Source organism: Gossypium raimondii, chromosome 13, assembly GCF_025698545.1.
Source record: "Gossypium raimondii isolate GPD5lz chromosome 13, ASM2569854v1, whole genome shotgun sequence".
Taxonomy (NCBI): domain Eukaryota; kingdom Viridiplantae; phylum Streptophyta; class Magnoliopsida; order Malvales; family Malvaceae; genus Gossypium; species Gossypium raimondii.
Window position 1 is genome coordinate 23,247,452 of NC_068577.1, and position 72,089 is coordinate 23,319,540.

General features: G+C 34.7%; 5 protein-coding genes and 2 pseudogenes across 5 annotated transcripts; 2 read left to right on the top strand and 5 right to left on the bottom strand.

Annotated features, from left to right (window-relative positions):
• Nucleotides 1–16,438: 16,438 nt before the first annotated feature.
• Nucleotides 16,439–17,066, bottom strand: LOC105765174 (auxin-responsive protein SAUR23). The gene has a single exon (XM_012584138.2). The coding sequence runs from the start codon at nt 16,997–16,999 to the stop codon at nt 16,715–16,717; it is 285 nt and encodes a 94-aa protein (XP_012439592.1). The 5' UTR covers nt 17,000–17,066; the 3' UTR covers nt 16,439–16,714.
• Nucleotides 17,067–18,163: 1,097 nt separating this feature from the next.
• On the bottom strand, nt 18,164–18,740 carry LOC105767087 (auxin-responsive protein SAUR23). Its single transcript, XM_012586611.2, has one exon. It carries the CDS (start codon nt 18,634–18,636, stop codon nt 18,352–18,354), a length of 285 nt encoding a protein of 94 aa, XP_012442065.1. The 5' UTR covers nt 18,637–18,740; the 3' UTR covers nt 18,164–18,351.
• Nucleotides 18,741–27,995: 9,255 nt separating this feature from the next.
• On the bottom strand, nt 27,996–28,735 carry LOC105767076 (auxin-induced protein 15A). The gene has a single exon (XM_012586601.2). The coding sequence runs from the start codon at nt 28,486–28,488 to the stop codon at nt 28,183–28,185; it is 306 nt and encodes a 101-aa protein (XP_012442055.1). The 5' UTR covers nt 28,489–28,735; the 3' UTR covers nt 27,996–28,182.
• Nucleotides 28,736–38,761: 10,026 nt separating this feature from the next.
• LOC105767083 (auxin-responsive protein SAUR22) lies at nt 38,762–39,307 on the bottom strand. Its single transcript, XM_012586608.2, has one exon. It carries the CDS (start codon nt 39,200–39,202, stop codon nt 38,912–38,914), a length of 291 nt encoding a protein of 96 aa, XP_012442062.1. The 5' UTR covers nt 39,203–39,307; the 3' UTR covers nt 38,762–38,911.
• A 3,445-nt stretch (nt 39,308–42,752) lies between these two features.
• On the bottom strand, nt 42,753–43,499 carry LOC128036044 (indole-3-acetic acid-induced protein ARG7-like). The gene has a single exon (XM_052626633.1). It carries the CDS (start codon nt 43,231–43,233, stop codon nt 42,973–42,975), a length of 261 nt encoding a protein of 86 aa, XP_052482593.1. The 5' UTR covers nt 43,234–43,499; the 3' UTR covers nt 42,753–42,972.
• Nucleotides 43,500–46,408: 2,909 nt separating this feature from the next.
• LOC128036043 (auxin-responsive protein SAUR21-like) lies at nt 46,409–47,060 on the top strand (annotated as a pseudogene).
• Nucleotides 47,061–48,255: 1,195 nt separating this feature from the next.
• Nucleotides 48,256–50,034, top strand: LOC105767071 (auxin-responsive protein SAUR23-like; annotated as a pseudogene).
• Nucleotides 50,035–72,089: the final 22,055 nt, after the last annotated feature.

Genomic DNA, 72,089 nt, shown 5'->3' on the forward strand with positions numbered 1-72,089 from the left:
ATTGGGTGAGTTTATTGAAACAAAAGTAAGATGTGGCTAACTTCTTCTGCAAATTCAAGGCATTGGCTGAGAATCAAGCCAATTGCAAGCTGAAGATTTTGAGGTTAGATAATGGGACTACGTATGTGTCTCAAAGGTTTCAGAAGATTTGTGATGAAGCTGGAATTCAGTACCAATTAACCACCATCTACACACCACAGCAGAATGGTGTTTGTGAGAGAAAGAACATGATTGTTCTCGATATGGCCAGGTGCCTGTTGTTTGAAGGAAAAATTCCTAATAATTTTTGGGTTGAGGCAGTAAATACCTCTGTGTATTTGCTAAACAAGCTGCCAACTAATGCAGTCAAAGGAAAAACACCTTTTGAAGCTTGGTTTGAACAAAAACCAATTGTCTCGCACTTAAATGTGTTTGGCTGCTTACGTTGTACACTAGTGCTAACTGATAAGAGAACTAAGCTGGAAAAGAGGTCCATGCCCGGAGTCTTTATTGGCTACAGTAGTGTGAAGAAAGGGTACAGGGTCTTTGATCCATTTACTAAGAGGATTGTTGTGAGCAGAGATGTGAAATTCAATGAAAGGAGCTGTTGGAAATGGGATGGAACAGACGTAAACTTGTCTGAGTAAGACCAGCATAATCTTGATTTGCAGCATGCTGAAATTGATGTTAAAACTAAGGATGATTATGATGATGCACCTGTTAGAGGCACTAGAACCTTAATGGACATCTATGAGAGGTGTGGTATGACTATTGTTGAGCCTTCTTGCTTTGATGAGGCTACAAGGGAGGGCTATTGGAAAGAAGCTATGGAGGCTGAATTAAGGATGATCCACAAAAATGACACATGTGAGCTGGTTGATAGACCAACAAACAGAAAGGTTATTGGTGTGAAATGGGTGTTCAGGACGAAACACAATGCAGTTTGGTCACTGAACAAGCACAAAGCTAGGCTGGTTGTGAAGGGGTATAGTCAGCAGCATGGCATCGATTTCTTTGAAACCTTTACACTAGTTGCAAGGTTGGACACTATAAGGCTATTATTTGCCTTGGCTGCTCAGAAGCAGTGGAAAGTGCATTAGTTGGATGTTAAATCGACCTTTCTGAATGGATTTCTCAAGGAAGAAATTTTTGTTGAACAACTTGATGGATTCAAGGTTCTTAGTGAAGAGCACAAGGTCTACAAGCTCTAGAAGGCCTTGTATGGCCTAAAATAGGCTCTAAGGGAGTGGTATGATAGGATCGATGCATACTTGCCAAGGGAGTGAGCCTACACTCTGTGTGAAGAAGGTTGTAAAGGAAACCTTGCTAATTGTGTCTCTGTATGTGGATGATTTGTTGGTTACTGGTTGTAGAAGTAAATTAATTGAAGATTTTAAGAAGTAGATGCAAGAAGTTTTCGAGATGACTGATCTCGGATTGATGACCTACTTCCTTGGTAAGGAGGTGAATCAGAATGAATATGACATCTTCATAAGCCAACAAGTATTTGCATTGAAGGTTCTAAGCAAGTTCTGCATGACAAATTGCAAACCTGCTAGTACTCTTGTGGCATAGGGAGAAAAACTATCCAGTAACAGTGACCATGCTCGAGTTGATGAGAAGAGCTATAGAAGTTTAGTTGGTTGCCTGCTCTATTTGACAGCAACAATGCCATACACCATAAATGTAGTTAGCCTCCTATCAAGGTTATGCATTGCTGCAATGTAGCTCATTTCAAGGCTGCTAAAAGAGTCTTAAGGTATGTCAATGGGACCTTAGGCTGTGGTGTGAAGTTTGAGAAAGCTGAGGAACTAAAGTTGGTTGGCTATTCACATAGTGATTGGGCTGGTTCAGTTGATGATATGAAGGGCACATCGGGCTACTTCTTCACTCTAGGATCAGGTGTTTTTAGTTGGAGTTCTAACAAGTAGCAGACAGTAGCTTAATCCATTGCAGTGGCAGAGTATATTGCAGCTGCTACTGCTGTTAATCAAGCCATTTGGCTCAGAAAGCTTTTAAGTGACTTGAATGTTGATCAAGTGGAAGCAACAAAGATCAAAGTTGACAATCAGTCAGCTATAATTGCCAAGAATCCTGTGTTTCATGGCAAGACCAAGCATTACAAGATCAAGTATCATTTTGTAAAGGTGGCAGAATTGTTAAAAGAGGTCAACTTAATTCATTACTACTCGGCGGCTCAGCTCGCAGACATTTTGACCAAGCCATTGGCTGCCACAAGGTTCGAGTACTTGAGGAAGGAAATTGGAGTCTGCTGCTTTGTAGCCAAGGAGGAGTGTTGAAAGTTGGCAACAATTCAACAGCATGCAAGTGTCCATGGTGTATTACGGTCATTGAACATTTTGTAACATGTGACATATGTTGATTTGATTGTAACTTCTTTATTAGCTAAGGTTAGCAATGTACTTAGTAGTTTTAGTAGGTTTTAGGTTATCATTAAGCTGATTTTACAGCTTGGTTACTTGCACAAGTAAGATTTATTTTCTTCCAATGTAATAGAACTATATATGTACATGTTATTTTGCTTAATGAAGTAATGAGATAAGTCAACTTCTTTTCTCATTCACTATCCGGATCTTTGCTTTTGTTTTTCATCTTTAAACACAAATTTTAGTTGTTTTTGATCTTTGATATTGATTTAAAACTCAACAAGATAGAAGAAATGGGAAGATACATAAAGAACTTGATTAACGGTTATTTTGTGTAAAGAGGATAGTAGGTGGGGTGGGAATTAGATCTTGTTGGAATTAAAACAGAAACAGACAAGCTCAGCTTGTGTCTTGTACAACAAGCCTCGATGCTTGCTGAGCAAACAAACTGATTCGAGCAAAAGAAAGAAGAAAAGCTAAGGAAAATGGAGAGAGTTTTTGATGAACAAAACACATTTCATTCATGAGTGAAACAAATGGCATAATGCCAATACATAAATCAAGCAATTACTTTGTCAAAACAGCAAATGGTTACCTAATGGTTACCTAACATGATACGAGATCAAAGGCCCGACAAATGCGTTCCAAACTAAATGGGACCATTCAGGAGTTTGTTAGCAAGGCCTTAGATGCGTACATGAAAGAACGGGAAAATCAAGATTTCAAATATTGGGAATCTTGATCCAAGAAACCAAATCTTGCAGCCAAAGCGCATTGGATCTCCGTTACGAGCATCAACGATTCAATTTTAGTAGGAGATGGATCACAAGCCCAAATTCTTGAAGGCAAGGCCCAATAAGAAGATTCCAAGCCCAATCAAGAAATCCAACCATACTTAGTTGAAAATCAGGCCAAATTGTCAAAGTGGCCCAAGTTGTAAAGTTTTATTTTTATTTATTTATTTATTTATTTTACTTAGTTTAATTTTTATGTAAATATTCAGTCCCAGTCCCAAATAAAGACCCTTGGCTGAATTTCCATATTAAAATAATTAGGAGTTTTTTTATTTTAGTTTTCTAATTAGATTAGGACTAGTTATAAGGCCTATTTAAAGGCATGGCTAGCCACCTTGTAAACAACTTCTCAAATATATCAAAATATCGATTTGTTTAAGTGCGAATTCTCTTTGAGTTTTCTCCAAGAATTCTCTCTTGAGTTTTCTTTAGAAGTTGTTTTAACAATCTTTTGATTGTGGGAGCCATCTTCAGCCTTCTTCTTGCCATTGATATTCTTTGGAGGGGAGATTAGAGCCGTTTGAAGGGAGTTGTGAGATCTTTCGGGATTTCAAGGCTTCTTAGGACTTATCTTTTAATTTCTTCTTGTCAATTCTTTCGTATTTACGCTTGTGCTGAATCTTTATCTAATTTATTTTCTGTTCTTATTGTGTTTTCAGCCTTTTTCTATCTTAAGGAATCAACCCAAAAATCCCCAATTTCTAGGGTTCTTCCATACTCTTTTTGGGTGAAATTAGATTGTCGAAATTTGGGGAAAACTATCTTGGTGTTCAATTGGGCGAATCGCAATCTCCTTTAGGGTTTCAAGAACCCTTATTAACACTTATTTCTATTCGCAATTTGATTCTTTCTTTGTTTTGGGGATTTTATTTGGATCTGAAATTCAAAATTCTAATATTTTAATTTTCTTTCGTTTAGATCCGATTGTTTAGGGTTTTTCGTAGGAGTTTCCGTGACTTGGCAACTCGATCTTGGTCCGCATAACCCCGTATCATTTGGTATCAGATTTTGGGCGTTTTGGGTGTTCTTGGTTGATTTCTAAACTGATCTCTATTTTTTTAAACTACAAACAGCAGTTTTACCCAGAAAATTTTTTCGAAAAAAATTCATTTGACTGGGTAAACGTTGTCCGATTGATCTGAAATTTTACATACATATTTTTGGCACTATTATTGAATATAAAAAAATATTTCCCGCAAAAAATTCAGTCGAAAAAGTCAAAAAATCGAAAAAATACGAAATACAATAAAAAATTTAAAAAATATTCAGTGGGTTGAATTTGGTGCTCAAACTTTCCAAATAAAAATTAAAATATATAAGGACATTCCAGATTTAATTTCGTGATTTTTAGAGATCGGGAACACCTCGAACGAAGTTGTCAAGTTACTCCGCAGTTTTTTTTCGGGTTTTCTGTTTTCAGCAATTTTTATTGATTCTTAGCTGTAGGTTTTCATTTGTTTGCCTTTATTCTTCCTTTACGCTATCTAACACCTTCTTGTTTCTTGTGTTAGTAGGATTTAAATGTGTTCCCAATTCTTCCTGGGTGCAACACGAATCAATTGGTGTCTCGTCAGTTTTTGGCATCCTAGTGCACATTAGGATTCTTTGGTAGATCGGTTCATCCACTCTCTAATTGGTTGATATAAACTCTCCTAAAGGACTCACAAGACTGAATTCTACCTCATTGAGAATTTGAATTTTCTTTTTGAGTGATTAACGGTGAGGTTTGCTAACTTTTATTTTTGAGTGTTGAGTGTTTATTTTTGCAAGTTTTTGGAAAATGTCTAAAGGTGATATTGACCATAATGATGTCTATGACATGTTTCAAAAACTCCAACAACAATTAGATGAACCGCTGCCACACTTCACACCTTGAGTACCGCTTTCAATGAGGTGAGATTGAATCAAGATCCTCATAATCGGGATCCAATTACAGAAGATAGGGATAACCCACCTCCTACTCATAGACGCGGTCCTCGACGTGTCCCTAGAACTGATGCTGATTTTCATGATCGTGGGCAACCCTCCTTGGCAAAACCAAAGTTCACAATTCCCCAATTTCGTGGTAAGAATGATCCAGAAGCTTATTGTGAATGGGAATCTAAGATTGAACTAATGTTTAGGTATTATAAATGTCCGGATGATGAGAAAGTTACGTTAGGAACACTGGAATTTTCAGATTATGCATTAAGTTGGTGGACTCAACTTGGGATAAATCGTCATCGGAATTATGAAGGTGAGATTTCGACATGGGAGTAGTTGAAACAAATTATGCGAAAAAGGTTTGTTCCACCTCACTACGATAGAGAGATTAAAACAAAGCTTAGAAGACTTATTCAAGGTAGTAGGACAGTGGATGAATATTTTAAGGAGATGGAGATGCTCATTCAGAGAGCTAATGTGGAGGAGGATGAGGAAACAACTATGGTTCGATTTATTGATGGTTTGAACAGGCCGATAGCTAATACATTGAGGCTACAAACTTACATTGATTTTGAAGAAGCAGTTCATAAAGCCATTGAGATCGAGCAACAACTAAAGGAACAAAGGTTTGGTTCCTTCTCGACTTCACAATATTACCGAGGTAACAACTCCAATTCGATTTTAAGAGTTCAAATCCCTTTGTTACTAACAAGTCTTCTTTGAGTAATGGAAGTAAGCAATCGATTGGAAAAAGGGCTCTGCTAAAACGCAAACACCTTCTAAGCGACCCAATTTAGGTGATTCGAGTACGAAGAGGACTCGTGAGATTGAATGCTTTAAGTGCAAAGGGCGTGGTCATTATAGTAGAGAATGCCCTAACACGAGATTACTTCTTCTAAAAGATAACGGTGAGTACACTTCCGACTCTGATAATACAGATCCAGATATGCCAGAACTTGTGGATGACAGTGATAATGGCGACGAGTTGGTCGAACCACCAAAGGAAGGGGACTTTGCTGATTTCCATTGCTTTGTAGTTCGCCGAACCCTTAACATTCAAACAAAAGATGATGATAGCCAAAGGACCAATATTTTCCATTCTCGGTGTTTTATTAAAGGTAACTTATGTTCACTCATTATTGATAGTGGGAGTTGCTCGAATGTAGTGAGTAGCTATTTGGTGGATTCTTTAAAGTTGCCTTGTACCAAACACCCTAAGCCATATCACCTTCAATGGATTAATGAATGTTCCGAAGTAAAAGTTACAAAACAGTCCTTGGTCACTTTTAAGCTCAGCAATTACGAAGATGAAGTTTGGTGTGATGTGGTCCCAATGCATGCGGCACACTTGCTCCTTGGACGACCTTGGCAATTTGATCGTGATGTTACACACCAAGGTAAACTTAATCGATACTCCCTTGTATTTAAAAGTAAGAAATTCACTTTTGCTCCTTTAAATCCCACTGATGTATACAAAGATCAACAGAGGATGATGAAATTTTGTGAGGGGGTAAGGGAGAAAGGGCAAGTACAAAAGACAGAGAGAAAAGAGGCTAATAGTGAAAAAAGTCACAATTTAAAAAGCCCAAAGGTGAGTGAATCCTCAAGAGGTAAAATGAGCGAAAAAAATCTTTTAGCAACAAAAAAAGATGTGCGGAGAGCCCTACTCAACAAATAGCCTTGTATCCTTGTGAGGTTTAGGCAAAATTATTTATCTTTATCTAACGTTAACGAAAATTTGCCTAGTGTGTTTCAGTCTCTTTTGCAGGATTATGAGGATGTTTTTAGTGAGGCCCCTAAAGGTTTACCACCTTTACGAAGGATTGAACATCAAATTGACTTAGTACCCGGAGCTTCGATTCCAAATCGACCAGCCTATAGATGCAATCCCGAGGAGACAAAGGAATTGCAAAGACAAGTTGAGGAGTTACTAGATAAAGGGTACCTTCGTGAAAGCCTAAGCCCTTGTGCTGTTCCTGTCTTATTGGTACCAAAGAAAGATGGTACGTTTCGTATTTGTGTTGATTGTCGCCCAATCAACAAGATAACGGTAAAATATCGACATCCAATTCCTAGACTTGATGATATGCTTGATGAATTACATGGTTCAATAATATTTACAAAAATTGATTTAAAAAGCAGTTATCATCAAATTCGAATGAGGGAAGGGGATGAATGGAAAACAGCCTTTAAAACAAAATTTGGATTGTATGAATGCTTAGTTATGCCTTTCGGCCTTACTAATGCACCTAGTACATTTATGAGATTGATGAATCATGTTTTAAGGCTATACTTGGGTAAATTTGTAGTAGTTTACTTTGATGATATCTTAATTTATTCCAAGACTTTAGATGATCATGTTTTCCGTGTTCGAACTGTTTTGGATATTCTCATGAGCTGAAAATTATTTGCCAACCTTGATAAATGCACATTCTGTTGTGATAAACTAATATTCTTAGGTTTCATAGTTAGTGCTCAAGGTAACAAAGTCAAGGCAATTAAAGAGTGGCCGACTCCTAAATCGGTAACTGAGGTGAGATCTTTCCATGGTTTAGCTAGTTTTTATAGACGATTTGTGAAAGATTTCTCTACTATTGCTGCCCCATTGACAGAGGTTATAAAGAAATCAGTGGGTTTCAAATGGAGTGAAACCCAAGAAAAGGCCTTTCAAACTCTAAAAGCTAAGTTATGTTCTGCTCCTTTGCTTAAATTACCTGATTTTGCTAAAACTTTTGAACTTGAGTGTGATGCTTGAGAATTGGAATCGGCGCTTTTAATGCAAGATAAGCAACCTATTGCTTATTTTAGTGAGAAATTGAATGGTGCATGCTTAAACTATTCAACTTATGACAAAGAACTCTTGGCATTGGTTCGTGCACTTCAAGTATGGCAACATTATTTGCTGCCTAATGAGTTTGTCATACACACAGATCATGAATCCCTTAAATGGTTAAAGGGACAAGGTAAGTTAAGTAAAAGACATGCCCGATGGGTAGAATTCATTGAAACATTCCCTTATGTGATACAATATAAAACAGGTAGAGATAATGTAGTTGCAGATGCTTTGTCTAGAAGATATAATTTAATAACTACATTGAATGCTAAAGTCTTAGGGTTTGAACATATTAAGGAGCTATATGATGATGATGCTGATTTTGGCCATATCTATAGGAATTGTGGACATACTACTTTTGAAAAATTTTATCTTGTAGATGGCTTTCTTTTTCGTATAAACAGGTTATGCATACCAAAGTGTTCCATGAGAGACTTATTGATTCATGAGGCCCATAGTGGGGGTTTGATGGGACATTTTGGAGTGGCCAAAACACTAGATATCTTGCAAGAACACTTCCATTGGCCACATATGAAAAAGGATGTCGAAAAGGTATGTTCCAAGTGCATTACATGCAAACAAGCAAAATCTAAGGTAATGCCTAATGGCCTTTACACTCCTTTACCGATTCCTACTTCACCTTGGGTAGATTTATCCATGGATTTTATTCTAGGTTTGCCTCGAAATAAGAAAGGAAGAGATAGTATATTTGTTGTTGTTGACAGGTTTTCAAAGATGACAAATTTTATTTCTTGTCACAAAACAGATGATGCTACACATGTGGCAGACTTATTCTTTAAAGAGGTGGTAAGACTTCATGGCATCCCTAAAACAATTGTTTCTGACAGAGATGTCAAATTCCTTAGCCACTTTTGGAAGGTATTGTGGGGTAAGCTTGGTACTAAATTACTTTATTCCACTACATGTCACCCCCAAACTGATGGCCAAACCGAAGTAGTTAATCAGATCTTAAGGACTTTATTACGATCTGTTGTGGGAAAGAACATTAGAAATTGGGAAGAATGCCTACCGTTTGTTGAATTTGCATATAATAGATCTATTCATTCTACAACTGGTTATTCTCCATATGAACTTGTTTATGGTTTTAACCCACTAACAAGATTTTGATCTTGCGCCATTACCACTTGAACACATTGTTAATTTAGATGGTGAATGAAAAGTGAGTTGGTGAAATCCTTACATGAGAAGGCTAGGCAACGAATAGCCAAAACAAATGATGCCAACACCAACAAAGCAAACAAGGGGCGCAAACGGGTTGTCCTAGAACCCGGAGATTGGGTTTGGGTCCACATGAGGAAAGAACGATTTCCTGCAAAAAGAAAGACCAAGTTGGACCCAAGGGACGATGGGCCTTTCCAAGTACTCGAGAGGATCAACGATAATGCCTATAAAATTGATCTACTTGGTGAGTACAATGTAAGTTCCACTTTTAATGTGGCTGACTTGTCCCCATTTGATTTTTCAGATTCGAGGTCGAATCTTTTTGAGGAAGGGGGGAATGATACGAGATCAAAGGCCCGACAAATGCGTTCCAAACTAAATGGGACCATTCAGGAGTTTGTTAGCAAGGCCTTAGATGCGTACATGAAAGAACGAGAAAATCAAGATTTCAAATATTGGGAATCTTGGTCCAAGAAACCAAATCTTGCAGCCAAAGCGCATTGGATCTCCGTTACGAGCATCAACGATTCAATTTCAGTAGGAGATGGATCACAAGCCCAAATTCTTGAAGGCAAGTCCCAATAAGAAGATTCCAAGCCCAATCAAGAAATCCACCCATACTTAGTTGAAAATCAGGCCAAATTGTCAAAGTGGCCCAAGTTGTAAAGTTTTATTTTTATTTATTTATTTATTTATTTATTTATTTATTTATTTTTACTTAGTTTAAATTTTATGTAAATATTCAGTCCCAGAGTCCCAAATAAAGACCCTTGGCTGAATTTCCATATTAAAATAATTAGGAGTTTTTATTTTATTTTAGTTTTCTAATTAGATTAGGACTAGTTATAAGGCCTATTTAAAGGCATGACTAGCCACCTTGTAAACAACTTCTCAAATATATCAAAAATATCAGATTTGTTTAAGTGCAGAATTCTCTTTGAGTTTTTCTCCAAGAATTCTCTCTTGAGTTTTCTTTAGAAGTTGTTTTAACAATCTTTTGATTGTGGGAGCCATCTTCACCTTCTTCTTGCCATTGATATTCTTTGGAGGGAGATTAGAGCCGTTTGAAGGAGTTGTGAGATCTTTCAGATTTCAAGGCTTCTTAGGACTTATCTTTTAATTTCTTGTCAAATTCTTTCTTTATTTCGCTTGTCTTGAATCTTTATCTAATTTATTTTCTGTTCTTATTGTGTTTTCACCTTTTTCTATCTTAAGGAATCAACCCAAAATCCCCAATTTCTAGGGTTCTTCCATACTCTTTTGGGTGAAATTAGATTGTCGAAATTTGGGGAAAACTATCTTGGTGTTCAATTAGGCGTAACTCAATCTCCTTTAGGGTTTCAAGAACCCTTATTAACACTTATTTCTATTCTCAATTTGATTCTTTCTTTGTTTGGGGATTTTATTTCAGATCCGAAATTCAAAATTCTAATATTTTAATTTTCTGCTTCGTTTCAGATCTGATTGTTTAGGGTTTTTCGTAGGAGTTTCCCGTGACTTGGCAACTCGATCTTGGTCCGCGCGCAACCCTGTATCATAACACCACTAAGCATTGAAACTTGAAGTAATTATCTTGTACATACAAGCAAAGCTAAATAAACAGCTTATCAATCAGCAAAATACATGAATCATAAACCTAACTTAGTTCAAAATGAACTAAGACACATTTCATTAACTAAACATTACAAAATGAACAAAATAAGCTTCTTTCAAATGCCTCGCATCGATCGTGTCCAAAGATAGCTTGGTCTTCATGGCTCGCTTGCTTAGGGGTGTTCATTCGTTAACCAACCAAATTACTATAACCAAATTAACCGACCTTCCAAAAATTTTAACTGTTAACCGAACCGATTTTTAAAAAAATTAACCGAACCGAAATTTTTTCTTTAATAAGGTCGATTAACAATTAACCGAAAATTATGTATTTCTTATTTTGGTTAAAATTACCCGAATTACCGAATTAACGAATTAATGAATTACCAAAAATACCCGAATTACCCAATTTTTTTATTTTTATTTTAAAATTTAAAAATTTATAAATTATTAAAGTAAATTGGATTTTAGACTTTAGTAAATTGGGTTGTCTTTTAGTTTTAGTTTTATTGGATTGAGTAATTGGGTAAACTTTAGTTTTAGTTTTATTGGGTTGGCTAATTGGGTTGGGTAATTGAGTTTGGGTGGGTTGGATAATTTTATTTATTAATTTTTTCTTAATCAAAATTTTCGATTAACCGACCGGTTTGAATGAATTAACTGTTAACCAAAAATCATAAAAAATTAATCGAGCCCCGATCGAAAAAATTCGGTTAACCGACCGATTAATCAATTCGATTGGTTAACCGAATTTTTTCGGTTTTACCCGAATTATGCACACCCCTACTGCTTGCTGTCTAGTGTTTGCTGCATGCTGACCAACTTCAACACTCCTCATTGGTTAGCATGGTGCAAACACCTAATTTCCTTCTTAAACATTCAAATCTTGTGACATTAAGAGCCTTGGTCAGAATGTCAGCAAGTTGATCATTTGAATTACAATGAATCAGTTTTACTTCTGATGCTTGCTCCATCTCTCGAACAACATGGAGTTTAATGCTAAAATGCTTTGTTCTACCATGGAACACTGGATTTTTTGCAATTGCAATAGCAAATTGGTTGTCACAGAAGATCTCTGTTGCTTCCCTTTGATGCACATTCAAATTAGTCATGATTTTTCTTAGCCAAATGGCTTGGTTGACAGCACTTGCTGCTGCCACATACTCTGCTTCAGCAGTGGATTGAGCCACCAATGTTTATTTCTTCGAGCTTCAACAGAACATGGCTGAACCAAGATTGAAAGCATACCCTGAGGTGCTTTTCATATCATCTATTGAGCCTGCCCAGTCACTATCAGTATAGCCAACCAGCCTCAAATTTCCTTCTTTGCTGTACCTCAAACCATAGTTCAAAGTGCCTTTGACATACCTGAGCACTCTTTTTGCAGCTTGAAAATGCTTTTCATTGCAACAATGCAAGAATATTGAGAGCAAACTTACAGCATACATTATGTCTGGCCTAGTGGCAGTTAGGTATAACAAGCAACCAACTAGACTTCTGTAGGTTGTTTCACAGACCTTCTCAAAATCACCTTGGCTCGATAGTTTCTCTCCAACAGCAACAGGAGTTCTTGTTGCTTTGCTGTTTTGCATGAAGAACATAGTTAAAATCTTTGAGGCAAAGCTTTTCTGACTTAGAAATATCTCATTCTGCATTTGTGACACCTAGATTCCAAGAAAATAGGATATCTCCCCTAGATCAGACATTTCAAACATCTCCTGCATCTTGGTCTTGAAATCGACCAGCATTGTTCGATCTCCTCCTGTCACCAGCAAGTCATCAACATACAGAGACACAATGAGTTGTGTTTGTGTCCCTTCCTTATTAACATACAATTTTGGGTGTTTGTGTCCCATCCTTATTAACATACAATTTTGGCTCACTCTTGCTCCTATCGAATCCCAAATCAACCAGATAGCCATCGATTCTGCTGTACCAGGCCCTTAGAGCCTGTTTTAAGCCATACAAGGCTTTTTTCAATTTGTACACCATGTGCTTTTTGCCAGCTATCTCAAACCATTGTGGTTGTTCAACATAGATATCTTCATCTAGGAAGCCATTCAGAAAAGCTGACTTCACATCAAGTTGATGGATTTTCCATTCGAGTTGTGCTGCTAAGGCAATCAGCAGTCTGATGGTATCAAGCCTGGCCACTAGTGCAAAGGTCTCTAGGTAATCCAGGCCATATTTCTGACTGAACCCCTTTACAACTAGCCTTGATTTCAGTTTGTTTAAACTTCCATCAGCATTTTGCTTGGCTTTGTACACCCATTTCACTCCAATAACCTTCCTTTTGACTAGTCTTTCAACCAATTCCCAAGTCTGGTTCTTCTCAATCATGCTGATCTCCTCAGCCATTGCTTGCTTCCACCCTTTCTGAGCTTCAGCTTCTTCAAAGCTACTTGGTTCAGCTATAGCTACATAAGCCCTTTAATAAATCTTAGCCAATGGTCTAGTTCCTCTAACTGGTTCATCATCAATGTCCATTTCAGGACCATTCTGATCTGGCTTATCTTGATTAGTTGCAAGATCTTCAGAAACTTCTTCTGGTTCATTTCTTTCCCAGTTCCAACATGATTTTTCATCGAACACCACATCCCTACTGACTGACACCTTGTTTGTTGAAGGATCCAAGATCCTATAGCCCTTCTTGACAGTGCTGTAGCCCACCAGAACACCAGGTCGAGCCCTTTCAGACAACTTGTCCCCTTTAACAGCAGGTACATGTGCATAACAAATGCATCCAATGACCTTTAGGTGAGCCAGTGATGGCTTGAATCCAAAACATGCCTCAAATGGAGTCTTCTGAGCTAAAGCATTGGTTGGAAGCCTGTTTTGAATGTAGGCTGCAGTGTTAACTGCCTCTGCCCACAGAGCTTTAGGCAGATTCTTCTGAATCATCAAGCACTTGGCCATATCCATCAAGCTCCTATTCTTTCTTTCACTTACACCATTTTGCTATGGTGTATAAGTGGTGGTAAGCTGATGTTTGATTCCTGCCTTATCACAGAAGGCTTGGAACTGAGCTGATGTGTACTCAGTCCTATTATCAGACCTTATGGTCTTCAGCTTGTAGCCTGTTTCAGTCTCAGCAGTAGTCTTGAACTTCCAAAATACAGAGGCCACCTCTAATTTTTGTTTCAAAAAGTAAAGCCAACAAAATCTCAAGAAATCATCAATGAATAGTATGAAATATCTGTTTCCATTTAATGACTCAGTCTTCATGGGGCCACACACATCAGTGTGCACCAGTTGCAATTTTTCAGAGGATCTCTAGGCTTGATTCGAGGGAAATGGAAGTCTGGCCTATTTGCCTAGCTGACATACTTGACATACTTCCTGGTTTTGAACTAACCTTATGACATTTTCAGCCAAACCACTCCTGCACATGTGTTGCATCGATTTGTAGTTGGCATGACCAAGTCTTTGATGCTAAAGCTTGGACTCATCTATTGTAGTTGTGTAGGCAGTGTCTGACTCCTTTGTCCAATCAATCACAAAGCTTTTATCAGCTATAGGGACTGTCATTAGCTTGGATCCACTTGGATCACTGATTTGGCACTGGTTATCCTTGAACACAACAAAATAACCTTTCTCCAGCAATTGAGCTATGCTGAGCAGGTTACTATCAATTTCAGGCACCAAAAGCACATTTGAAATAAATTTGGCACCTGTGGGAGTGCATATCAGCACATCACCCTTGCCTTCAGCTTTTATAAAGTGGCCATTACCTATCTTGACTTTGGTTCTACAGCTTCTGTCTAAGGACTTGAAGATAGCAGCATCAGGTGTCATGTGGTTAGTGCATCCACTGTCTAGGAGCCAACCAGATGAAAACCTCTCTTGAGCAGCTGAGCATGGCACAGCAAAGACTTGCTCCTCTTGTTCATTGTCTTCCTTGGCTACTCGAGCCCCAACCTTCACTTTTTGAGAATGGTTTTGCCTTGGCTTACCCTTGCTTTTACAGACTCTCTCAACATGAGCTTTCTTTTTGCAATGTTGACACAAGGCATCTGGTCTAAACCAACATTTTTCTTCTGGATGACCAGGCCTTTTACAATGCCTGCAAGTCTGACCCTCTTTTCTTGCAGCATCATACATTGGCTTGTCTCTCCAGGCCTTCTTGCCTTTGTAGGCAGTATTTGTTCTTGCCTGAAAGGCACCTTCTTGGTGCTCCTCCAGTCTGCTAGCTCTCCTCTACTCTTGAGCATATAGAGCATTGATCAGCTTTGTCAAAGAGATGCTAGACAGGTCCCTTGAGTCTTCGAGGGATGAGATTTTTGCCTCATACCTATCAGGAAAAGTTGAAATGACCTTCTCCACTATCCTAGCTTCATTGAATTGCTCACCAAGGAGCCTAATGCTGTTAATCACAGCCATAATCCTGTCAGAGTATTGCTTGATAGTTTCTTCTTCCTTCATCTTCAAATTCTCGAATTCTCTCCTCAAATTCAACAACTGTTACTGCCTTGTCCTCTCTGTCCCTTGAAACTCCTCTTTCAACTTGTCCCAGGCCTGCTTTTTTGATTCACAGGCCATAATCCTTGTGAAAATCACATCTGACACTAAGTTCTGGATGCAAGACATAGCCTTATGCCTCTTGGTCCTCTCATCAACATGCTGTCTGATCTGAGCCACTGTTGGATTGGCTCTAAGTGGCTCTGGTTCAACATCTGAGTTGACCACCTCCCACAGATCGAAAGCCTGCAGGTAGGTCTTCATTTTGACCACCCATATATGATAACCTTCTCCATTGAAGACTTGTGGTGCAACTGGTGAAAAACTTGATGAAGTCATCCTTTAAACAACAGGACCCTTAAGAAACAGGCTCTAGATACCAATTGTTGGAATTAAAACAGAAACAGACAAGCTCAGCTTGTGTCTTGTCCAACAAGCCTCGATGCTTGCTGAGCAAACAAACTGATTCGAGCAAAAGAAAGAAGAAAAGCTAAGGAAAATGGAGAGAGTTTTTGATGAACAAAACATATTTCATTCATGAGTGAAACAAATGGCATAATGCCAATACATAAATCAAGCAATTAGCTTGTCAAAACAGCAAATGGTTACCTAATGGTTACCTAACACCACTAAGCATTGAAACTTGAAGTAATTAACTTGTACATACAAGCAAAGCTGAATAAACAGCTTATCAATCAGCAAAATACATCAATCATAAACCTAACTTAGTTCAAAATGAACTAAGATACATTTCATTAACTAAAAATTACAAAATGAAAAAAATAAGCTTCTTTCAGCAGCTCCTGCATCAGTTCCAGGAGAGCTTGGTCTTCATGGCCTGCTTGCTGTCGAGTGTTTGCTGCATGTTGACCAACTTCAACAGATCTCCTTTTTGTGAGGCATAACGAATGAGTGGGTGATAAATGCTAGTTGATTCTGAGCCAGCCTTTTATGCCCATGCTGATTCAAGGTTAATACGAATATGTATAGGGTTGTTACATCAAGTTATGTGTGGCATTGTATGCTACTTATAAAATATTCTACAACGTATAACGGGGGAAAAACAAAAACGAAGGGGTGAACAAATTTTCAGCAGGTGCTTGCTGATAATTACAATAAAGAAACTATGCCTTTGAATCTATTGGTAGTATTATACTTCTAGTTTTCATTATTCAGATTTAATTACAGAATTTTCCCTCATTAACTGAGAAAAGTAACTATTGCTGGAGGCTTGTGATTCTGTGATGAACTTCCCAACAGTAGCACAAATTGTGTTAGCAAAGTCGACATTTGTGAATTTCTGTAACTTCCAAGATTTTAGTTCAAGAACCTGATGAAGTTAAGAACATGGATAAAGAAGTTAGAAATGCAAGAATTTCTAGTTCTTTTTTTCTGAAATTAAAGTATATCTTCTCCGTCAGCGAGCGGACTCTACATATACAAAGTGTTTGCTACAAGTTCTTTATTTTGTTACGACAGACGAGATTGGAAAGCAATAACTAATGAAAAGCTCATCAAAATTGTTGAGGGGCGAGGGCTTTCTTTCTGTTCATTATTCATTTCTGTCATGTCAAGGCATGCAATTGAGAAGCAAGATCGATGAACGTGTCTTCTTTGCATGGTATCGTTAAACCACCCATTGGATGATTGAACCCGAACTCTTCCTCTGCTTGGTTGAGCAAGTCTACGAATGAAGGGTGATTCACGAAAGTAACCGGAATGATGTATCTCTTTCTCTCAACCTCCCCTACATAGATTGCAATGTGACCTTTTGGCACACTTGATTGAGCCTGTTGAGCTTTAAGGACTTGCTTGGCATTAACAACAATGGGTGGCAAACGAAAACCCATGGTTGATACCAAATTTTGGAGTTGAAAATTGAATTTGGATGACCAAAGACTGATAAACAAGTGAGAAAACGTTAGGTGTTGGAGGTAGAGACATGGTCTTGTTGTATTTATATAGAATTTCCAGGTGTCTCATTATTTCAAATAATAAAGAAACCACATGGTTATGGCTGTTTATTGTTAGTAGATATAGAAATGGTGAATCTGAGCACCTTTCCACGCTAAATCTCACATGGGTTTGACTTAACACCTAAATAGCTTTCTATTTTTCACACTGTCATATTTTCATTTTTTAAAATACAAGACACCCATACTATTTTTCTTTCTCCAACTTCTAAGGCTCGTCATTTTCGATAGTTAAATTAATGTAGTTTCTTATCACATTTATGAACATAATAACTATTTAAACGATCTCGGAAGTATTGAGCAATTTGGCTTTGAAATCGGTAATTTTACAGTGGACAGAGAAAAGTGGCATGTCCATGTGAGTAGCTCTGAGCACAATAAAGAAAACATTTAGGACCCGCTGCTTTTGGGTACGACAGAGTGGAAATCAAGTCTTTTGGGAGCTGCCAGGTCATATCTGTTGTAGTTTTGTTCACACCTTAGTGCTTTGTTTCATATTTCATACCTGTCATCCATTTCCAAGAAAGAAGAGTTTGATTGGCTAACACATCTCAGTGGTTATCAATCATCATAGTCTAGTTGCTTAATCTGGGTTGGAAAGCACTTATCTTATCTAGTGCTTATTATTGTGTTAAAAAATTGGATGAAATTAACTTGAAGGGTGTATCACACAAGTCAGCTATAGTTTTTTGGTCAAGATTTTGTTTGTTTATTCCTTCCAGAGTCTTGATAAGTTTATCAAAGTACAAGAACAAGTGAGGTTGTGTATAAACTCTTTAATTTATAGTGATTTCGTTCATGAAATTAGAAGAGAATTCCAATAAAAAACAATAATGGACGTTTGACCTCTCAACAAACATATGCTTTGATCTAGAATCGCTGTTTGTCAAAGTATACAGTAAACTAATCGTGTTTGTTTTGGTGATGATTGAAGGTTTTGGAGGCTCATTTGTAAGTTCTCTTTCCTTCATTCTTCCAGGTTTGGTAATTGGTGTCATTAAACATTGGTAAACTCAAAAACCAATAATGAAGAGAGTAATATAGGCTTCAAAAACAAAGAATTTCATTATCATTTTTTGACAAAATCTTGTTGGGAGAGAGCATACATAATCTATCTCTTCACTCCATTCATGTCAATTGTCAAAAGGTAGTATCTACAGTTACAAGTTCTTATAATATTCTGCAATGGAATTAAAGAATTCAATTAACAAAACTTATATATTAATCTTTCAGCAGCCATGCAGCTGAGAAGTGAGATGAAGAAAGGCATCTTCGTCGCATGGAATTGTAAGACCACCCATGGGATGATTAAACCCAAACTCTTCCTCAGCCAGGTTGAGCAAATCCACAAAAGAAGGGTGATTCAAGTATGAAATGGGAACCACAAATCTTGTCTTCTGGATTTCTCCAACATAAACTGCAATATGGCCTTTTGGAACATCTGTCTGGTTCCTAGACTGCAGTTTTAGAACTTGCTTGGCATGAAGAATCACAGAAGGTAAACGAAAACCCATATCTGATCCTTAGTTGAAGACACAAAAAGCTTGTGTTGATGACAACGATGATGATCCTGGTTGACAGATACTGAAATGTAGTATTTCAGGTTGAAGTCCCTTCTCTTGGAGTTTGTATTTATAGGGCTTGAAATATGAGATTGGCGAGCAATTCCCATTGGTATTGAAATTGAAATAAGGACCCACGCTGACACCTCCTTAAAGCACCCACATGGCTTTGCCCAATTAACTCAACCATTTACGGTAAACATTGCTTGTCAATGCTGATGCCGCCTCCCATAGTAAAGCAGCATATATTTATCTGACGATGAAAATAAAACAATACACGTGAGTCCTCTAATCCTAATTTATTCTTGAATTCCTCAAACTCTTTTAAATTTAAACACTTGTAAGAAAAGCCTAACATCCAACCATTAGTGCTCACGGGTCGGGCCGGGTTGAGTTCAACTAAAAATTCAGGCCCATTTATTAGGTCTAGGCCCCGCCCAAAAAATAGACTTAAAATTTTTTTCCAAGCCTGACTCGGATAAAAATGTTAAAACTCGGGCCCAACTCCTATTAATTTTTATATTTTTATATAATTTTTAAATATATATAATATGTCAAAAATACTAAAAACATCAAAATAAATATTTACCAATAAATTGAAAATAAAATTTAAAAAATATGTAGACTTAAATAACACTAAGATAAATGCAACTTAACAAACAAATGCCTCTAAAGTAATAACAAAATTAACAAATGCCTTTAAAATAATAACAAAATTAACAATAAAATAAGTTTTATACAATATTCAAACAATAACAACAAAATAGTAGCAACATAATAGTAAAATAGTAGCAAAATAGGGAGAAAACAACAAGAAAATAGCATTCAAAAACAAAAAAAAGTAAATTTTTTTTGTCCTTTAGTGAATTCGGGCTGGCCCGGGCCCGGGCTAAAATGCCTTACCCGAAGCTCGGCCCATTTTTTAAACGGGCCTTATTTTTTTCTCCAAACATATTTTTTGAGCCTATATTTTTACCCAAATCCTCTCACATTTTGGACGGACGAGTGACCCAACCTAGGTCTAATTCCAACTGCACACACCGAATAACATAAAACACCTACTAAAGTAATACTCGGATTAAGCACATTTTGGGATTTAGCTTAGATACTTTTGCAATAATAATTATTAAATTTCAGTGGGGAAGAAGACTGATTATTAATAGATACAATGTGATTGGAGTGAATGAATTGGCACATGGAAATTTCCATTTTTTCTGCGCAAGGCACATGGAGTGATTGACCAAATCTCACGCTGCCAAAGACATTTTTTTATGTATATAGAGAAATAGGATCCCTTGAGAAAATTGCAGCTACCAACTTGCCATGATTTTGTGTTGTAATAAAGAAAAGGAAAGCAGGAATGGTGAATCTTGATGGATCCTTGGATCTAGCGCAACTGATATTCACAACATGACCGATATAGTTAGGGAATATCTCTTTCTATGTGAAAGGATGTGCTACTGCATATACCTAATACTTTTTTAATCAATATAATCCTTAATTATAACACTGACATTTCAATTTTCTCATTTCCCAACTTTTCTTAGCACTTGCTATCGGTGCATTTAGAACATGATAGGCACACCATTTCTCTATTTATAAAAGATTAACTTAACCTTTAAACAAATCTAATAAATTAATAAAATTTAACTTATTAAAGTTCAAGTCTTTTCAACAGATTTTGGTTCATTAGATTCCTTACTTTGAATAAACTTATGGACATGTCTTTTGAGTTGATATTTAATATTGATGTCAAGGATAGAGTTAGAAAATTCAGATTTTGTGATAATTTTTAAAAATTAAAAAGTAATATAAATTAATACATAACATTTTGTTTTTTTTCTTCGTCTATTTTACTAGTAAACTTTCTTTTAAAATATTTTTCCATTTTTGTTAAACATTTTAAAAAAATATACACATAAAAGTTTTAATGAAGTCAACATATATACCACTAATAATTTTTTTCACAAAAATAAACATCACTTAAATGCTTTTTGATGTCATGAGAATGCAATATATCAAAATTTTAAGTACAACACTACAGCAGAACAGGTTTTTAGCGGCGTTTTTTTAGGTCTTTAGCGGCGCTTTTTAACGCCACTAACTCCATTTGCGGCGCTTGTAGAAGCGCCACAAAAAACGCCGCTGACGACAACGTCGCTAACTTTTGTGGCGCTTACATAAAAAAACGCCGCTAAAGATCATGTTCTTTAGCGGCGCTTATAAAAATGCGCCGCTAAAGATCATGTTCTTTAGTGGCGCTTACAAATAAACGCCGCTAAAGAACATAATCTTTAGCGGCGCTTAGAAATAAACGCCGCTAAATATCATGTTCTTTAACGGCGCTTAGGAAAAAAACGCCGCTAAAGTTCATGTTCTTTAGCGGCGCTTTTGAGGAAAACGCTCTAAAAGTAATGTTCTATAGCGGCGCTTGTTCAAAAATGCCGCTAAAAGTAGTGTTCTTTAGCGGCGCTTATTTCACAAATGCCACTGTTTTGATATGACTTTTAGAGGTGCTTTTTAAAAAACGCCACTAATTTTGGGATTTTTTTAAAATAAAAATTTTTAATTTTTTAAGCCCTCCTGTAACAATAATTCAAAAGCAACCAAATCTAAACTAACCAAAAACAATAAATTTATATAATATTTCAAATTAAATGACTAAAATAATATTAATTAATAAATAAAAGTGAATTCATACTTTTCTTTACAAAAGCGTTAAAAGTATTTATGCAACATACACTATGAAGGCGGAAGTTGCGACTGCTGAAACATCTTCATCATAATCTGAAGCTGCTGTTGAAGTTCGTCGTACTTTTTGCTCTGCTCTGCTTCTCTCGATGCCGCATCTTTTTGAAGTCGTAGCTGTAGTTCTTCATATTTCTTTTGAACCTCTGCTTCTATTGCTGCTTCTCTCGCTGCTTCTCTCGCTGCTTCTCTCGCTGCGGCCTCTGCTTCTCTCGCTGCGGCCTCTGCTTCTCTCCTTTATGTGCTTCCTTCATCATGCCGCATCTGCTTTAAGTTCTTCTTGAAGTTCTTCATATTTCCTTTGAACCTCAAATGTGGTCGCTTGCATCTGAGCTATCTGGTCTTTTAACCTCTGAACTTCAGCTTGAGATTGACTCCCCGAAGCCATGTATTGGTGCGAATGGATCCAAAATATTGGGTTGGTGATAAAAGATCCTTGAAATCGAACCCGACCATACTTTTCAGACCCAAAACTTGATAATAATCCGGTTATCAATGTCTTCAAGATGAACCGAACTATCGGAGAAGCAATCGCTTCAGACTCAAATCTTTTTTCCTTTAGTTTTCCTAATAAATAAATCGCATAGTTAGGAGCATAATATATAGTAAAAAACAAATGCAATATAACAATAGTCGCATTACATGCAATGAATTAAACCATTAGAAAATAAACACTATAAATAACTAAAACAAGTGAAATCGTATTAAGTAAACGTACCATAATTTCACCATCGTTGAAGAGGAAGTACTTCTAGGGCATTCTCCATGAAAAAGCCATTGCTTTTAACCCTTAACAAACCCATCAACAATTAGATGCTCGTATACAACCTCACGGTAATGCCAGTTTATGTTGACACACTTCTTACATGGGCAAAGAATCATGTTCTCTTGGCTTGCATATCGAAATGCAAAATTTAGAAAACTCTGCACCCCATTTCGATAACCGTTGCTAACCCTTGACAAATTCATCCAAGAACGGTCCATTTCTTAATTCTTGAAGTCTGACATTGACAATAAATTGCACGGGTTTAGGATTTAGGAATAACTTATTTATTATGTAAGTTATGTAAGTTGTGTAAGTTATGTAAGCTATGTAAGTTGTGTATTATGAAACTTATGTAAGTTGTGTATTATGATGGTTATGTAAGTTGTGTATTATGTAAGTTATGTTAGTTGTGTATTATGAAACTTATGTAAGTTATGTCTTATGTAAGTGATGTAAAATATGTATTATGTAAGTTATGTCATTGTGTATTATGTAAATTATGTATTATGTAAGTTGTGTAATTTGTGTATTATGTAACTTATTTAATTATGTAAGTGTGTATTATTATGTAATTTATAATGTAGGATATTATCTAAGTTATGTAAGTTTTTTTTTTGTATCATGTAACTTATTTAATTTATGTACGGTATGTGTTATTATGATGTGTCTTTATTATGTTTGTTATGTACTTATGTATTATGTAAGATATATAAGCTTATATGTAATTATTTAGAAAACTTAAAATTTTAATACTAATAAATTTAATATTTAAACAATATTTATAATTATTTAGAAAACTTTTAAATTTTATAGGTTATATTAAAACAATATTTATAATACTAATAAATTTAATATTAAAACAATATTTATAATTATTTAGAAAACTTTTAAATTTTATAGGTTATATTAAAACAATATTTATAATACTAATATAGATATTAAAACAATATTTAGAATTATTTATAAATTTAATAGTAATAAATTTAATACTAATATAGAAACCTTATAAATTTAGAAAACTTATATAGATATTAAAACAATATTTATAATTATTTAGAAAACTTTTAAATTTTATAGGTTATATTAAAACAATATTTATAATTATTTAGAAAACTTTTAAATTTTATAGGTTATATTAAAACAATATTTATAATACTAATATAGATATTAAAACAATATTTAGAATTTTTTATAAATTTAATAGTAATAAATTTAATACTAATATAGAAACCTTATAAGTTTAGAAAACTTATATAGATATTAAAACAATATTTATAATTATTTAGAAATGTTATCATTATAGAAAATTGAAATATAGGTTATATATCCATATTAATATATGTAATATATAAAAAGAACTCCAATTTACTGCGTTTTTGGCACGAACGATTTCGTTTTTTGCACGAACGGTCCAAATCATATTCCTTTCAAAGTTGCTGCTGGAAAATATTAACATGCTAGATGGACTATGACAATTATGTGTTCATTTTCTAAGCATTGCAAATTGTTACCAATTAATTAAAATATTTCATTTCAAATAATTAAAACTGAATTCATAAATGGATCCGATTACAAACCATAAATGAGTAGTTTATAAACCGAATTCATAGTTTAGAAACCACAAACCGAATAAATAGTAATTGCTAACACGAATTCTAGAACACATTGACCCATTTTCAATCGCCTAATTTAATTTTAGGTTTTTTACTAATGTATCACTTATATAATCACAAATTGCAATAAGAATCTGCCGGAAAAACAATTTTAACAAACAAACAAAGATGATATATTTTCGGGTTAAAATCTGACTAAAAAACAACATGGCCTAATAAATTTCAACACCAAAATCATCTTCATTACCTGGACATGTTTAAAGCAAAATTATAAATTACGAGAACAGTTATATAATCACCAACCAATATAAAATCAAATAAAAAATCTAACAAATACGAGAACACCCAATCTATAAAATACGCAGCATTGATTTAAATACCCAGATGCAATTGCCGATTGCCAAGTTTAAAGCAAAATTAAAAATCCCCTAATCTTCTTGTCTATGAATTCAACAGTTTAACGCAAAGCAAATTTTGAACCCCCAAATCAGTAACTTACCCTTGCAGCAGATGAACAACTCCCCAAGCCTTAATCCTCCACTAGAACCGTTTGCTCTGTGACCTTGAACAAAATAATCCAAAACATTAATATCGAAAACATGCACCCGATTCAACAAGGTAACAAATATTACGGAATAATGGGCTTTAATCCGAAGAAATATAACCTTAACCGAATAGAAGAAACACTGAATAGAAGAAGTAGACGACTGCAAATGCGGGTTATAGAGCGACCACCGGAGTGGAGCCGACTGCAATGACAGGGGGATTTGGGAATTTGGGGATTTAGGGAAATTAAATCGGGGAAACTGGGGGAATAGGAATTGGGGAAAATGTGGGCTTAATCCGAAGAAATATAACCTTAACCGAATAGAAGAAACACTGAATAGAAGAAGTAGACGACTGCAAATGCGGGTTATAGAGCAACCGCCGGAGTGGAGCCGACTGCAACGACAGGGGGGATTTGGGAATTTGGGGATTTAGGGAAACTGGGGGAATAGGAATTGGGGGGAAATGAAATCGGGAATTGGGGGAATATGAAATGGGAAATTAGGGAATGAATTTGGGAAATCAAAGAGGGTGAACTAAGGAAATTACAGCGACAAAAAGCAGCGCCGTTCGTTAGTTCAAGATAAATTTGGCGTTTATAAATAGCGCCACTAACGCATTAAAATTTAAAAGATACAAAACGACAACGTTTAGGAAACACTTATAACATAATTGCGGCGTTTATAATAAAACGCCACTGAAATATTACATAAAAACGACAACGTTTAATAGGGGCTAATGGGAAAATTGTGGCGTTTTCTGAACAAACGCCACTAATATAACTCCTTCAGCGGCGTTTTTAGTAAAACGCCACTAAAAAATCAGACAAAACGACATAGTTTTGCTATCTTTCAATAAATATTTGTGGCGTTTTCACGCAAAACGCCACTAATGGTTAAACTTATTTTCAAATTATTTAAAATAATACTATTTCACTTTTTTTCTATTTTTAACATATAGTTTCCAATGTTTTTAGCATATCCCTTAAATGTGGAAAAAAGAAATTTAAACCCTAAACCATAGGCCCCTAAGTTTAACCCGTAACCTTTATACTTTAAACCCGTAACCTTTAAACTTTAAACCCTAAACTACAAACCTTACACTCTAAACCCGTAACCTTACACTCAAAACCATGCATTGTAAGCCTTAAATTATAAACTACAAACCGTTAACCAGAAGCATCAAGCCCTAAAATACTAATTAATCTCAAACCCCAAAACTTAAACCCCAAACTACTAACCCTAAACCCAAGACACCAAAACCTAGCCTACATCATAAACCCTAAACTCAAAACTCTAATATTCACAAAATAATAAACTTTATACAATAATTAACCTTAAAACCCTAAACTATATACAATAAACTTTTTAACTTATAATAATCACTTAATCATCAAACTATCAAACCCTAAATCGAAAACACTAAACCTACATCGTAGACCTTTAACCCTAAACTATAATCTAAAAATACTAAACATTATATAATGAACTCTAATAACCTAAACCTAAACCAAATATGATAAACTAAATATATAATAACCTACATTAATTATATAATGCATGGTTAAGACCAAATTCTTTATTAACATATTTTCCTAGCGCTTTAAAAGCGCCACTAATTTTACTATACATAACGACAAAACGCTGTGTTTTGTTTAAGGTATTTTGCTTTTTTGCTGCGTTTGAACGTAAGCGCCACTAATTAAAGTATACATCGAGACCAAAACGGTGCGTTTTGGTTCAGATATTTTGTGGCGTTTTCATATAAGCGCCACTAAATGTAACATAGCTTAAGACAAACCACTGCGTTTTGTTAAAATCGCTATGCGCGCTTTACCCAAAGCACCGCTAAATATATTCTTTAACGGCGTTTTCTAGTAAGCGCCACTAATTGAAGTATACATCGAGACCAAAATGGTGCGTTTTGGTTCAGATAGTTTGCGCGTTTGCTATAAGCGCCACTAAATGTAACATAACTTCGATTTAAACACTGCGTTTTGTTAAGGTACTTTCGGCGCTTGCTAAAGCGCCGCTAATGCTATTCTATAACGGCGTTTTCTAGTAAACGCCACTAATATAATCAAAATTAAAACTATGCATTTTAGTTAAGATATTTTGCGGCGTTTTAACGTCAGCGCCACTAATTGAAGTATACATCGAGATTTTTTGCGGCGTTTTCCCATAAGCGCCACTAAATGTAACATGGCTTAAGACCAAACACTGCGTTTTCTTAAGATAAGTTGTGGCGCTTCGTCTAAATCACCGCTAAAGATAATCTTTAACGGCGTTTTCTTGTAAGCGTCACTAATATTAGTATACATCAAAATTAAAACTACGCGTTTTAGTAAAGATATTTTGCGGCGCTTTAAACAAAACGCCGCTATCTGATGATTTAGCGCGCATATCAATAAGCGCCACTAAATCTAGGATACATCAACACCAAAAACGATGCGTTTTGGTTAAGATATTTTGGCGCGATATCGCAAAACGCCGCTAAGACACTTTAGCGGCGTGTTTTTTGAAGCGCCACTAATTCTTGCATACATAAAGACGAAAACGTTGCGTTTTGGATAGGAGATTTTGCGGCGCGTGGTTGTAAACGCCGCTAATGATATTCTTTTACGGCGTTTTGTTCACTGCGCCGCTAATACTGGAATTTTAGCGGCATTTGTCATGCAAACGCCACAAAATATGCCGCTAAAAGCATATAGTGGTGTAGTGCAAGATTCATAATAATCATACTAGCAACAATAATTTCTAAATAAAAATGTCAAATTTCTAATCAATTCTAATTTCTTTAAGGGTTTGTATTAATCAATCCTATTTTCTTCAAGGATTTATATTAATTATATTCTAAAAATTATTACCCACTCAAAATGTTAAGAATCTCATACAATCTCATAAAAATTAGTACCATACCGGTGGGCGTACCGTTTTTGTCTTGATACGAGTATGTACCAGATATGTTTTAGTATACCGTTTTCAAGTTTGTCAGTGTTTTTAAATACTTTTCACATATATATTTATTAGTCTCAATTTTAGTTATTTGATAAACTATATACACTTTTAAATATTTTTCATATATATATAGTCTAATTTTTAAATTTCTCAATAAATTATATATTATTTTGATAAAAAATAATTTATATATATACACATGCAAGTATATCTTAATTACATTCATATAGATATATTTCTTTATAGTTATGAATTTTAAAATTATTAATTAGGTTTAATAATTTAATTTGATAATTTTTAATTTTAAATATAATTATAGAAACATTAAAATGGTTAAGATAAAAGAAATTAAAAATTAGTTTAAAATATTAAAATTTTGTACCAACCGGTACAAGCTTGTATGAACCAATACAAGTCGGTATTGATCGGACCGAGTCGAAACTCATTGAAATAGCCAAAACACGCCAAAATTTTAACCAAAATGGAACATACATTACTCGGTACCTTAGGACCAAAACGGTATGTACTAGTTGGTATGACCGGTACTGGTACAATACCAACTATCATGAAAGATTCTCAAATTGTGGCCTATTCGTCAAGTATTCCCCAATTTTAGAAGTACATCAGATTTGAATCATCATTATATAAAACATGTTTAAAAAATTAAATGGAAAAAAGATATTTAAAATGTCTAAGAACTTTTATTAGTTAATAAATTTAACCCATATATCCACATTTGCAATGATAAAGTTATTGTACATTAGTACAATAATTCATTTTTCCTCTTAAAATTTGTTAATATTTACACTTCAAACTGGTAGGAAAAAAGGAAAGAAAAAAGCTAGTCAAAATTAGGGGAACAGATCCATCATCGTTGAAGAGGACAAGTATGCAACTTCGAGGTTAGATTGATGAAAGCATCTTCTTTGCATGGAATTGTGAGGCCGCCCATCGGGTGATCGAAGCCGAACTCTTCCTCAGCCCGGTTCAGCAATTCTTTAAACGAAGGGTGGTTCAAATACGCAATTGGAACCACAAAACGTTTCCTTTGCGCCTCTCCAACGTAAACAGCAACATGGCCTTTGGGCACATCTGATTGTTTCCTGAAGAAACCAGAATGGTGTTTCAAAAGTTGTCTGGAACTTTGGATCACTGCTGGCAAACGGAAACCCATATTTTGAGACTCAAACAAACAATTTGATCTAAGCAGGTTGCTTAAAGGAGTTGTTAATGTGTAGAAGAAAGACAGTGCTTGGGACTGGAAGCTCGGTTTCGTGTTTGTATTTATACACGAGCAAATTTTTGTTTCTCAGCTGGTTTGCAGTTGTCTACATGGCTTACATCACTTAGCTCATTCAAACTTTTTCCTTTTCTCTCCTTTGTTAATTAATTTGGCAAAATTATGGTGCAAAAAGCCAAAAACACATGACCCAATCGCTCCGTTGAAATTGTTATTCAAAATATGTCATCTTTATGGGGCTTTTAATTCTGAAAACCATTAGCAGCATATTCATGTTTATCCACTTGTAGGACCTATTCCAACCATTTGATATGTTATCCAATTGTATTTTCCAACAATTTGCCACATATTCGCAAGTGGAAGCGCTATTTACCAATGTTGGTGTGAAGGCAAAACATGCATAATTATTATTGCCATTGATGGGGCCCTGACCAGGTTGCCAAAAGTTTCCATTTCTATAATTTGACTGGCACATGTACATGCATGTACTGAATGATTAGATTAACTTGGGACTGACATTCACATGCATTGGAAATTCTACTTTTGCTGCAAGGATAACGTTTTGGAGTTTGTGAATCACCAGCAAGAAAGAGAAAGAAAATGTGATTAAGGAAGCTGGATGGGTGGAGTGACAAATGCATTTTAAATTTGAGTTTTATGAATGAACTCAAAATAAAATCTGACCTAATTTAAGTTTAAAACTAATAGAAACTTTTGTGATTTTCAAATACAGAGAATCAAAGAGAAGAAAGGGACTATGTAAGTAAGTACTAGCATGAATACATGGCTCTAGAGTCTACAGTCCTGGCAACTAACAGATCAAGTTGAATCACTAACGTAAAGCAACTCCGCAACTTGCTGTTTGTTAGCAATAGTTCCAAAAAAGTTGCGGTATATACTTTATCCGGACTATACTTAACAAGTTACTTTAAGAATATTTTAAGTATTAGTTTAATTAGTATTGTTATTGTTGTCAATACAAAAAATGTGGGTTTAAATGTGTTAAATTGCATTATTCTCCTATTTATAGGTTGGAGAGGGGCTATGAGTAGTTTTAGACATTTTGTCAAAAAGATCAAATATGATCAAAACCTATAATGAGTTTGTTAAAAAAAAATACATTAGATTTTATCGCACTAGCTCCGAATATAAGTAAAAAAAATAAGTTGTATTAGTCATTAAATTATGGGTAAATTTTCGTTTTGGTCACTTAACTAAAAAAAATATAATTTGGTTACTGAACTATTTGAAATCTTTCATTTAAGTCACTAAACTATTCAAGAGTTTTTATTCAAGTCACTAGGCTGTTAAGTTTTTTTTTTTTAAATCCGCTAGCGAGCTCCAAACAACGATTCAATGATCGGTATAGTGAATGAATACCCATAGGCAAGTAGAAGAACATACCTTATTTCCAAGCCGATCTAACAGTTAGTATCAGAGATTAGAGAAAAAAGCTTTTTTAATTTTGGTTTGCAGATAAAGGACGTCCAAAATTATTTAATGAAAAAAAAAACTAAGTTGAAGAAGAAAAGGGGAAAAAGTTGTTTCGATGAATCCTGTCTTGCATTTCAATTTTGAACATTAGAGGCTTTTAATACGTCTAATATGATTGTCATCCCAGCAAACTTCCCTCAAGCAAAGGAATTTGTATTGTAATTGTAAAGGGTTCTTTGATGGAGAGAGGAAGCGTTGCAAACAAGTGAATGAGATATATTAGGAGAAGACAGAGAGGAAGACTAGAGCAAATCTAGTAATATTGAGCACAATGAGATATGGTGGTTGGTAAGGTGGAGAAAGGGAAATGTGACTAATGATAATATTAAACAAAGAAAACAAGTCGAGAGAATTTTAGAAAAAGCTTTGAGAGTTAGAATGCCAAAGTGTCAAAAAAAAGCTCTTCACTAGTTGTGAAAGACGACCCGTGTTCATAGATTTTAGAAAATAGGAGTTACAAAGCTAAGTAATTAATATGAGTAATTGTTGCACTATGGCCAACTATGCAACTGACTGAACTTTGATGCATGTTGGTTCGGTTTAGTTCTAATGTAGTTTTTTATTATTAAATTTGAACTATGATCAGCTAATACACTAACATAGCAAGTGATGATTTAACATGTTTAGTTTATATCTTTTGTGTCTAAGTTATTTTCTCAAGTTACAAGATAGTTAGTGGTGGTATGTATTTGGTGATGTTTATGGCTTAAAATGTATTGTTCTTTGAAAAATGATAAATAAACCATTTTAACATTAGTTTTTTCTGCTAGTTTTTCTTATTCTTTGTTTTGCTTTTTTGGACACTAACAATTGGTATCGAAAGTTGTTATCTTTAAGGACCTCTTATTTTTTTTCTTTGTTTGTGTTTCTTAATATGAAAGAAATTGTTTGTTTCTTAGATTTTTGTTGGAATGTCATCAGGAAGCTTCTCTCCACCTCTACCTCCCATCTTTGTTGGAGAAAACTACCACATTTGGGTAGTGAAGATGAAGACTTACCTCCAGGCCTATGATCTTTGGGATTTCGTCGAGTTTGAAAGGGAGTCACCACCTTTAAGAGTCAATCGCACATTAGCTCAGATTAGGCAACGTAGTGATGAGTGTGTAATATCCTTAAATCAGGTCTAATAGTTTCGGGTATATTTTTCGGGTTTCGAGTGTGAAACTAGGAATTTATTGGGTTTCTAGTAATTTTTAATTTAATTTAGGAGATTAATTTCATCTAAAATCTATTAAACAATAATCTGGAAAAATAAAAATATTTTTGAAAAATTAATTTTAAAGTAATTAAATAATTATTAGTGAAAATAATTAATTTGAGTTGAAAAAGAATTTTAAAGTATTTTTTATCGGGGTTAATTTGAGTTAAATTTAAATATTAATTAAATTGGGTTAAGTAAAAAAGGAAATTTAGAGTATTTATTTGACAAATAAATCTTAATATTTGAAATTTTGTAGGGAAATGATTAAATGGTAAAACAAGAAAAATGTGAGAGTGGCCATTAGGCAAATTCCCCAATTTTTAAATTCTGGTGGGTTGTTTCACACCATTTACATCATATTAGAGAGCTATAAAATTCGTTTTCTTTGCATGGTTTTAAAGATCTATCATTAGAGAATAGATCTAACTAATTTTCTTCTCAAAATACTCTATCAATTCACCCGAAATTATTCTCAAAAGTAGCCAAAAATATTTTGAAATTTCTCAAGCTTCTTAAATCAAGATTTTCAATCAACGAATTTAGAGCGAATCAAAAGTAATCTTCAATCCTAAACTTGTTTTTATGAAGATTAGAAATATTTTTACATGATTTGAGAGTCGATTAAAGAATTTTTTTATCAATGTCATCTTCTTCAAAAGCTTAAGGCGTTTTAATGGTGGATCTTGAATTTTGAGAGGAAACCCACAAATCAATGGATGTTCCAACTCAAAATGAATCTATTAAAAGGTTTTTGGTCTTATTTATCAAGATTAAACATGATTTGTCAGGTAAGTTTTAAGAAATCCGAATTTCATCATCTTCATAAATTAATTTTCAAAAAATATTTTTATTTTTCCAGATTATTGTTTAATCGATTTTAGATGAAATTAACCTCCTAAATTAAATTAAAAATTACTAGAAACCCCATAAATTCCTAGTTTCACTATCGAAACCTGAAAAATATACCCAAAACAACCAGATTCGATTTAGGGGTATTATAAAGTGTGCTAAGAAGTACAAGGCTATGTCTTGCTTGCAAAATATAGTGCCTGATGTGATTTTCACAAGGATCATGGCTTGTGAAACTCCCAAACAGGCTTGGGACAAGCTGAAAGAAAAGTTCCGAGGGTCAGAGAAAATAAGGCAACAACAACTCATCAATCTAAGGAGAGACTTTGAGAACCTAAAGATAAAAGAAACTAAAACCATCAAGCAATACTCAGACAGGATCATGACCATTGTCAATAGTATTAGGTTGCTTGAGGATCGTTTCAGTGATAGAAGAATAGTTGAAAAGGTCATCATAACTCTCCTAGATAAGTATGAGTCCAAGATTTCATTTTTGGAGGACTTAAGAGACTTGTCCACAATTTCTTTGTTTGAACGTATAAATGCTCTTTATGCTTAAGAGCAAAAAAGGAACAAGAAAGCAAGAGGAGTACTCAGAAGGTATATTGCAAGCCAGAAGCAAAGAAAATTCGAGAGGGAGGAGAAACTAGAATGAAAGAAGGGAGAAGTAAACAAGAGATAGGCTATTAAGTTTTAAAAAATACAAAAAAAAAGTTCAACCAGCGAGCTTTAAGTGACGATTCAACAATTGGTACAGTGAATCAATATCCATCGACAAGTAGAAGAACATACGTTAGATCCAAGTTGATCTAACAGTCAATATCGGGGATCGAAGAAAAAAGTTGTTTAAATTTTGGTTCACAAATTCATGAGGTTCAAAGTTGTTTCATGAAAGAAAATTAAGTTGTAGAAGAAATAGGGAAAAAAAGATGTTTTGATGAATCCTATCCTATATTTCAATTTTGAATATTAGAGATTTTAATATGTCTAATAGGATTGCTATCCTAGTGAACTTTCCTCAAGCAAAGGAATATGTATTGTAATTGTAAATTGTTCTTTGATGGAGAGAGGAAATGTCGTAAACAAGTGAATGAGATGTATTAAGAGAAGACGAAGAGGAAGACTAGAGTAGATCCGGATACTGAGCACAATGATAGATGGTGGTTGGTAAGGTAGAGACAGAGAAATGTGACTAATGATAAGATTAAACAAAGAAAACAAGTTGAGAGGATTTTAGAAAAAACTTTGAGAGTTAGAATGCCAAAGTGTCAAAAAACTCTTCACTAGTTGTGAAAGGTAGATTTTAGAAAATAGAAGTTACAAAGCTAAATAATTAATATGAGTGATAAAAATAAATATTTAGTTACAATTGCATTAATGATTAATAAGAGATGGTGAAAATTTTTGTTGGTGATATTGAATAGTGAAGAAGAATTCACTATATTTTTAAAAGGAGGGAAAACACTCAATGTTATAGGAAAATATTAAGAGGAAACCTCTTAACTATCCCCATATTTGATCCAACAAGCCAAGCTCTCTAGAAAATCTTAAGAATAAAGGTAACCTAAGAAACCTATCATATTCTAAGGTTACTTTCATTTTTACTTCGTTGAAATAGTATCATGTGAAACATCTTCCGCAAAACCATGGTTGTTTTTGAACATGGGTTATTCTGACTTGTTCCAAAATTGAATTGTTCTCAAAATAGATGTGTTTGTGAAAAAGAGTTGTTTTGTTGTGATGCTTCTCTTGGAAGAGCTTGTTTTGAAAAATACCTTTATCAAAAGAACACAATTGTTCTAAATAGAAGTTGTTCCAAATTACGATTGTTCTAAATATAGCTATTCTTGAAACCCTATTATTTTTGTTGAATATGCCACCTATTTAAGTCAAATTTGAAAGATAATCTCCCAGTTAAACTCCGTTTATTTGTTTTAGTCGAACTCTGATTAGCCTTATTATTTTATCATTTGACTACAAATTTAGCCTATAAATAGGCTCTTTTAAAAACATAGAAAATACACTCATTAAAGATTAGAACTCATAACACTTTTGAAGAATTTTATGTTTGCATTTTAAGAGTTCTTTGTTTTTGAGTTTCGGGGTTTAGTTTTTTATCTCTATCTTTTGTACTCTTCATTCTTTTGTCATTATAGTAAAATTATCTTTGTCCTTGGTTTTTTATCCTCTTTGGAGGGGGTTTTCATGTTAAATTTTTGTGTTCAATTTCTCAATTTCTTTCGCTATTTTTTACTTGTTCGTTGCTTAATCGGGTCGATCCTTAACAAGTGGTATCAGAGCTAGATCAATTTCCACAGATTAGCCCATTCAGATATGGTAGCAACAATGTTTGACATTGAGAAGTTCGATGGTGTCATAATTTCAATCTGTGGCAAGTTCAGATGATGACAATTCTAGTTCAAACTAGCCTAAAAAAGGTCATTACCGGGAAAAAGCCTGAGAGTATAGACTAGAAAAAATAGGAATAACTTGATGAAAAGGCCCTGTCTGCTTTTGCGTGTGAATATGCTAAGCGAATTGTGCAAGTGTACACGTCGAATCAAGTAATAAAGTGATAAGTAAAATCGTCTCCATAAGGATCGATTAGGTATAAATTTGTTAGATTATTATAAAGGAGTGTGTTTAATGCTATGGTAAAAACAATAATAAGAATGCAAAGATAATTAAGGAATACCGATGTGTGTAATATGGGAATTCTAACAAATAAATGAAAATGATATGGCAAGACAATAGTAAGTATGCAAGGGTAATTACGAGAATGATTATGTGAATAATATGTAAACAAGTAACAACTAAGGATGTGAAAATAGAGATGCTATAGCAAAGGTTAAAGGATCTACAATGTTGAATCGTAAGGCTGGGATTACCAAGAATCTACCTTCATTAACCAATAATGTCCTCGGCAGGTTCACTCTTATTCTACTGCTCGGAATAGCTCTATTGTGGTCTGCTTCTTTCGAGAATTAGGCCTTAAGTTACCTTACCTAGGGCACTATATGTCTATAGGCTTTGAGTTTGGTTCCTACTACTGTTCTTCTCCTTTTCGTACAGAATATTGCTCTATGTCTAGAGTTTACTATGAATAATCTTTCGAGTACTCGTCATATCATTCAATTTCGATCTAACTAACCTAACCTTGCCAGAATTAGATTAATTTTATAATCTTGTTGCATATTCACCTATGTCTAGAGATTACATACATGCTATTCATAAATACCATTGAATGAAACAGTAAATTAAAACTAATCTAAACCGTGACCACTAATGAAAATAAAAGTTTCATCAAGTAATCCCAACCCTATGAGATTTAGCTCATGGATTGGTGAATAGAATCCAGATTCAAAATATTAATCAACATCGTTTCCTTAAATTAGATTATAGAATAGAAAATAAAGAATTAAAGGTAGAACTCAGGAAGATAGCTTTCGTTTGTCCAGCCCACAACTCCGGCTATGAAATGTCTTCCGGTGACTAGGAGGGACTGCCTTCATCTTCCCTTGTGCGTCTCAGCCCTTGTCGCAACCGCTACCTTCTATTTTAGTCTAAGGGATTTCTCCTTCCAAAAATGACGCTCCAACTATCTACCCTCCCTTTTCAGTTTTTATTTTTGGGTTTTATATCTCCTCCTTTATGGTAGACCCATCATCTCATGATCTCATAATCCTTTTCCTCTTTTTTAGGCTAATTTTTCTAGTACATGTACAATAGGGCTGATAACGGTTAAGTGTTGATTGGGTCGCTTACTGGTATTGCTACAACATTCGTGTTGACAAACTGTCCATCCTTTTGCCATGAAAAACCTTCACTTCTTTACTTCTTTTCCTCATTCTGCACCTTCCACTTAACAAATAAATCCTTCCTACAAACAATTAGAAGTAACATGTAATAACATTTAAGCACAGTCAAAGCCTTTTAATGCAATTTCCTAAAAACACTAATGGAAAATCCTAAAATTCAACTAAACTTACCTAAGTACAGGCAATTAACCAAGTCTAAAGGCATAAAATATAACTCTTTTTAAGAGTCATTATCTACAATCCAGTTGTGCCTCGTGAATAGTGTATTGCAGGATATATTGATGGAGAAAACCCCATCCGCCTTGTGAAAAAGGTTAGGAACTTTTTATGCGACTAAGTCTCTGACTAACTGTTTAGTGTTGAAACAATGTCTATTTACGTTTCGCATGAACGGAGATGAGCTTCTTAGAGATCACATTAGTGAATTTATTACTCTTTTGAATGATTTAAAGAATGTTGAGGTTAAGATTCACGATGAAGATCGGGCTATGCTATTATTGTGCTCTTTCCCTCTTTCATACAAGTATTTCAAGGAAACTCTGATTTATGACAGAGACAAACTCTCATTCGAGGATGTGAAGGTCATTTGTTAAGTAAAAAAAAACTTGACAATGAGTTTGGTTCGGATAGCAAAACAGGTAGACAAGCTTCCGTTTTGGAAGCATCAAAGAAGCGACACCTTTAATAAAAAGTTAGGTCACGTCAAAGTAGATTGTTATAAACTACGAAATAAACGGGCTGTTGAGAGCAACGAGGAAGATGTAGCTGGTGCTAATTTGGTCAACAAAGGGGGTAATGATTTCTTGTTAGTGTCAACAAGCGAAAGCTCCGAGCTTATGTCCGAGTGGATCTTAAATTTAGGGTGTTCTTTCCACATGTGTCTAGATAGAGAATGGTTCTCCACATATAGTTCACTTGAAGGTGGAGTTGTGCACATGTGAAACGATTCATTCAGTGAGGTAATCAATATTGGTACTGTTAAAACCAGGATGCATGATGGGATGATCAAGACACTATTAGATGTCAGGTATGTACCTGATTTATGAAAGAATCTCATTTCCTTGAGTATTTTAGACTCAAAAGGTTGCAGAATCAACATCGAGTCGAACGATATTAAAGTATCTCGTGGGGCTTTCGTTTTGATGAAAGTTAAAAGGATCGACAACCTTTATACTATGTAAGGTTCTATAATGACCAATGAAATCAGACGCCTTTCGTCTATTATGAAGTCGAAGTCAACTCGTTTGGACCGGAGGCAACTTGGTCATAGGAGGGAAAAAGATATAACCATTTCGTTGAATAGATTCTCTTTTGGATGCAAGTTTTGAAAAGTTAGAGCATTGTGTTCATGAAAATCAGACCCGGGTTAGTTTGATTTGGCAGTAGACAAGTCGAAGGCTAGAAGTCTTCCAGCTTCTAAGCACAAATTCAACTCAGTTAATTTCCTGCAGAGTTCAAGATAGGCCCGTGACGGGCTTTGGCAAAGATGACGTTGTGGAAATACGAGTCAAGGTGGAGATTTGTTGAGTATGCCACGTATTTCAATCAAATTTGAAAGATAATCTCCCAGTGAAACTCTATTTATTTGTTTCAGTCAAACTCTGATTAGTCTAGATTATTTTATTATTATTTGACCTACGAATTTAGCCTATAAATAGGCTATTTTAAAACCTTAGAAAATACACCCATAAAGATTAGAACTCATAACACTTTTGGAGAATGTTGAGTTTACATTTTGAGAGTTCTTTATTTTCTGGTTTTGGGGTTTAGTTTTTTATCTTTATCTTTTGTACTCTTCGTTCTTTTACCATTATAGTAAAATTATCTTTGCCTGTGGTTTTTTATCCTCTTTGGAGAATTTTTTCACATTAAATTTGTGTATTCAATTTATCAATTTCTTCCGTTATTTTTTATTTGTTCGTTGTTTAATCGGGTCGATCCCCAACAATTTTAAACAAGAGCAGGAGTTGTTCTCAAACGACAATTACACTAGATAACAATTTTTTCTAACTAAAGCTCTCTTTTGAAAATAATTGTACTGACCATAGCTATTCTCAAACAACGATTGTTTCCTACAACAATTATTTTGAAGGGAAAATAAATAAAATGACGTTGATTATTTGTTTTAAACATGGTAATACAATTTCTTGAATTGGTAAGAATAATCAAATTTGAGAACCTTCCCAACGACTTTGCAATTTCCCGAATAAGGACTTCATCATATAATTTTACTTGAAGCCATGAAATCTTGATCTCAGCATTGTAGAAGAAGAAAAGATTTCTTTTGCTGAGAAGTTTTAGTCCATGTTTAGGACAGTTAAATAATGTCCATAGATAACCTAAGGACCCTTTTAGTGGTTTAATAATCTAATAATTCAAAACTTTTTACTAAAACGTATTTTCCATATCAATCAATTGAATGGTTTCAAACATAGATTGAATGTTGGAGTGCAAGGCTCTGTAACCCATTTGCATTGGGAGAAGGAGAAGTCCCGACTTACCAGCATGAGATCCATGAACCAATTTATTTCCATTATCACATCCTCAGATATGGAGTTGTCCCTAATCTGAACCTTCTTCGTCACCCTAGCCTCATCTATCTCTGTTTGCCGAGATAGAAGAGTCCTCCTTGAAGACCATTTACAATCAGTCCTTGTATATATAACAGTTTCTTAACTTGAAAATATTTTATAAAAATTATAAATTTAACAGAACTTGAAGAGCATCCTTAAAACACTTGGTTTCCGCTTTAGTTTGTCCACTTAAAAGTGTATCAACAAAAAAACTATTACTTTCTCGGTTAAAGTCATCCCATAATTGACAATATTAAAAATTAGAAAGGATGTTGTTGAGATCAAAGAACTAATTTTGTTGATAACTTTTGCTGCTTCTGTACATACATTGGTTTACAGCTTTTTTTTTCTCTTTCACAAATGGAGAAAGAAAAAAAAAAGAGGAATCAAAATTGTGAACGAGTGGCCCTTTGAATCTCTTATTAGGCCTGCAATCGAGAAGTGAGATTTAGGAAGGCATCTTCTCTGCAAGGAATTGTTAGACCACCCATGGGATGATTGAACCCGAATTCTTCCTCTGCTCGCTTAAGCAAGTCGTTGAACGAAGGATGGTTCAACACAGTTATTGGAACTACGAACCTTTTTCTTTGCGTCTCCCCCACATAAACTGCAATGTGACCTTTCGGAACATCTGGTTTATCTCTTGTAATACCAGACTGCAGCTTGAGGATTTGTTTGGCGCTGGAAATCATGGACGGTAGACGAACACCCATAATTCGAAATAATGAAAGGGAAATACAAGGAGATATAGATATTGAAATTTAAGGTTGCAGTAGTAACTTGTGAATTCTTTCAGGTTTCTTGGAGCTAAGAGGCTGATAATGGATTCTTATTTATAGACAAGGGGGAGATGATCAAAGACGCAAATTGGCTACCGTTTTGGCCTTGGGAGGACCCACTGCACCAAAGGATCACATGGGTTGGCTCATTTGATTGGAGCCAATGATGCAATAGACCAGCCACTAGCTCCCTCTCTTTGGGCCGCACTTGGGGAATATCCGGAGCAACATCGTCAGTGATGCAAGATCTGTTTGTAATATTGACCGTAACGTGTTGAAGTAAATTTTTTTTTTATCAAACATAATTGATGTAATGAAGTTCAACTTTTGGAAATCAATAATAAGTGGATTCGGTCCAAACTAAGCTGTCACGGATGGACCAAAATATTCGTGTCAAGTACGGAACTACAGTCCGTCCCATGCGGTGCTAGCTGGCAATACACTTCCATTTATACAGTATTCTATTCTAAGGTTTTCTTTTAAGGTTTTTCTTAATGCACATCCCATTCTAGGTTTTGGATAAAAAAGGTATTGAAAGCACTAGGGTTACGGAGTTTTTAGGAAAGTACTGTTGCTGACTCTAGCTTATATAATTTTATGTGACAATTAATAGCTATTTATAGTCTGTCCTCAAATTTCAGTTTTGCATATTTGTCAAGGATGTGTCTAATATTTTTTTAATTAAAGAAGCTAAATACAATTAGCCATAATAAATTTTGTATTGGTCAGGTGTTTTCTTGTATCACTTCTAGAACAAGTTGTTTGGGTGGATACTTATAAATTTTCAAACCAACAGAATTATTTTTATGTAAAGTTACCATAAAGTCTGTAATCATATTCGTTGAGCGTGGAGTATACAACACCTTTATATGTCATTCCCTTACTAACTGTTCTCTGATGATTTGCACCAAGCTTGACCCAACCTCTTTTGTCTGACTGTTAATCATATTTGCTGCAACTAAGTTGTCACTGCTCTTCCATGCCATATTCAAACCATCCATAATAACCCAAAGTTCTGCATCAACTATAGAACATATACCTATATTTTTACTATACCCAATATTCCATTTACCTTTGTGTGGTCTCGAAACAACCCGCTAGTTGAGGCTCTACCTATCAACAGATGCTTAGCCCCATCCGTATTCAGCTTGCACCACCCTTTAGACGGTGGTTTCTAACAAGTCCGATTACTTCCCTGATCATTCTACTGACGCCCTGGCCACGGTAATTGATTTTGCATAAGCTAGAATACCAGAAACCTCAGACGTTAGCTTGCAAGCTTCACTACTATTCCTACGTTTCCACACTCTCCATGCAATAATTCCAAACAAGATGTTCCAACTAACACCCGGAAAAACAGAATCATGGACTGTTTGCAACTTTTTGAGCAGCCATTCTTCCAAGTTCATAGAAAAGAAACTATCTGATATTTGTGACAGTACAAATTTGGCCCAAACTGCCAGAGTTACAATGCAATCTCTCACTACATGTAACGGCGTTTCCATTTCACTCCCACACAGACTATAGAAACTATCATCCGTCATACCTCTTCTGCATCATTCTTTTAAAAGTACCTCGTATATTCGAATCTATGCATTTCATTCTCTTGACTGCTAGAAACAATATCACTACTTAGAAAAGATAAAAGAGCATTAGGAGGAATATCAAAATCATGAAAAGAAACAAAAGATAAAGCCACCCTTCGTCCAATGAAAGGATAATTCAGACAAAAACGAACTAAAATAAATATAGTATTAAATAAGAATATCAAATTCAAACACATCAATTTTGACTAAGTCAACCCGTTAATAACATTTTAACAGTCAAATTCTACCACGATATTATTAAAATTGTATGTGTGAAGTCGTGATAACACTTCTGTAAAAATCTCAATAATACAAGGGTCTTAAGAAGTGTTAAAATCTCAACATTATTAAATTATTTTAGTAAATATCTCATGCTTTTTGCTGCGTTTTAGTGATTTGAAATCATGCTGTGTAGAATTAAATGATAACCATTTTATAGAATTCACTTATTTGTGTATTAATTGTGACGTGTGTTTAAAATATGTAGAAGTTTATATGAGGTAACTTATGTTTTATAAGTTGAATTGGGTTATGAGATGATACTCAAATAGATTAAGAATCGAAACAATTTAAATAAAAATATCCATTAATTAAATTAAAATAATCGTGACATTAGCATATAATGGAATTTAAAAACACAAGGCATATAATTATGCATAATAAATCTTAAGTATTCAAAATCTAAATTACTTTTATCAATTATACTAAAACTTCATTGAAAGTTAAATATAGTAATTGAATTATTTTATAAATTTAAATCTTAAAATAATTGGCTTTTTAATTCACACAGGCATGGAAGAAATATGTTTTTTTGTAGTACATGAGTTCAACTTGAGGTGTACCTTTTTAATTAGAAGTATACTGTATATGGTCAAAGCCGATGGCTTTTCCGTGTGGAAATCAAATGATTTAAGAAAAAAAAAAAGAACGTAAATATTGCAGAGTGGCGTAAGACAGCAAATTACAGGTGATAGGGGCGTCGAATTCAGTGGCCATTTTTTTCAGGGATAAACAATTGAAAAGCACATGCATTCACTGACGACTCACCGACTTCAACCATCCGCCATATCTCACTAATTGCATGCATCAGCTCTTTAATAAAATTATTATTAAAGAATTGGATAAAGATTTAAAAAAGAGCTAGAGCCTTTATGCATGCAAACAGGTATGGGCGGCAGTTGAAAGAAGATGAAATCAGCGGCCAAGTTGAAGGCAATTTTCAACTTTCCAAGCATTTAATCGACCAGTTACTGACATAATAAGGAATCTGCAACAAACGCAGCAGAGAAATTATTGGCTTCTTTTGGATGTGGAAACCAGTGGCGATCTTCCTAAAAGAACGTAGTAGTTTCCGGCCCTAGTTGTAATATTTTATATTTTATAAACTACCTTCCAACCTCAATCATAAACTACATGCATGCAAAATTATCACTGCATTATTTTTTTGGGCTCTGGCCGTTTGACAGTCTACCAATAAGAAAATATTGATTTTAAGTTATTTTTTTAAGATGATTGCATAATAACTAAATACAAGACATTGGAGTATTTTTAAAGATTTATATTTGGTGCAGATAACATTTCTTGTAGGAGGATTTATTTTTGAAAATCTGTATAATTATTTTATTTGCATAAAATTATATATCAAATATTATTTTTATTTTATAAATGTTTATTATTGTGCCTAAAGGGAAGACAGAAAAAGTTTAATAACTTGTGTAAAAATTACCTTACAATCCTTTCTCAAGTTTATTAAAGAGTTAATTTGAAGGGTCTAAAATTTTTGTGCCTGTTTCGGATTTCCTTTAATACGTTAATACTACTGATTTAATAGGAAAGCAATCGGTCAGAGATGTAGGCCTACAATTTGCTTCTAATATTTAATACCTTCAAAATTGCCATTAAAAAAAGTGATTGATCTGATTCATTCAAAGTTGCTGAGAACAACAGGTTTTTGTAGTCAGGGAAGAATCATAATCTCATTGCCATGCAATTTTTGCTGTCTTTTACAAATTACAGTATGTTTACAAGCTAAGAAAATTAGCTTTTACTTCATTCCTTGTTGGTGGAGGAAGCATTTATGAGCAGCTCAATACTGTAGTTAGACTGATGAAGTACTCTTCAGCATGGAATTGTGAGGCCACCCATCGGATGGTTGAATCCGAATTCTTCCTCGGCTCGATTTAACAGGTCTTGAAACAAAGGCTGATTCAAATAAGATACCGGAATCACGAACCTTTTCCGGTTGCCTTCCCCGACATAAACTGCAATATGGCCTTTAGGAACATTTGATGTTGCCAATGCTGCATTCCCAATTTTACCTGAAAGAGTTCGCTGGAGCTTTTGTTTTGCATGAGCTAACCCCATTAGTTGAATACCCATTTTAGAGAAGATAATCGATTGCACAAAGAAGCTCACGAATATTTGATTTAAGTGATAGAAAGCGTTAGTGTTTATGAAGATTGAAGACTTGGTTTGAGAATGGTATCTTTAGTGCCATAATATATAGAGGGAGATAGCAATTTGCAAACCTTAAAGACACTGGATAGGGTAGTGATATATTATTGAAAGAATATTTAGAAACATACCAGGTGAAGCAATTAGTTAAGTTTCACATGGTTCTGTTTTGTCTGCTGCTAGGCATCCTGCCCTACCACCTTAAAGAAAATGGCAACTTGTTAAATTTTTATGTGAATATAACTTCCCTATGTTTTGATCTTATAAAGGCACTGACTGTACCAAACACTCCTCTTGATCTTAGACTATAGAAGATTCATTTCGATTATTCACTAAAGCATTGAACTTAGACCTTGTTCCTTGGTTGCTTTACTTTGTGCCAACTACCCAATATACTTTTGAGGGTTATTGCAGATCCTCTATATCCCTAAGACTTGTCTGAAATGATGTATTGATATCAGCTAACTTTAGTAATAGTATTAGTATCCTCCTCATCCATTCATTTAAGACTGGTATCTTGGACTACTAACTTGGTCAAGTCACACTCAATTCAGCTAATGAATCCATTTGTCAAAATAAATTATTTCCAAGTTGCAACTACTATTTCCTTTTTGGCAATATCAAAGCTCTTAGTGATTATCCATAGTAGATGCACAACTCTGCAACAGACGAACACACTTTCGAAAAGCTAGTTATAAGTTTGGGTTGCGGAATGTATTCTTTAGGACTATAACATAACATGATAATAAAGATTTTATGGTTCATTACTTTGATCATGGTTTATCTGCCGACGAGTTAGATTAGTGTGTACCATATCTTGTTGACACGTCAATGACATACATGCACATATTATTATATCTTTGAATGTTCAATATATGGTCTTTGTCTAATTTATGAATCTCTTAATGCTCTATATATCAAATGCCTTGAATACCAAATGTGAATGAATGGTCTATATCAAATGAATGCATCAAGGTGAAGTGTAAGCATCAATGTCCTTTTTAAACTGTTCTTGTTGGTAAATATCAGATGATTCCCAGCAACCGCATATTTTCAAAAGTTCTTATCTCTGATTTTTCTTTACAATAGGTTACGAACTGAAAGAATAAGGAATAAAATGAAGCTTCCATTAGCAATCTGTAACAACTAAGTAATAAGTTTCTTAGTGGATATCAATAGGTATTGTTCTTGATTCATGCATGAACTAATACTGGATTTTCCTACCTGTTTCTGTCAAACATAAAGAGATCACTGAACTTGTGCCAAATCCTCAAGCATAAAGAGATTATTATACTTGAGACAAATCACATTGTTCAACAGATGGTTTTGTGTGATACAACATAATTCCCTACCAATTTGTGCATATAAGTTGAATTGCTCATTTAGTGAATCAGGAAACATGCATGCAACTATGTATTGGCATGCCATTTAGCAAAACAATGAATAGTTTGATCTGCATATAGTCTATAGCAGTTTTCTTCTTTCAGACTTTCACCCATTGATATGTTGGCCTTGGACATGCATTGTAATCATATAGTCCATGAGAAATTCAGAAGAATTTCAGCTGGACCACCATAAATTTTTCTCTTTTTCTTTTCTATGGATTGGTAGGCCATGATAATTCATGATTGAAAAAGTTATATTAGCATATCTTTGGAAATCTTACCAATGTAGCTAGTGGAAGGCAAATCCATGTGACTCATGACATATGTCGACCTTAAACAAAACCCTTTAAAGTGAGTCCTATCTTCACCACTTAAATTACTGTCATTTACTGGTCAAAGAAACTTTGGAATATAAATTCACGTATGCCACGTATTGCTATACAGCAATTCTTTTCACCTTTTCCTGTTATCCAAAACTTAAGACATACATCTCAATATCCAATTAACTTTAAAGAGATGCAAATTAATTAAGTCAAGGCTTTCCCTGTTCCTAGGATTGTTAAAGCTAAGAAGTTTGTTTGGAACATTCTTTTGTTTCCAGAGAGACCACTGTCTTGCCTGGAGGCCATTTAGCTGTCTATATGGAGAGACTCGAAAGAAGAGATTTGTTGTTCCAATCTCCTACTTGGAGCAGCCTTCATGTCAGAGCTTGTTTTGTCTAGTTGAAGAAGTGTTTGGATTTTTATATGTACAGTCCCTATCTATTCGACACTACGACTTCTGCCAGATGGTAAAATATTAACCAGTTCACAGAATTTATACCTTACAGAAGTGATCTGCCACTTGCTTGCGGTCTATCATTTCTTTCTCCGTTTCGTATTTTCTTACTTACATATTAGGGCTCATTATCTAATATCTATTACGAGGGAATTGGCCAAATGACATTAGATTAAACCCAATAAAAGCAGTTTATAGAGTTAATTACCGAAAACCTAGCCATACTTCTTACAATTCCATGGAAGACATGGATCCTTTTTGTCATGGTGGAATATAATCTCATTTCAGGCCATTACCAACTGTAGCATTAATGTAAGTTAGAACTTGTCCGGAAGCAGTGCGATAAGGCAAATTAATGATCAGCTCAGCTATTGATTAGTTAATACGAACATGGCACGCACTTGGACACTTCAGCATCAAGGTGGGGTGTGCACGTTAGAGTTACTCGAGGGTTGACTTTTGCTTTGCGTACAAGTTCCTGATACAAATTGTAGTTGACAGGATCAACTAATTCAAACTTTCATTGTAGAATCCATGTATGTCTGAAGTCAATATTTAGTGATTCTAGACATAATTGGCATAACATCATTTCTAGGATGTTTTAGTGCTTGTTTTCAACTTATCATCCCTTAAAATCAAAATTTCACTCACCAAAGTTTCCTAAAACCACTCGATCATACAAGCAAGGCTGGTCTTTGATACTTATCATCACCGAAAGATTCATACAGAACAAACAGCATAAGCAAGTCTGGTCTTTGATCCTTATCATTACCAAACATTTAGGGCCTTGCATACTGACTCATAGTCGCTAGTGGATATGATTATTTTGATTATTTTGCTTCATGATATTTCATCCATATAATCTGCTACGTAAAGTCATTATCATCTGGCCATGGTTGAACGATATATAGTATTTGAAATGGGCCATGATTGTCGGTTTCATCGAATGGTGGCCTATTATAGATTGCAACAGAATAGACTAAGGTACCTACTTTGTCAAAATGTTATTCTTTGTTGGGGCTCAAGGCCACGTGATTCCTCACAACATACCGCTCTAAGGTACTCTTTCTTCAGTCTTCACCATTCAATTTGCCTGTGACTGCTTACCAATGACCATAAAGAATTTGCCCTCTCTGTGCCAATTGCCAAAGCCATTCCTAGACAGTCAAGTACTTGTAAAAGAAAAAATCACAAATCACAAAGTAATGGGTTTGCACTTGCAGAGAATTGTTAGTGCTAAGAAGAATCTAAAACGGACTCTTTCATCTTCGGAGACAACAACGGTACCTAAAGGCCACTTTGCTGTTTATGTTGGAGAAGCTGAAAGGAAGAGATTTGTTGTCCCACTCTCATTCCTGAAGCATCCTTCATTCCAGAATTTACTAAGTCAAAGCTGAAGAAGAGTATGGATTTAATCATCCTATGGGTGCTCTGACTGTCCCCTGCAGCGAAGAAGCATTCATTGAACTCACCTGCAATCTGCAAAGCTCATAGGAAGAAATGATATAAAATGTATGAAAATGGCTAACCAAGCAGAGATAGATTCTTTTAGGAAAGCGAGTGTATATGGTGGATTGTTTTCTGCGATCCCATGCCCGCCCTTGTGTACTTAATCTAACAAATATATAAATGACCACTTAGGAAAAACAAAAAGTTGACTCGTTCTTTTCATGAATTTCGTTTCTGATGGTTAATGTGTGCTGTTTCATTTTGTCACTTCACCCTATGTTACTGAATTCGGGGCTGTTGAATTCAAATATGTGCGGATACTACGCGTACCTTGTTTGCTGCCATAGTTTCTGCTATGATGGCATGTTATTGGTCTGGAAAGTAACAAATGACATTAGAAGCACTTAGACTGCTGATCATCTGAACTTCATGTATATTACATGGATTTGCTGTTAGTGCGGAACCTCAAGCGAGGAAAATCTCGAATACACGAACAAAACACGAACAATAACTCGAACAGAAAAACGAAGCAATAGGACAAGCTCCAAGACGTGTATCAAGCCACTATTTTAAGTGTCACTGATCTTCAAGTGTCAATTTGGTGGTTCTGAATAGATCTGATATTAGCATTTTATTGCAGGGAAAAAATATATCTTTTTAATCAAGTATCATTTGAAGGGACGGTATATACTAATAATATGCACCATAGATCTATCAAAAATCCTAGGACAAGGTGCATATTACATACTACTAGATAACCTTGGCTTATTGAACATAGCTTCTATCACAACCATTTATTTTTGGTTGCTTCCATGTTAAATTAAAATTTATTTCATGCATCCAGCTTTGCAGCGTATCCTATTCTCTTTTTCAGCTTTACTTATCCAATTAGTCTAATCCTTTCCAACATTTTCTTGTTCATATTTCCTTTATGTCCGAAGCATGTTCAGCCAAGCTCAAAAAGCTTTCTATACTTAAAATCTTGAGTGCCAATTTCCAATCTTTAGCCTGTTCTCCATTGGCCATTTTTTCCCCATTATAAGTTTTAGACCAGGCCAGAGTTATTAATGAAGGCAATCTTTTTCACAGTCATGGATTGTTTATTTTCTAATTTGTAGGGCACACTGTTTTGTCAACAGACAACAGTATGAATTTTCAGCCCTAATATTGATTTGTAAGCATTGGCCATTTGGGGACAATACCATGTGACACCCTCTTGAACAATTTCCAAACCCCACCAGAATGCATGGTAACCACTCAATCTGCAATTCATTAATATCCTATATACATTCTTCCATCTATATATACAACTGCATTATCCACATCACAACCAAGGAATTCTCATATCCTCCTCTACAAGCAAATCTTTCCATTCATCTTTTTGAGTCTTCTCCATTATTATTCTTCCCACTCAAGTTACTAACAGCAATGGCTATCCGTGTGCCAAGAATTATGCATGCTAAGCAGATTCTTCGTCATTCTAAACTGTTTGCAAATCAAGCAGCCTCGGACTCAACGGTTGTTCCCAAAGGATACATTGCAGTGTATGTTGGGGAGAGCCAAAAGAAGAGATTCATAGTTCCAATCTCATTCTTGAATCAGCCTTCGTTTCAGAAGTTGTTAAGTATAGCTGAGGAAGAATTTTGATTCAATCATCCAATGGGTGGTCTCACTATTCCTTGCAGAGAAGAGGTTTTTGTTGATCTCACTTCAAGCTTGCATTAGTAGCCAACTGATAAAAGAAATTTAATCAGCTGATACAATTTTTGACCATTCATGTACATCCTTCTATTCATTTGGTAGAAAGAGATGATTCAAATGAATACTCTTCTGAGAAATTGTTTTAATACAAAGTACAGCGGTTCTATTCTCAAAATTTCCTCTTGTTAAATACACTGTTCAGTTCATATTGGTCCTTTACACCAGTTGTCGTGTCTGATGAACATGTAGCTATTGGTAGCAAACCTGAAAACATCAAAATCTCGTTCCAACCCAAGCCTGCAATCCTCCTCGCTTTCCATACCATAAATATTTTTCCCAGGAAAATAGGTTAGTTGAAACTTGAAAGAAGGAAAATCATCAGGAATGGATTTGCATTAACTTTGGGTTAAAACGAACCAGGCCTCAGTCTTCTTATGCCAAAGGGTTTAGAACAAACCATGAAGGTTAGTATTGTTTGGTATGATGGGCAAAGTTTAGGAACTGCCTGTGAAGATATTGGAGGTAAAGTATGGTCCATCCATTGCAAGGCTTGTTGCAATGCTGGCCACATAATGAGACTTTGCCCTTACCATATTGATTGCTCAATGCTGCCACAATGGAAACTGACGAAGTTAAAGTTTGTGGAAATGGCCTTTCAAAACAGAGTTGGCTGCCAATCTTTTTTTTTCCTTTTGTTTGTCTGCAAATCAATTTGATCACTGATCTTCAAGCGTCAATTTGATGGTTCTAGATAGGTCTAGTTGTGACGAGAGCTACTAGTACAAGCTACCAGGGGGTACTTCACGTGTACTTCACAAGGCTTTGTCCTGCAAATACCAACTGATATTAGCATTTCATTGCAGGGAAAATGATCCTTTTAATCAAGTCTGAAGCATATTCTATCCAAGTTCAAAGAGCTTCTCATATGTTTAAAATCTTGAGCGCCCAACAGTCCTTTTCCAATCTTTAGCCTGTTCTCTATTGACCATATTTTTCCCATTTTAAGTTGTTGGCCAGGCCAGACTAATTATTAAGGAGAATGCTTGTGGTAATGTAGGAGCCTGACCCCCATTGTCCTCTAAAGTTATGCTGAAGATTAAAGAGTCCTTTGCTATAGCAGCCTCATGGCTCTCAACCATGCCTGTCCATTATTTAAGCATCTACATCCATATCTGACTCTCATTGTTAATTTCTTCTCTATCTACATCAAATACCCAACTGCTCCTTTCCAATCTTGTGCTGCCCACTGGTTGGTTTTCTTTCAAAATTGTAGGGCACATTGTTTGCCAACAAATAGACCTCACTATGATTTCAACCCTTAATCCCATAGAAGATCATAAAGACAAGGCCATGTGAAACTTACTGAACAATATCCTAAAGAAACCAAAGCAATGCCACTTATTTCCTTGTTTTAGAGGATTTTTTTATTTTTGTTGTTTACCATTCTTCTATATATAGCAACATATTTAGACTACAAATCAAACCTAACTCAATTCTTCACATTACAACCTCTCAAAAGGTCTCCCAACACAACAGAAACTATGAAATCTTGTAATTTGATCAACCGAAAAGGTATGGCATAGTAGATTTGCTAAACATAGATTAAGAAGAGTTTGGTTTTAATCATCCAATGGGTGGTTTGACAATTTCATCTGACAAAGATATGTTCATTGATATAACTTCTTGCTTGGATACACCATAAGAGAAGCCAACATATACTTTTTTTCTTCTTCTTTTTATACTAGGAACACCAAATGTACATATTCGTTTTCCTCTTTCTTTTGGCCTTTTTGAAGCGGGATTTTTATTTTTTATTTGTCACAAATGAGGTGGAATAGGAATTATCAAATATTGGCATTTGAAGTCATTAAATCAATCATCGAGAGTCGATGGAAAACTCAAATAGCTTAAAAGAAAATCATTTTCAGTTGTTATGGTAAAGAAAATTCACACTATTCCATAGCAAAACAAATGGAAGAGACAATTGTTTTCAGTCTCTAGATTGCCTGTATTCACATTTTAGATCAGATATGGGGTGAGACTAAAACAGGAAAAAACCCCATCTGTGCAAAAAACATATGATTATCCGATGAAAGAAAAGACATGACTCGTATTGCTGGCGACCTATATTATTATTTCTTTCATATTCAGTTCTGTTCCCACACTCCAGTTCTTCTAATCCTAGAATTAAGCCTTTTGACCATTCGATCAATTTACTTGGCATTTTATTTCTCATACTAGTAATTACATTTGTTTTTCCTATATAAAAGAAAGTGTTCAGCAGCAGGTTTTGCTCAGTGAAACATCAAACATAAATAACATAAGTTGAATACTTTGGGATTATTAAAGAAATCCAGGACACAGTGCATACTTCAATAAATCAAGGATTTTCACAGACTTGTGGGTTGACCATTCTTTAGACTAGAAAGTCCTTATCCTCATGATAGGTGAGGAGTTGACTTTCCTAGACATTTTTTAAAAGAAAAAGATTTCAGTTCAACTAAAAGAAATGATTCTTTGTATAATCCATGGATCTCTACATTCTACATTCAGTGGTTCTGGAGGACTAACAATAATATATTGGATTACAAGGTTGGTTCGTGCTTTAGCTTAACCAATCATATTTTAAAATTCGAGGCTCAACTGATCAAGTTCTTAAGGTCTTCTTTCCTTGTTGAATGCACCAAACAATGTCACATGGACTAGTAAATTGTTTAATTATGTGTTCAACATAGTCATAATTGTAGAACAAATAATACAAGTAGCTATGGTATTTAAAATCCTAATTGAGAAGAATTTGTGAAGATTGGCTAAACAAGCAGAGATTGACTGAACTTTAGCTCAACTAACACCTCCCAATTTTAAGTTTAGGATGCAAGTGTATAAGGTGGATTGTTTTCTGCAACCCCATGCCCTTGCCAACTGAATTAAATTATGTAACCAATATATAAATTAATGCCAAATTTCTTTTACAGAAACTCTTCCGTTTCATGAATTTTGTTTCTGATGCTGTGTGGATAATTTCAGCCGAATTCTATCTTCCAGTTTAACATATGATCTGCCTTCCTGATTAGAAAGGGTTCCATGCATTAACAATACCTATTTGCATGGAAATTCGGCTTATTTCTATATAGAAAAGGTTTTCCGGTATTTTGGAAATATGGGGTCCAAGTAAAAGCATCTCATTGCAAGAAAACTGCAGCTGCTACCTATTTGTTGGGGGTTTTTGCAGCAGCAAAAGAAGAGAAGAAGACATTGAACAAAGCATGAAGAAACAAAGAACAATTTACTTGCTCACAAACGTGCAGCAAGGAGGCATTCAACAATTTACTTGCTCACAAATGTGCAACAAGGAAGCAATCTATTGAAAATTGGCCAACCATGCTGCTGTGATATTTTTGTGCAGCAAGGAAGCAATCTATTGAAAATTGGCCAACCATGCTGCTGTGGTATTTTTGGTTGAAGTGCATGCAGCTTGTAAACATGCTGCAGCACTTATGCTTGCTGTAACAGCAAGGTTTTCTCTTTAGTTTCATTGTAATCAAACTAGTTGAAAATGAGCAAGTTGATGACAACTTGATACATTAGGTGTTGAATGACTAGTTTAGGTGGCTTGTTTATGTGTACAAGCTATGTTTATCAAGTTACTAGGCTACTTAGTGGTAGTAGGTAGTATTTGGTATGTATTTTGACTATAAATGTATTGTTTTCATATTGAATGAGTAAGCATATCACTTGTGTAAAGCAGATTGCTTCATTGCTGCACGTTTGTGAGCAAGTAAATTATTCTATCCGGCTTCATCTTTGTTCTTTGTTCTTAGTTCCTAGTTCCAACACAATCTGTTTACTCATTCAATATGAAAACAATACATTTATAGTCAAAATACATCACCAAATATTCAACTAACCCCACTAATCAGCATTGGGACTATTAAAACATTGCTTGTACACATGGGATAAGCTGACTTATCAGCTCAATCATCCTCTAAACCCATCAAAACATCAACAACTAAGTTCATTTTCAACCAAACTAAATTACATTGCAACTAAAACAGAAAATATGTTGCTGCAACATGCACAATTGCTGCAGCATGCATACCGGCTGTATGCACTCAACAAAATCATCAAAGCAGCATGCACTTCAATAAAAACATAACAGCAGCATGGTTGGCCATTTTCAACACTACTTATTTGCTGTCATAGACTTCAACTGTGATGGCATGTTATTGGCATAGAAAGGAACACAGATATAATGATGTTAGTATTCTACATTGTTAAGAAATACATAGTATAAAGAATTTAGATAACAAATTCTGTAAATAACAAATACTTGTTGTGTTACATGTAGAATATTAAAATATGGATATTTGAGCACCCACAAATCTTAAATTTAGTCTTCTTAATTTTCTTACTTGCGCTACAAGTTTTCTAACATTACCCTAGGTATAGTGTACGGTTTCAAGGCCAAAACTGCCATTATACTGAAATTTCCAATCAACCCTTATCCTTGGTGCAAAGGTCTTCAGATGCTCTACCTATAACTAATGTTAGATCTTTTTTACTGCATTCTCATTTTAGCTACGAAATCCATGAACAAATATATAAAATTCTATATTCTGACAATGTATATAATATCTAGAATAGCATTCTACAGGTTTATACATTTCAAAGTTCTTTCTTCTCATGGTTGTTGAAGAGTTGACTTCCCAGGCGGTGTTTGACTAAAAAGCAAAAAGAAAAAACAAAGTTTCAAGTCTGTAGTCTATATTTGGTGACTATGGTCGCTTGAATGCTTCTATCTAAGACTGGTTACTACTTCTATTCAACCAATGGTCGCATGAATATTGAGAAATTGAGGTCTTCCTCGCTTGTTGAAAGCAAAAACTAAAGAATGTCATATGGGTTGGCAACTAGTTTTATTCTATGTTCTACACCTTCATAGAACAGATAGTACAAGTTTTGATTCTAATTATCAACAAACATGTAGGGCTTCACAGACCGACTCATTTTGCTGGTTGTCACTCTTAACCTCTTCGCATTTCTTCCATATGATATGATATGCTGAGTAATGTCATTATCTTCTAACCCATAGTTAAACCATAGATAGTATTTCTGTTAGAATTAAGTGACCCAAATCCTTATTTAAATAAAATACTATGGTAAAATAAAATAAAAGTAAAATCCCTATAGAATTATACTTCTTTTATTTTATTTTAGAATAAGGTTTCTAAACCTTATTAAACTCCATCTATTTGATATTATTTGAATAAGGAGTTTCACTCCTATTAGAATAAGGTTTACAAGCCTATAAATAGGCATAGTCTACTCCTCTTGTAATTAAGTTTTCGACATAGTGAATTTTCTTCTCCTCTGCCCGTGGTTTTTTCCCGAAAGGGTTTCCACGTAAAATTTGTGTGTTCTTTATTTTTCTATTTCTATTTTTCTTTGCGATATATTGTCATTACCGACATTATATTTTCCTCAAATTGGTATCCGAGCTTCCGGGTTGTTCATCTCAACAAATTTGGCTGTTGGATCACAACACCAAATTTGCATTGTGGCAGATAAAGATGCAAGGAGTTCTTGTACAGATGGACTTAGAGGAAGCCTTACTAGGGGTAGATAAGATGCCTTCAACTTTGACAGAAGAAGAGAAGAAGCACAAGGATTGAAAGGCGTTAACACAGTTACATCTGTATTTGTCTAACGAAATTTTGCAGGATGTGATGAAGGAAAAGACTGCCGCTAGATTATGGAAGAGGTTGGAACAGATATGTATGTCGAAAACTCTAACTAGCAAACTACATATGAAGCAGCGTCTTTATGCTCATCGTTTGGAGGAAGGTGCATCTGTGCACGAACAGTTAACAGTGTTCAAAGAAATTCTCTCAAACTTGGAGGCCATGGAGGTTCAGTATGATAAGGAAGATCTAGGGTTGATTCTACTTTGTTCATTGCCCCCGTCTTATTCAACCTTTAGAGATACGATTTTATATAGCCACGAGTCTCTCACAGTTGATGAGGTTTATGATTCTTTAATCTCGTATGATAAGATGAAGCATCTTGTGGTTAAAACTGACTCTCAGGGAGAGGGTCTTATTGTTCGTGGGAGACAAGATCGGAATGCTGATGATGATCGTGGAAGGACACAGGAACGGAATCCTCGCAGTAAATCTAAAGGTAGATCGAAGTCTTCAAACAGAGGTAAAACTTGTAACTTTTGCAAGAAAAAAGGGCACATTAAATCTGAGTGCTATAAGCTACAGAATAAGATCAAAAGGGAGGCTGCGAATCAAAATGGAAAACAACTAGAAAATTCTGGTAAAGCTAATGTTGTAGAAGATTACAGCGATGGTGAACTTCTAGTCGCTTCTGTCAACAATTCCAAAGCGAGCGAGGAGTGGATCCTTGATTCGGGTTGCACCTTCCACATGAGTCCCAATTGGGATTGGTTTACAACTTACGAAATAGTGTCTGAAGGTATTGTGTTGATGAGAAATAATGCTTCATGTAGAATTGCAGGTGTTGGAACAATTAGAGTTAAAATGTTTGATGGAGTTGTCAGAACACTCAGTGACGTCGACATGTTCCAGAATTAAAGAGAAATTTAATTTCATTGAGTACTCTTGATTCAAAAGGGTACAAATACACAGCTGAAAGTGGGGTTTTGAAAATTTCCAAAGGTTCCCTCATTGTGATGGAAAGGCAGAGAAAGACTGCCAAGTTATATGTTTTCCAGGGTTCTACTGTTACTGGTGATGTAGCTGTGTCATCCTCTTCCTTGTCAGATAATGATATTACTAAAATTTGGCATATGCGCCTAGGGCATATGAGTGAGAATGGCATGGCAGAATTGAGAAAAAGAGGACTTCTTGATGGGCAAGGAATTTGTAAACTGAAGTTCTGTGAGCACAACATTTTTAGGAAGCAAAAGAGAGTTCGATTGACCAGAGGAATCCATAACACGAAGGGAACGTTAGAATATATACATTCTGATCTATGGGGGCCATCCAGAGTGCCTTCGAGAGGTGGAGCTAATTATATGCTAACTTTTATTGATGATTTTTCCAGAAAAGTGTGGGCGTTCTTCCTGAAGCAGAAAAGCGATGTGTTTTCCGCATTTAAGTCTTGGAAAACCATGATTGAAAAACAGACGGGAAAGCAAATAAAATATCTCCACACAGACAATGGCTTAGAGTTCTGTTCTGATGAATTTAATAAACTGTGTCAGTCAGAAGGGATCATGAGACACTTGACAGTTCGTCATACTCCACAGCAAAACGACGTTGCAGAATGAATGAACAGAACGATCATGGAGAAGGTTCGATGTATGTTGTCAAATGCCAACTTATCAATTTCATTTTGGGCAGAAGCAGCCTCTACTGCATGTTTTTTAATCAACCGATCTTCATCCGTTGCCATTGAGAAAAAGACTCCACAAGAGGTATGGTTTGGTAATCCTGCTGACTATTCTGATTTAAAGATCTTTGGTTGTCCTGCGTATGCTCATGTGGATAATGGAAAATTGGAACCAAGATCTATTAAATGTGTTTTTCTTGGTTATAAAGCTGGTGTAAAAGGGTATAAGTTATGGTGTCCCGAAAATAGAAAAGTTGTGATTAGCAGAGATGTTGTTTTTGATGAAACTGCTATGCTACCTAACTTATCTCCTAAAGACTCTTCCAATAAAGAAAATCAAAAGCAGGTGGAGCATCAGACTGATTTAGAATCTACAACAGAATCGACTACTAAAGCCAGTACAAAAATTCAAAATAGAGTTGCTTCTTCACTACAATACTCTATCGCCAAAAACAGAACTAGAAGAGAAATTAAACCTCCAAAGAAGTATGCCGAGGCTGATCTAGTTGCTTATGCTTTAAATGTGGCTGAAGATATAGATGCAAATCAAGAGCCATCTAATTATTCTGAGGCGGTTAGTTGTGAAGACTCAGAAAAATGGATGTTTGCTATGCAAGAGGAGATGAAATCACTACACAAAAATCAAACATGGGATCTTGTGAAACTTCCTAAAGGTAAAAATGTTGTTCATTGTAAATGGGTGTTTACAAAGAAAGAAGGGACTCCAAGAGTTGAAGAACCCATATATAAAGCAAGGCTTATTGCAAAGGGTTACAGTCAAATTCCAGGAGTGGACTTCACAGATGTGTTCTCTCCAGTTGTGAAGCATAGTTCGATTCGAGCTTTGCTTGGTATTGTGGCCATGCATGATTTGGAGCTTGAGCAGTTAGATGTAAAAACTGCATTTTTGCATGGAGAACTTGAGGAGGATATTTACATGCAACAACCAAAGGGTTTTACAGTTTCAGAAAAAGAGGACTATGTTTGCTTGCTGAAAAAGTCCCTTTACAGTTTGAAACAGTCACCAAGACAGTGGTATAAGAGGTTTGATTCCTTTATGACTTCTCATGATTTTAAAAGAAGTAGCTTTGACAGTTGTGTTTACTTTAAGAAAAATAGTGATGGTTCTTTTGTGTATCTACTCCTTTATGTTGATGACATGTTGATAGCAGCGAAAGATAAATGAGAGATAAGAAAGGTCAAAGCCCAACTAAGTGAAGAATTTGAGATGAAAGACTTGGGACCAGCAAAGAAGATACTTGGTATAGAGATTCTCGGGGATAGAAAAGCAAGTAAATTGTATCTAAGTCGAAAGGGTACATTGAGAAAGTTCTTTCCAGATTCAATATGCAGAATGCTAAGCCTGTTAGTACTCCTTTAGCAGCCCATTTCAGACTTTCATCGGCTTTGTCTCCACAATCAGATGATGAGATTGAGTACATGTCACATGTTCCATACTCTAGTGCAGTGGGATCTCTCATGTAGGCCATGGTTTGTTCACGTCCGATTTATCATATGCGATTAGTGCGATTAGCGAGATACATGGCGAATCTGGTAAAAACATTGGAAAGCGATTCGATGGGTTTTAAGATACTTACGAGGTACTACCGATGTTTGCTTACAGTTTAGAAGAACTAGAGATGGAGTCATTGGGTATGTTGATACTGATTTTGCTGGGGACCTCGATTGAAGAAGATCTCTCACTGGTTATGTCTTTACAATCGGGGTCGTGCAATCAGTTGGAAAGCCACTTTGCAAACTACAGTCGCTTTGTCTACCACTGAAGCTGAGTACATGGCGATTACTGAGGCTTGTAAAGAAGCTATATGGTTGAAGGGACTCTTTAGTGAACTCAATGAAGACCTTCAAATCAAAACAGTATTTTGTGACAGTCAGAGTGCCATCTTCCTTACAGAAGATCAAATGTTTCATGAGAGAACAAAACACATTAATGTGCGGTATCATTTTGTTCGTGATATTGTTGCTCGTGGTGATATTGTTGTGAGCAAAATTAGTACTCATGAAAATCCTGCAGATATGATGACTAAGTCACTTCCTATAACCAAGTTTGAGTATTGCTTAGACTTGGTTAGTGTTCATTGTTGCAAATAAACCCTTAAGGGGTTTTATGGAAGAGGTGGAGAAACTTGTTCATTGAGAGTTCACGATGAAGAACTTGTTCATTAAGAATTCGTGTCAAGGTGGAGATTGTTAGAATTAAGTTACCCAAATCCTTATTTAAATAAAATACTGTGGTAAAATAAAATAAAAGTAAAATCCTTATAGAATTATACTTCTTTTATTTTATTTTAGAATAAGGTTTCTAAACCTTATTAAACTCCATCTATTTGATATTATTTGAATAAGGAGTTTCACTCCTATTAGAATAAGGTTTACAAGCCTATAAATAGGCATAGTCTACTCCTCTTGTAATTAAGTTTTCGACATAGTGAATTTTCTTCTCCTCTGCCCGTGGTTATTTCCCGAAAGGGTTTCCATGTAAAATTTGTGTGTTCTTTATTTTTCTATTTCTATTTTTCTTTGCGATATATTGTCATTACCAACATTATATTTTTCTCAATTTCAAATGGGCCATTTTTGTTGGCTGCATTGAATGTTCATCTTTGGTAGATTTACAACAGAATAAGCATAGGTACCAAAATTTTCAAAATATCATCATTAGTTGGGAGGCAAGACCATGTGATGTTAGTACAAATCTCTGGTGAAGAAAATCTCGAACACACGAATGAAAATCGAACAGGAAAAGAAGAAATAGGACAAGGCTCCAAAGCGTGTATCAAGTCACTATCTTTAAGGTTATATTCGCCCTCACCTATCTTCGGTGTACAAATGAGTTCCAAGCAAATTAACCTCGAGGATACAATGAAGGCAATGACTATTTGCGTTTTGCACTGGCAAGAATAGTCCACTACACACTGAGTAATGTATAACAAGAAACTCAATCTCTACAAAAGATTTCTGCAGTACTACTTTATAGAATAATCTAATAATATTAGAAAATGAAGGAAGGAAAGAAAGAATATTAGAATTTGTTGGTGTGTTTTCTAAATGAAATCTCATTCCTATTTATAGGAATTTTCATGTCTCTTCATAAAGACATCTTTCAATAGGTGTCTTTCTAAATAATAATGTCTTTAAAATAAATACATAATTATTCATTTAATATTATAACTATTTAAATAATATTAATTAAATAGTTATAATTCTTTTCAAAAATTAAATAATATAACTTTTGATTAATTACACTCATTCATTTATAGTTATTGGAACACTATAAATATTTGAAAATGTTCCAAAAATCTCCCCCCATTTTCAAAATATTTAGATTTTGATATTCTTGGAAATAAATTTGCATAAATAAAGGTATCTTACGATTGAATCTTCACTTAGTGAAAACATGTTAAAGTTAATCGAAATTGCATGGTAGACTAAGCTTTGAACCAACTATTCCATTTGATTAATCGAACACATCTCACACAATGATTTCAACATCGATCAATGCATAGTATCTACAGACACTATTAAGGCCATGTGTCTGTGTCATCTTTTCATGAGTGATGTCAGAGCTAAGCCTTTGGGCTCCTAGAAGTGGCCACACTTCCACTCACATAGGTAGATCCCATTAAGAGTGTTCCCGTAATTATAACATTCTAACATATTCATGTTATGGGTCCATTAAGAGTACATTACTCATCCTTCCCTTATCATTACAGATACCTAGCACTTTAATATTATGATGGATTTATTTATAGTGCTAACAGTTACATACTAATAATGTACGTTGTCTCATTGAACTCAAGATTTGACATTATATCAAGCGTTGAGTCAAGTTTCCATCATGGGAGACTCTAATTAATGGGCTTGAGTCCATCCCTTTTAAGGTCCTTTTTACTGCATCTCTAGTAAGAGTTTTTGTCAAAGGATTCGCCAAATTTTTACTTGACCTCACATAATTAATAGTGATCACTCCATTAGAGATCAATTGTTGGACATAACTATGGCTTAATCCAATGTGTCTAGACTTTCCATTATATACTTGGCTATATGTCTTTGCTAGAGTAGTCTCACTATCACAACAAATAGAAATATGTGAAATTGGTTTAGGCCATAAAGGTACATCATAAAGAAAATTTCTTAACCATTCTACTTCTTTAGATGCAAGGGCTAATGCAATAAATTCTGTTGTCATGGTGGAATCAGTAATACATGTTTGTTTCTTGGAACCCCAAGAAATGGCTCCTCCACCAAAAATGAAGATCCATCCACTAGTAGATGTATGATCTTCTAAACTTGTAATCCAACTAACATCCGAATACCCTTCTAAAATTGGAGGATATCCATTATAACATAATTCATAGTTAATAGTTTTCTTTAAGTATTTAAATACTCTATCCAAAGCTTGCCAATGCAAACTATTTGGATTACTTGTGTACCTATTCAATTTTCCAATAGCATATGCAATATCTAGTATTGTACAAGTCATTATGTACATAAGACAACCAATTAGACTTGCATATTTTAATGGATCAATTTTCCTACCAGCATTAGATACTAATTTTATTTGAGGATCCATGGGTGTAGATGCTGGTATACAGTTGAAAATGTCAAAATTTTTAAGCACCTTTTCAATGTGATGTGATTGTGATAAAGCTATAGTGCTTTCTTCTCGGGTTGTTTTAATCCCAAGACTAACATCTACTACACTCATATCCTTCATAGCAAAGTTGTTTGACAAGAATTTCTTTATTTTTTTCTATTTTTTTCCAAATTCGTGACAAAAATGAGCATGCAATCTACATATAAGGAAATTATGACACATTTTCCATTTTCAAATTTTCTATATATGCATTTATCAGATTAATTTATTTTATAGCCATTAGCTAAAACAATTTTGGTGTCATTGTTTTGGTGCTTGTTTAAGTCCATATAAAGATTTAACAAGCTTACATACCTTATGCTCTTGTCCTGGAATAAAAAATCCTTCGGGTTGTTCCAAGTACACTTCCTCTTCCAATTCTCCATTTAAAAATGCAGTTTTAACATTCATTTGTTAAACAACCAAATTATATATAGAGGTAAGTGATATTAAGAGTCTAATTGTAGCAATTATTGCTATTGGAGCATAGGTATCAAAGTAATCAATACCTTGTTTTTGTGTAAAGCCTTTGGCAACCAACCTTGCTTTAAATTTATCAATGGTTCCATCGACTTTCATTTTCGTTTTGAAGATCCATTTACAACCTATTAGTTTGGAACCTAGTGGAAGATCAACTAAGATCCAAGTTTGATTTCTCATTATTGAATCTATTGTTTCAAATGTAATAGGATCAGATTCCGTATTATAACAATAATGTATCTTATTGCATATGCTTTCACCTTTTCCTGCTACAAGAAACATAATGAAATCTGGTCCAAAATCTTTGACCTTTTTAATCCTCTTACTTCTTAATTCTTGATAAGATTCATCATTATTATCAATTTGTTTCAATGAAATCGCATTCTCATTTGAAGAATGAATCAATTGTTGTGGCTATAATTGTCTTGATATAGAATTAAATCTATTTTCATCAAAATAACATCTCTTGGTTCAATAACAGTATTAATTGAAATTTAATCATTTGGTTCAATTACCATGAACCTATATGCCTTACTAATATGTGCATATCCTATAAATATGAATTCAATTCCTCTTTCACCTAACTTTTTACATTTAGGTGTTGGAACTTTGACAATAGCTCTACAACCCCAAACCTTCAAATAATTAAGGTTTGGTTTCCTTTTCTTCCATTGTTCATAGGGGGTTATTTTAGTTTTCTTATTAGAAACTCTATTCAATATATGACAAGCTGTTAGAACAGATTCTCCCCAAAAACCTTGTCCAAGACCTGAATATGATAACATTGAATTTACCCTTTCAGTCAAGACTCTATTTTTCCTTTCAGCAACACCATTTTGTTGTGATGTGTAAGGGGCTGAAACTTGATGGACAATTCTAGTGGATTCAAAATAACTTGGATTATAGTATTCTCCACCTCTATCAGATCCTAAGCACTTGATAAATGATTCACACTGAAGTTCAACTTCAGATTTATAAACTTTAAATTTATCAAACGCTTCATCTTTTGAATGCAATAAATATACATAACAATATCTAGAACAATCATCAATAAAAGTAAAAAAATATTTCTTTCCACCTAATGTAGGAGTATTATGCATGTCACATAAATCACAATGTATCAAGTTAAACAATTTTTTTCCTTTTAACCTTAGGGAAAGGGTTTCTTGTAATTTTAGTAAACATATATGTATTGCATTTTCAATATTATTATTAAAAATAGGAATTAAATCTAACTTATACATGTCATTCAATTTTTTATAATTCAAATGACCTAATCTGTAATGCCACAAACAAAAAGATTCATCCATATAAATAGTATTTTTATTTTTACTAATAATATTGAGTTTGAACATACTCTCATACATATACCCTTTCCCTACAAAAATTTCTCCCTTAGACAAAATAAACTTATCTGCCTCAAAAACAAGTTTGAAAGAAAACCTATTCAACAGACTTCCAGACACTAAATTCTTCCTAACTTTTGATACATAATATACATCATTTAAGGTTAAAACCTTTCTAGAAGTGAATTGTAGTTCAGCAGACCCTACACACTGAGTAATGTCTAACAAGAAACTAAATTTCTACAAAGGATTTCTACAGTAATACTTTATAGAAAAATCTAATAATATTAGAAAATGAAGGAAGAAAAGAAAGAATGTTATAATTTATTGGTGTGTTTTCCAAATGAAATCCCATTCCTATTTATAGGAATTTTTATGTTTCTTTATAGAGACAACTTTCAATAGGTGTCTTTCGAATAATAATGTCTTTAAAATAAACACATAATTCGTCATTTAATATTATAACTCTTTAAACAATATTATTGAAATAGTTATAATTCTTTTTCAAAAAATTAAATAATATAACTTTTGATTAATTAAACCCATTTATTTATAGTTATTGGAACACTATAAATATGTGAAAATGTTCCAACATGTGATTCCTGTAGCCATGTCTTTTAAAGATTTGTCTATTGAAACTTCTTTTCCATCATTAGTCGGGAAGCAAGACCATGTGATTACTCAAAACATTTCTTTTAAAGATTTGTCCATTGAAACTTCTTTTCCACCACACATTCAGCCTCAGATTGCCATAAACCATTTCTAATCCTCTATATAAATATATATTGCCAAAGCCTTTCCAACCAAGCTGTTTACGTTTCTTCCATCTACTACACCTAAAAAGAATCTACATTCACTAGGAAATCATGGGTTTTCGCTTGCCGAGAATTGTTAAGGCTAAGATTCTAAAATGATCTCTTTCGTTTTTGGAGACAACAGTGCTGCCCAAAGGCCACTTTGTTGTTTATGTGGGAGAAGCAGATGAAAAGAAGAGATTCATTGCTCTAATTTCATTTCTGAATCATCATTTCATCCAAAATTTGTTGAGTGAAGCGAAAGAAGAATATGGATTCAATCATCCAATGGGAGCTCTAACAATCCGCTACAGTGAAGAAGCTTTCCATGATCCCATTGGCTGTTTACAAAGCTCATGAACGTTCGATTTGGTAATGGCTAACCAAGAAGCCGCTACCTCTCTTTAGCTCAACAGACAAATACATGTATGCTTTACATAGGAAGCAAGTGTAATCAGTGGATTGTTTTATGCAATCCCATGCCCTTGCCAACTTGAATTATTATTTTTGTAATCCTTCTATATATGAAAAGAGAAACAAAATTTTTTTTATGCAACATATTTTTGTTATTGATATTTTTGCTTTCACTAAATTTATGTTATACATAAATCTGTGCTTGAATGATATAATATGTGAATATTATCCATAATTTATAATTAAATACAATTTATTCACCTAATTTGATCGATTTTTCATAAATATATGCATATCATTCAAGAATAATCATAAAAATGTAACAAAATATCTAAATCTGGGTTTAAATATTGCCAAACACGGTTCCCAAACATCTAAATGCACCAATTTAAATGTAAAACTAGCTTGTCTATCAACTCTAGGTATTAGGAAGCTTTGTCGGTGCTTAGCAAAGTAACATGCTTCACATTCTAAAGAAGGATGATAATAGAATCATGGACATAACTTCTTCAACAATAGTAAAGAAGATGTCCCAACATACAATGTGCTTCAATTGGAGAGAGAACACTAGAGAACAAGCCATGGGTTGAGAAAACATATGAAGAACATAAAAATCAACAGATACATGCTTTTTACCAATATTGTGCTTCATCACAAGATCCTATACAAGATAGTGATTGGGAAAAAAATGAGATGGAGTAATTTAGGTCATGAGTAAGTTTGCTAACAAAAATTAAATTAAAGGCAAATTTAGGCAGATTTAGTTATGATGATAAAGTGATGGAACGAAGCTGGATTGATATTTCCAGAATTGGCGATATTATAGGTGAACCGTACCCATTAAGTATAGTAATAGGAGAAAGTGGGTTATGTGATCAAAAGACACATGTGTTCACATGTGTCGATGAGTGAAAAAGGATAAAGAAATTCAAGCAACGTATAACCTTCACTTGTTGAGAACCTCGTCACCGAGTTTTTTCAGATGGTTGAAAAATGAGATACATATATTATTAAGGTGACATTGAGACCCAATTGTCACTAGAGAACTAAAAAGATACAAGGCTTTGATACCATGTAATTTTCACAAAGAGAATTGAAGAAATTGTTGTGTTATTCATATGAAAAACAATGGTTTAGATACTAGTTGCAATAGCTAAGGAAATGAAGGAAATAAGAAATCTTAAGATTACTTCTATAATTTAGCTTAGGATTAAGATATTTACAAGATTGACACATCTAATATATATTACAATCTTAAACAAAAGGTGTTATAATAAAATTCGATAATTACCGCATAACAATAAGAAAAGAAAAATAAAATACATAAATTTTAAGTGGAAACCCTTTCGGGAAAAAACCATTGGAAGAAGAGGAGAAATTCACTAATGTTGAAAATCGAATGACATAAGAGGAGTTTTGACTACATCTATTTAAAAGGTTGAAAAACATTATTCTAATCAATTTCAAATAGAAAAAATGTAGTTCTATAAGAATTCTACTAGTGCGGCATGGTCTGTATCGTGGGGGTTCCGCCCTTACACCCCCGATCGCAATCCCAATACAATTTTATGCTTAATGGGGATTTGTGGAGGCGAAAGGCCGATGGCTGCCACTGTAATTAATTTCTTTAACAAGTGATGGGATTCGAGTCACACAACTCTAACAAGAGGTAAGAAAATGAATCACAAGATTTGAGTCAAAACATGTCAACATATAAGAAAAGTTGCACAATTGTTCAATTGAAAAGTGAGTAGCAATTGACGTTACAACTCACACTAACAATTTTGTCCTTTAGTATTTTTGAGAAAAAACTCTTAGCATAATTTCTCAAGAAAGTAATCAAACTTATGAAGTGTTATTGGTTGGTTTTATAGATTGTTCATTGTTTTCTTCCTCCGTTCATCGTCAGTGCCTGAAGTAGTTGGTACTGCTCTTAAGCATTGTTTGGTTTTGCTTGGAAATATCATGTTAGATCTTTCACATTAGTTTACCAAGATAAATCATAATGAAGGAGGCTATATTATAGAGGAGTATTTCCATCCTCTTATTGACACACAAGCTTTATTTTAAAGGCAACCAACTACTTGTAGCAATTTTTACAACAGTAATATAGGATCCAACTAGAAAGTTCGAAAACCTTGACCCTCTAGCCATGTGGTTCTGACTTTTTTGGTCAATGTTTCAGCAAGATAATCATAATCTAGAATAAAAATATCCTCATCTTTACTATTACAGTGCAAGAACTTGCTGAAACTGACTAGGCTGAATGTGAAGTAATGGCCTTGCACATGTACCTTTGTCACGGGGCTAGAACTTTAGTCTTGCAATCCATGTAGCCTTAGGCGATTCCTTCGTTTCAAGGACACCTATGTCAGCTTAACCACCAATAATTGAGGATTCATACAAAATTCCTCCAAGGCATCAATTTTTTAACAAAAATTAAATAAAGGCTCAAAAGAAAAGAATAGCCATATAAAATAATGCACAAGGCATGTTTGAGTAAATGCTCTCACGTTAGTATTCCATTTAGTTTCCTTAATTACCAAGGTAGTTTAATTTTCCATATCTGCATTATTGGGCCACCCAGGCCTCTTCATTAGTTCTTTAAATCGGGCCAATTCTCGTGGGCCAAATAATCTCTATCTAATCGATAGACCTCCATGGGATACATTTTGTGCAATGGTTGTGGGCTTTGCATCTTGGCCCGTGACATTCTTCCCTACCCAGTCACAACACCTTCGTTGTGTCTTTGGAATGACATTGACTTGATTCACCTCAAAACTGTCTCAATGCCTTGTCTTTTTCCAAAATAGTCTCACAATCGAGTCGTCCCGTCCCTTGGAACTTTCGCCTTGGCTTTCGTCGCCTCTTAGCTCAAACCATTTCACTCGCTTGTACATCTCATTCACAAGAAGCCACGACTCTCACTTGGCCACATTCTTACTTGTCTTGATCGTAATCCTCTTGATTATCACAACTAGGTTTTGACATGCTCACATTCCCTTAACCTTATAGCTTAAGAACTTTGAAAAGGCCTCTACATTTTTTCCAAGCCAACATGTCAGAATTCAAAACACTACTAAAGTGTCCGCAATGTACCTTACTCACAACATTTACTCGTCCTGAAGTCTGATGCACAACTCACCTTACTCAAAGGTGGTAGCTCCATTGGTGACTCTACAACCTCATATCGGTCTCATGCTGCACTAGCATTTTTAAAGAGGATTTCATAGCACTCCATTCTAACAAGTCAATGTTCCTCCCATACGAAACATCCTCGACTAGCTAGATTGACGACAACACCTTGGTCCTAACCTTCATATCTCCATTTACTAGCACAATGATTTGTGATAACGGACCATTAACGATACGAATTTGATCGGCCCATGGAAAAAGAATTGCCGTAATCCTGTTAAGGAAGTTTCAGCCAACCACAAAATCATAATCATCTAACTGGATTACCTCAAATTCTTTATTACCCTTCCATTTGTCGATTTGTAGCTCCACGCCTCGAAATTGTAACACACCCATACTCGACTCGATGCCGAGTCAAGGCACCAGGATGTCACATCCGTTGCCGGAGCAGCTACTGAAAATTTAATATCAATTTATCATATTATTTAATTAATGAAAACATAGTTAAATAATAATTAACAATTAACTAATTAAATTAAGTAAATAACTTTCGAGTTCTAAGACTATGAACTTACCTAGCATGTAAACACGAGATTTTATTTAACTCCATACATTAATCAACATTATTCAACTTCAATCTCACCATTCGACAATACATCTCCATATATAACATTTCCATACTATCAATTTAAATTCTAATCATTTATTGATTCATTTCATAATGTCACATTTTATGTATATAATTCACAAATTTTCATTTAATTTAATCATTTGAATATATAGAAATATAATTAATATATCAAAGTAATAATTAAATATTTAAATTAAATAAATAGAGTTCAAGTTTAAAGACTACGAACTTATTAGTAAATTGTAGAAATGACAAAAGTCCGAGACTATTCTACTACCTTCCTTTTCCTTGATTATCAATTTGTTCTTGATCTATAATATAATTTATTTCAATTATTAATCTCAATTTCATATGCCATTCAATTCAATACATTTAGCTACTTATTTACACTTTTACACATTTGCCCCAAAACATTTACATCCTATACAATTTAATCCATCATATCAAACAAGTTAATTCCACAATTAACACATAACCCAATATTTCGAATACTTAACCCTTAATATACAACCTATATATATCTTTAATTTATAATAAAATCCTTCTCATTTACAATTTACCTAATTAAATCCCAAATTTAATACAAATTCTTTTAAATAAAAGACTTCAAAATACCTTGAGTGTGTCAACCTGATTTGTTATTCTAGAACTTGCTTCGATTATGCATGTCGAGACCACACATTTCATATGATTCACTGAGATGAAAAGGCACTTAGGTTTTAACCCACTTATCTCATAAAAAGCCTACCTTTTTAATTAACCCTTAGTGAACCCCGTTGAGTCTAACACACTGTTTCTTAATTTACCCATTAATGTTAACCAATAACTTATTTTTTCGTTGAGAATTTTTCTTATTTTATTGACTCCCTTTGATACGAGATCAAAGGCCTGACAAATGCGTTCCAAACTAAATGGGACCATTCAGGAGTTTGTTAGCAAGGCCTTAGATGCGTACATGAAAGAACGGGAAAATCAAGATTTCAAATATTGGGAATCTTGGTCCAAGAAACCAAATCTTGCAGCCAAAGCGCATTGGATCTCCATTACGAGCATCAACGATTCAATTTCAGTAGGAGATGGATCACAAGCCCAAATTCTTGAAGGCAAGGCCCAATAAGAAGATTCCAAGCCCAATCAAGAAATCCACCCATACTTAGTTGAAAATCAGGCCAAATTGTCAAAGTGGCCCAAGTTGTAAAGTTTTATTTTTATTTTTATTTATTTATTTATCTAATTTATTTTTATTTATTTATTTATCTAATTTATTTTCCGTTCTTATTGTGTTTTCAGCCTTTTTCTATCTTAACGAATCAACCCAAAAATCCCCAATTTCTAGGGTTCTTCCATACTCTTTTTGGGTGAAATTAGATTGTCGAAATTTGGGGAAAACTATCTTGGTGTTCAATTGGGCAGAATCGCAATCTCCTTTAGAGTTTCAAGAACCCTTATTAACACTTATTTCTATTCTCAATTTGATTCTTTGCTGTTTTGGGGATTTTATTTCAGATCTGGAAATTCAAAATTCAAATATTTTAATTTTCTGCTTCGTTTGAGATCGATTGTTTAGGGTTTTCGTATGAGTTTCCGTGACTTGGCAACTCGATCTTGGTTCGCAAACTCCGTATCATTTGGTATCGATTTTGGGCATTTTGGGTGTTCTTGGTTGATTTCTAAACGATCTCTATTTTTTAAACTACAAACAAGTAGTTTTACCGAAAATTTTTTTGAAAAAAATTCATTTGAGTGGGTAAACGTTGTGCGATTGATCTGAAATTTTACATAAATATTTGTGGCACTGTGGTTGAATATAAAAAATATTTTCCGCAAAAAAGTCAGTCGAAAAAGTCAAAAATTGAAAAAAGACGAAATCCAATAAAAATTTTAAAAAATATTCAGTGGGTTGATTTTGGTGCTCAAACTTTCCAGATCAAAAGTTCAATATATAAGGACATTCAAGATTTAATTTCATGATTTTTAGAGATCAGGAACACCTCGAACGAAGTTGTCAAGTTACTCCACAGTTTTTTTCGGGTTTTCTGTTTTCAGCAATTTTTATTGATTCTTAGCTGTAGGTTTTCATTTGTTTGCCTTTATTCTTCCTTTACGCTATCTAACACCTTCTTGTTTCTTGTGTTAGTAGGATTTAAACGTGTGCCCAATTCTTCCTCGGTGCAACACGAATCAATTGGTGTCTCGTCAGTTTTTGGCATCCTAGTGCACATTAGGATTCTTTGGTAGATCGGTTCATCCACTCTCTAATTGGTTGATATAAACTCTCGTAAAGGACTCACAAGACTGAATTCTACCTCATTGAGAATTTGAATTTTCTTTTTGAGTGATTAACGGTGAGATTTGCTAACTTTTATTTTTGAGTGTTGAGTGTTTATTTTTGCAGGTTTTTGGAAAATGTCTAAAGGTGATATTGACCATAATGATGTCTATGACATGTTTCAAAAACTCCAACAACAATTAGATGAACACGCTGCCACACTTCGCACCTTGAGTATCGCTTTCAATGAGGTGAGATTGAATCAAGATCCTCATTATCGGGATCCAATTACAGAAGTAGGGATAACCCACCTCCTACTCATAGACGCGGTCCTCGACGTGTCCCTAGAACTGATGCTGATTTTCATGATCGTGGGCAACCCTCCTTGGCAAAACCAAAGTTCACAATTCCCCAATTTCGTGGTAAGAATGATCCAGAAGCTTATTGTGAATGGGAATCTAAGATTGAACTAATGTTTAGGTATTATAAATGTCCGGATGATGAGAAAGTTGCGTTAGCAACGCTGGAATTTTCAGATTATGCATTAAGTTGGTGGACTCAACTTGGGGTAAATCGTCATCGAAATTATGAAGGTGAGATTTCGACATGGGAGGAGTTGAAACAAATTATGCGAAAAAGGTTTGTTCCGCCTCACTACTATAGGGAGATTAAAACAAAGCTTAGAAGACTTATTCAAGGTAGTAGGACAGTGGATGAATATTTTAAGGAGATGGAGATGCTCATTCAGAGAACTAATGTGGAGGAGGATGAGGAAACAACTATGGTTCAATTTATTGATGGTTTGAACAGGCCGATAGCTAATACATTGAGGCTACAAACTTACATTGATTTGGAAGAAGCAGTTCATAAAGCCATTGAGATCAAGCAACAACTAAAGGAACAAAGGTTTGGTTCCTTCTCGACTTCACAATATTACCGAGGTAATAACTCCAATTCTGATTTTAAGAGTTCGAAATCCCCTTTTGTTACTAACAAGTCTTCTTTGGTAATGGAAGTAAGCAATCAGATTGGAAAAAAGGGGCTCCTGCTAAAACGCAAACACCTTCTAAGCAGCCCAATTTAGGTGATTCGAGTGCGAAGAGGACTCGTGAGATTGAATGCTTTAAGTGCAAAGGGCGTGGTCATTATAGTAGAGAATGCCCTAACACGAGATTACTTCTTCTAAAGATAACGGTGAGTACACTTCGACTCGATAATACTGATCCGGATATGCGAACTTGTGGATGACAGTGATAATGGCGACGAGTTGGTCGAACCACCAAAGGAAGGGGACTTTGCTGATTTCCATTGCTTTGTAGTTCGCCGAACCCTTAACATTCAGATAAAAGATGATGATAGCCAAAGGACCAATATTTTCCATTCTCGGTGTTTTATTAAAGGTAACTTATGTTCACTCATTATTGATAGTGGGAGTTGCTCGAATGTAGTGAGTAGCTATTTGGTGGATTCTTTAAAGTTGCCTTGTACCAAACACCCTAAGCCATATCACCTTCAATGGCTTAATGAATGTTCCGAAGTAAAAGTTACAAAACAGTCATTGGTCACTTTTAAGCTCGACAATTACGAAGATGAAGTTTGGTGTGATGTGGTCCCAATGCATGCGGCACACTTGCTCCTTGGACGACCTTGGCAATTTGATCGTGATGTTACACACCAAGGTAAACTTAATCGATACTCCCTTGTATTTAAAGGTAAGAAATTCACTTTTGCTCCTTTAAATCCCACTGATGTATACAAAGATCAACAGAGGATGATGAAATTTTGTGAGGGGGTAAGAGAGAAAGGGCAAGTACAAAAGACAGAGAGAAAAGAGGCTAATAGTGAAAAAAGTCACAATTTAAAAAGCCCAAAGGTGAGTGAATCCTCAAGAGGTAAATGAGCGAAAAAAATCTTTTAGGAACAAAAAAAGATGTGCGGAGAGCCCTACTCAACAAACAGCCTTGTATCCTTGTGAGGTTTTGGCAAAATTATTTATCTTTATCTAACGTTAACGAAAATTTGCCTAGTGTGTTTCAGTCTCTTTTGCAGGATTATGAGGATGTTTTTAGTGAGGCCCCTAAAGGTTTACCACCTTTACGAGGGATTGAACATCAAATTGACTTAGTACCCGGAACTTCGATTCCAAATCGACCAGCCTATAGATGCAATCCCGAGGAGACAAAGGAATTGCAAAGACAAGTTGAGGAGTTACTAGATAAAGGGTACCTTCGTGAAAGCCTAAGCCCTTGTGCTATTCCTGTCTTATTGGTACCAAAGAAAGATGGTACGTTTCGTATGTGTGTTGATTGTCGCCCAATCAACAAGATAACGGTAAAATATCGACATCCAATTCCTAGACTTGATGATATGCTTGATGAATTACA

Bases quoted from the DNA above. Each gene is read 5' to 3' on its own strand.
- LOC128036044 (XM_052626633.1), bottom strand. From the start codon at position 43,233: ATGGGTATTCAACTAATGGGGTTAGCTCATGCAAAACAAAAGCTCCAG.
- LOC105765174 (XM_012584138.2), bottom strand. From the start codon at position 16,999: ATGGGTTTTCGTTTGCCACCCATTGTTGTTAATGCCAAGCAAGTCCTT.
- LOC105767076 (XM_012586601.2), bottom strand. From the start codon at position 28,488: ATGGGTTTCCGTTTGCCAGCAGTGATCCAAAGTTCCAGACAACTTTTG.
- LOC105767083 (XM_012586608.2), bottom strand. From the start codon at position 39,202: ATGGGTGTTCGTCTACCGTCCATGATTTCCAGCGCCAAACAAATCCTC.
- LOC105767087 (XM_012586611.2), bottom strand. From the start codon at position 18,636: ATGGGTTTTCGTTTACCTTCTGTGATTCTTCATGCCAAGCAAGTTCTA.